Source organism: Pelobates fuscus, chromosome 10 (assembly GCF_036172605.1).
Source record: "Pelobates fuscus isolate aPelFus1 chromosome 10, aPelFus1.pri, whole genome shotgun sequence".
NCBI classification, from domain to species: domain Eukaryota; kingdom Metazoa; phylum Chordata; class Amphibia; order Anura; family Pelobatidae; genus Pelobates; species Pelobates fuscus.
Genome location: NC_086326.1, coordinates 2182426 through 2254514, shown reverse-complemented (window position 1 = coordinate 2254514; position 72089 = coordinate 2182426). Strand labels below are relative to the sequence as shown.

The 72089-nt window shown below is 46.4% G+C and overlaps 1 protein-coding gene across 1 annotated transcript; it reads left to right on the top strand.

Moving 5' to 3' along the window:
- The first annotated feature begins 35826 nt into the window (after positions 1-35826).
- On the top strand, positions 35827-69530 carry DENND10 (DENN domain containing 10). Its single transcript, XM_063435127.1, has 9 exons — positions 35827-35891; positions 44126-44322; positions 55762-55841; positions 56035-56183; positions 56298-56409; positions 62708-62808; positions 67283-67390; positions 67831-67925; positions 68867-69530. Exons 1-9 carry the CDS (start codon positions 35849-35851, stop codon positions 69041-69043), a joined length of 1062 nt encoding a protein of 353 aa, XP_063291197.1. The 5' UTR covers positions 35827-35848; the 3' UTR covers positions 69044-69530.
- Positions 69531-72089: the final 2559 nt, after the last annotated feature.

Sequence of the window (72089 nt, the reverse complement as noted above, 5' to 3'; positions counted from 1 at the left end):
CATTCAAACCCTCTCCAGGCTCTATAACACAGGCAATTCGTCTGTTTTCATTCCCTTGTTTGTGACCGACCGCAGGGCCAAAATGCATGGAACTGTTTTCGGATACTTTACCCCTGCGGTCGGTCAATACTTTAAAGTCCCATAACTCCCGAACGCTTTATCCGAATGGGCTGATTTTAAAATATGTTGTTCCTCCAGACTAGGGCTATCTGGAGATATTGGATTTGTGGATGTACCCCAAGTATTTAGGGTACATCCAAAACTTGGGTAAAACTATGTACATGATAAGGGGATTATGATGCTAGAGGAGGGGAGGAGATGTGTGGGAGGTTACTGTTCACAGATTGGATAATGTCTTAAGTGATAGAACCTCCTCCCTTGCATGGGAGAGGGCTTTATAAGGAACTGTGGAATAAAGCTTGTCAGTACTACTCCTGAAACTGTGTGTCGTCCAGTTATTGGGATTGCGATGGGGATATTGCTGTATTACTCTACCTGCTAGAAACCTTGCCTGTGGACTTATCATCACCTTGTTCCTGAGCCTCACTGGGATCTCTAGTGGAGAATAGCTGTGAAAGATCGGCTCTCCGCTGCAGAGACCAATGGCCCTGGGAAGCAAAGGAGGTAATGTATTCTGGTTCTGAGACAATTGAACAGATAACATCTTCTCAAGCCGATTATCAAATGAGTGTTAGAGGTAAATCTGAGTGGTGATTAAATACCTCCATTATAGGTTATGTTTGCATAGCAAGAAAAGGAATAATGTTTAACACATCTGTAGGAGAACTAACTTGTCTAGGGCAAAAAGCTTATGATGATACTACAAAGAATACAACCTGGTGGTCGGCTTCAAATGTCTCAGAACCACCTAACCCGTTTGCAAGTTATGCCAATTTAAAGGACGTGTGGTTTGATCTATCACATCTAGTTGGAAAGCCCTGCAAATTTGTACTGGATCTGTGGTAAGAAGGCCTATTCGGAGTTACCACAGGACTGGGAAGGGGCATGTGTGTTAGGTATGCTCAAACCATCCTTCTTCTTGTTGCCTATTGAAACAGGAGAGACTTTGGGGGTTAAAGTATATGATGTGAATCATAGGAAGAAAAGGGGACCCCTAGAGATAGGTACCTGGGAAGATAATGAATGGCCTCCCCAGCGTATCATAGATTATTATGGGCCAGCCACTTGGGCAGAAGATGGTACTTTCGGATATAGAACCCCAATAGATATGCTCAACTTCATTATAAGGTTACAGGCAGTGGTTGAGATAATTACCAATGAGACATCACAAGCGCTCAATCTCCTAGCGAAACATAATACTAGGATGAGGACAGCCGTTTACCAAAATAGATTAGCCTTGGATTACCTATTGGCAGTAGAGGGAGGTGTATGTGGGAAGTTTAACCTAAGCAATTGTTGTCTTCAAATAGATGATGAAGGGCAAGCAATAGCTGAGCTTACTAGCCATATGGTTAAACTAGCGCATGTGCCTACCCAAGTATGGAAAGGGTATAATCCAAGTAGTTCGTTTGGTAATTGGTATGAGCAGTTTGGAGGACTTAAGGCATTGGTAGGTGGAGTCATGCTAATCTTAATGCTGTGTCTTCACCTACCATGTCTTGTTCCTTTGGTAGTTAGGTCTGTGCAGGGCATTATAGAAAATATAGCAGAAAGAAAGGCTGCTGCACAGATAATGGCCATATATAGATATGAGGCTCTAAATCAGGGAGAACTAGTACAGGAAGAGGAATGTTGAGGGATTCATATCGTTAGGGAGTCGCAAAGTCTGGTCTGGTTCATAGCAACCTGAGGTGTAAGCTGTCATGCCTTAATTATGATATCCTCTTACTTCCTGGTTCTACGGAGCTTAGCCACACCTCTTTATGACACGGTCTCCCTATTTAATCTGACCGCACCAGCTGATCGACGCTGGATTATTGAACTACGTTCCGTACTCACGAACCGGCTGCAACATCGTTGTGAAAGCCCTCTGTTACCGGACCGGACTAGAAGACTTCAAGTTCCCTTCACCTTTCCTCATCCACGACTAAAGCTGAACTCTCTCCATTCAGGATAAACCGCCTCTGAGGAGATCTCGGGAACCAGTGTTCTATGTGCCGGAAGCTAAGTAAAACCTCTGTGATAAGCGTTGCATCTCAAGCTGTTATTTCCTGTCTCCAAAGTCCTTCGTTAAAACAAACCCGTTACAGCTAACTTCAACTCATACTTTGTCTCAGTTAGCTGCATCTGTCTTACTTCAGTTAAAGTCTATGGAACAGCTATTGTAACTTCTTATCACCTAATTAATTAATACTACTAAAGGACTCTTTCTGATTCAGTCATCGTTTACTACTTAAAGCTACAGTGCATATAATTGTGGACTTCAGTTATCGTTTACTACTTAAAGCTACAGTGCATATAATTGTGGACTTCAGTTATCGTTTACTACTTAAAGCTACAGTGCATATAATTGTGGACTTCAGTTATCGTTTACTACTTAAGCTACAGTGCATATAATTGTGGACTTCAGTTATCGTTTACTACTTAAAGCTACAGTGCATATAATTGTGGACTTCAGTTATCGTTTACTACTTAAAGCTACAGTGCATATAATTGTGGACTTCAGTTATCGTTTACTACTTAAAGCTACAGTGCATATAATTGTGGACTTCAGTTATCGTTTACTACTTAAAGCTACAGTACCTGTAAATTGGAATTAAAGTCAATACCTTTTACTTTTTATAATAAATATTCAAACTATAAGAAATCTGCAGTTGTGTTCCTTCATAACAAATGTTTAGACGTGACATAAGCAAACTATGGTTAAGTGATGCATCTGGAATTGTGAAATATCAGAAGCATCAAAAGGGGGAATGTGGTGGAATCTCAGTAAAAATAAATTTACTAGGACAAGATTGCCACGTGGTATGTGCACTTGCATATGTTGATGTACCAGTTAAGTCAGTTACACGTAGCTAAGATACAATCAGTAGTGTAAGGAGCATAAGTAGGAATACAGGATATACAAGTATTTCCCCTCCTCCATTGTGCTGGGCAAGCCATGTGGTCAAACAGGATTTTAGTCTCTATTCGGTTGATTAGATAAGAGTATGTGTAGGTTGAACTGATTATGGGAGGAGCTACATGCCTATATAAGGGACCTACACTGTATGATCAGGACTCAGACTTTGCTGTTTTTTTGGTGACATTAGTCCCTCTGAGTCCCGATCGGTGAACCGAATAAAGAATCTCTTCCTTCCTGAAGAAACCTGTGTCCATCTCTCTGTGCTTGGCTTCTGTCAGTTTCTCCGGTATCAATATGGATACCGGAGTTGAGACGTATGTATTAAGCTTTTAAGTGTTACTCCAAGCACCATGAAATGCTGTATATACGTAGGGCCGTATTTAATATTAAATGGGCCCTGGGCAAGATCCTGAGGATGCCCCCCTTCTACCCCCATTCATAGTATCTGTAGTGTGGGGGGATAGGGGCTGTAATATGGGGGAATAGGGACTGCTTTGAGTGAACTGGGGCTATTGTTAGGGAATATGGGCTATAGTGGAGAGACAAGGGCTTTAGTGGGAAACAGTGGCGTACTAAGGTGGGGGCGGAGGAGGCGGTTCGCCCCGGGTGCCACTCACTAGAGGGGTGCTCGGGGCGCACTTTGACCGGGACCGGGCCTCTTGTAGGAGTCTCCACGTTCAGCAGCAGCATGTCCTCCGTTCTCGCAATCTGCAAGAGCGTTGCTCTCTCGGATCGCAAGAACAAAGGACATGCTGCTGCTTGTGCTCAGCAGGGGTTAATTCAGACTGACACGTAATACTTAGCATAACATGGCACAGAAACACAATAAATAAAACACAGACTCAGAAGTGTGCTGAAAAGGCTGTGATCTTTTATTTAGTTTACAAATAATACAAACATCACTTATTAACTTTATAACCAAACTGCTCCGTCTTTAAACCCCCAGAGATTTAACACATAACTCACCAGAGTTCCGCCCTATTAGCCATAACTTAAACAAAATGATAATGAAACTCAGCTAGTCCACCCCCCCTTTAAATTAGGCAGGTGACCTCAACCCCAACACTGCAACATGCAAGTAATGCGGCAGCCCACCCCACCAGACCACGGCCTTATCGATCATGCACTGCAAATCGTTATTTAAAATATCCAACCCAACATTATATAAATTAATGCCATCCCTTATAAACAAGCCTACGTACTGCCCTTCAATGACAATGAATAGCCTGAAATAAAACCCCCAGGGCTTCCCTCAGCCTGGCTTCAGGAGAAACCCCAGAGCAGAACTCACCAGTTGAATTGACCGTTCCTTCCCAGGGCGCAGTATGCGAGGTGCCAGCTTGCTTACCAACTTCAATGACCGGTACTTGCCCCAATTCAGCCACCGGAGCGAGGTGCCAGCTTGCTCACCGACTTCACTGACCGGTACTTGCCCCATTTCAGCCACCGGAGCGAGGTGCCAGCTTGCTCACCGACTTCAAAGACCGGTAGTTGCCCCATTTCAGCCACCGGAGCGAGGTGCCAGCTTGCTCACCGACTTCAAAGACCGGTACTTGCCCCATTTCAGCCACCGGAGAGAGGTGCCAGTTTGCTCACCGACTTCAATGACCGGTACTTTCCCCATTTCAACCACGGGAAAGAGGTGCCAGCTTGCTCACCGACTTCAATGACCGGTACTTGCCCCATTTCAGTCACCAGAGCGAGGTGCCAGCTTGCTCACTGACTTCAATGACCGGTACTTTCCCCATTTCAGCCACCGGAGCGAGGTGCCAGCTTGCTCACCGACTTCAATGACCGGTACTTGCCCCATTTCAGTCACCAGATCGAGGTGCCAGCTTGCTCACTGACTTCACTGACCGGTACTTGCCCCATTTTAGCCACCGGAGCGAGGTGCCAGCTTGCTCACCGACTTCAATGACCGGTACTTGCCCCATTTTAGCCACCGGAGAGAGGTGCCAGCTTGCTCACCGACTTCACTGACCGGTACTTGCCCCATTTCAGCCACCGGAGCGAGGTGCCAGCTTGCTCACCGACTTCACTGACCGGTACTTGCCCCATTTTAGCCACCGGAGCGAGGTGCCAGCTTGCTCACCGACTTCAATGACCGGTACTTGCCCCATTTTAGCCACCGGAGAGAGGTGCCAGCTTGCTCACCGACTTCACTGACCGGTACTTGCCCCATTTCAGCCACCGGAGCGAGGTGCCAGCTTGCTCACCGACTTCACTGACCGGTACTTGCCCCATTTTAGCCACCGGAGCGAGGTGCCAGCTTGCTCACCGACTTCAATGACCGGTACTTGCCCCATTTTAGCCACCGGAGAGAGGTGCCAGCTTGCTCACCGACTTCACTGACCGGTACTTGCCCCATTTCAGCCACCGGAGCGAGGTGCCAGCTTGCTCACCGACTTCACTGACCGGTACTTGCCCCATTTCAGCCACCGGAGCGAGGTGCCAGCTTGCTCACCGACTTCACTGACCGGTACGTGCCCCATTTTAGCCACCGGAGCGAGGTGCCAGCTTGCTCACCGACTTCACTGACCGGTACGTGCCCCATTTTAGCCACCCGAGCGAGGTGCCAGCTTGCTCACCGACTTCAATGACTGGTACTTGCCCCATTTTAGCCACCGGAGAGAGGTGCCAGCTTGCTCACCGACTTCACTGACCGGTACTTGCCCCATTTCAGCCACCGGAGCGAGGTGCCAGCTTGCTCACCGACTTCACTGACCGGTACTTGCCCCATTTCAGCCACCGGAGCGAGGTGCCAGCTTGCTCACCGACTTCACTGACCGGTACTTGCCCCATTTCAGCCACCGGAGCGAGGTGCCAGCTTGCTCACCGACTTCAAAGACCGGTACTTGCCCAAGGATTTCTTCTTCCTTTTTCCTGTAGCTTTAGCCTTCCCCTTTAGCAGCTTCCTCCTCCTCAGGGTCCATGATATCCAGTAATGAATCCTTTGGGCGTGAATCCATTTGAGAGGGAGGGGCAGTCAAAAGGCACTGCATGAGCCATTCAGCCCCTCCACTGCTGAATGCCCTCCTCTTCACTTCCTCAATCACATGCTCCATGGCTAAACACACAGAAATAAAAAGGGCCGTTGCATTAGGCTTGAATGTTGCATTCCTAATGATACACAATATAAATAAACACAAGATAACTTATTTTATCCAATACTTCAATATTACACCTTGGAGAATGGCCGTGAACCTTTATTACGGATTTCATAATTCCACTTCAAACAACCATAATTTAAAACCAAACCGAAATATTATCCATTAAAACGTTCAAACCTTCCAAGGCTCCGCCCCCCACCAAAGCCAGGAGCCATATGTGACGAAACCAATCTCGCCACATTGTATTGGAGGAGCCTGGTTGCCTGCCTGCTGCCTTTGGACTATGGCCCCGGGAGATTGGGCCCTTTACAAACAGTATTTGGCCATAACAGAGTGCATGTCACTCATTCTGGCCCTTTAAATACAGTGGGGCCATTCGGTGCTTGCCCTGTGTGAGCAGTGATACCCCCCAGATGGCTATGCCATGGAGCCTATTCATATAATGAAAGACTATGGGAAAGACTTTAGCTCCATGGCAATTAAACTGTATTTGTGTGGTCTGCGTGCCATTCACCTAATAATGTGCACGCAGACCTGAGCTATCTGGGGATATGTTAAATGTCTGTGTTTAATGTATAAAATGTGACTTTATGTATTTTAAAGAGTTTTATGTTGTTTTGCAACCATGTGGTTAATGGAGTCTGCCTCTAGTCCTGGATAATTAGATTCCTTCTCCAATTATCTCCAGGGCAGAAGGGAGGAAGCCAGGATGCATTGTGGGGATGTTTTACTTTTACTGTTTGAGCCAGGGGGAATAAAAGATACGTTTACTAACTTTTGAACCCCTGGTCTGATTCATGCCATTTTTTTTTTTTTTTTTTTTTTAATTCTTTATTTTTGTGGTGCAGAAAGATATGACAGCGCTTATGTGGTACCCCAACGGCATTCCACATGAGTATCAATGACAGTAATAACAGTGGGGTACATGGAATACTTGCACCTTTTTTTTTTATAATAATGCAGGATCAGTTCTATTGCGAGTAGTTTATGCAAAAAATAAGTACATGAGATAAGCACAAGTTACTAAGGATATTCAAATAGATTAAACAATCAGTACTTTCCTCAGGCTTATATGGGATTGTAACTAAGCAGGTTCACGAGTAATGTGGGGGTAAACAGGGTTAGCTTGCCGTGCATATGGTCTAAAGAAAGCATTAGGATGCATGTCTAGTGTTTAGTGATGGTAGAGTGATCGTGAATCTCGCTTGTGTAGGGCCTGCTGGGCTAGTGATAGGAATGGTAAACTGTACCTACATAGGCTGCAGGGCTCCTAAAAATAAAAAATATTGCTATGTCATGATGTTAAATAAGGCAGTATCGCTTTGTAATCTAACAGTGTATGTAAGGTTAACTCGTAACCTGTTAAGTTGTATTGTCATCTTAGGTACTTGTAAGCAAAAGACAGAAAATTCACGTCAGATATGACAGCTAGAAACTAAGTTACTTGTTCCGTGTGCTCTGTGGCACAGCAGGTAAAGTTTATAAGTCTGTCAGCCAATGCCTATAGAAGGGCAGTTCCGTTTGCCAGTGCTTGCTCCGATGGGGGCTTTCTCATGGACCCTGGCCTCCCAGTCGTTTGGCCCAGGCTTCTTTAGGCTCACCTTCCAGCTCATTTCTTGGGTGATGGCGTTGGTGGCCCCCTCTTCGATGATCCCAGGCTGAGATGTCGCTCCAGCAGTGCTCCGCCTGGTGTACCTGTGGGCAGCATCGTGGCTTGCAGCTTGAGTGGGGGTCGGTAGGGTGGTGCTTCGCTGATCGCAGGCTTTTGGGACAGGTGAGTTGCTTGTTTGCAGTGCTTGCTCGAGGAACCGGCTCCTGCGCGTGTGGGAGAGAGTGAGTGCGCCCGGGTGTCTCGGCGCTGTTTCCCGCCATTTAGATTTTTGGCGTCTGCGTTGCCGGATGGCTGCCCTGGAGGCGAGAGGTAAGAAGGCGTATTGTCGGCGGCGAGTTGTGGGGCGTATACATGTAGCTACCGCTTTTACCGCTAAATGGTAGGCCATTCCACGTCCGCAAAGCACTGTCCAAAAGCCCCTGCAGATCCGGTCAAAAGCCTCCAGGGGAAGCGTTGGGCTCTGCGTCTTGGGCCTTTTCCGAGGCGCCATCTTGATCGCGCTCAGCGGTACATTGCCCCTGCAGACGGTGTAGCCAGTTAGTTCGTCCCCAGGCCTGGTCAGTTCACCCATTTGGGACCGGGATATCCCCCACCGGTCCAAAGGGGGGGGGTCGGATGTTAGTGTATCCGTTTGGGGGTACCGGTGTCGGGGAGAGCGGCCGCCTCTCCCCGGCTCCAGCCCCAGTAGGCCGCACTTGGCGTTCCGCTCTCCCGGCCCCGACGGGTTTCGGAGTTGTTCCATTCGATTCCGGGGTGCACCCCCGACATGGATGGTGCACCCTGGTGGGTTCTTGGGCTTTGTAGCCATCGCTTTGACCCCGATTTTTGCCCGCCAGGCAGGAGCTCGTGGCGTCCACGTCTTTACAGCTAGGCTGTCAGGCTCCGCCCCCCGATTCATGCCATTTTTTAATATGTTGTTCCCCTGAATGGATTGATTGAGGATATGTATTTTTATGTGAATGTGAAGTATGGTTGTAAAGTTATGAAAGTTATGTAAAAGTACATTTTGAACTGTACACATAATGGGATTAAGTGTCACACTAAGGGGAGGGGATGTGTGGGAGGTAACATCTATGTTATTGGTTATTTTATGCCTCCCCCTGGGTGTGGCCTGTATGTGTACTCATGTAATAAAAACCAGGCTGGGTGCCCAGCACCTCAGACCACTGCTTGACCCTCAACACGGAGCCTTGTCTCGTTCTTGGGGGGATTCACTGTATGCTGTTGGAGATTGATTGCTAAGGAGTGTAAGCTGATGTCTGCTTTTCCTATTCATCTGCTAGCAGCTATTCGTGAGGTTCCAGCTGGAGTGCTACCTTATTCACCTATATCCAGTTCGTGAGTTTTGGTGCTTTTACAGTAGCTGTGCCTTTTTGGGAAAAGGGGATTATCGCCTAAACTGATTTTTCCCCTTTTATGCTGAAACGGTCCGTAACACCATAACTATATATCAGAAAACCAACTTTATAAACCAAATCCACCCTCCTGTGATGCCTTATATCCCATAATAAGGTCACAACAAGAAGGGACGGTGGGTGGGTGTATTATAGAATTATTAAAGCCTTTATTAAATTTCTCGTTAACCTCATTATATGACAGATTTTCCTAACAGCATTTAGAATATTAGAAAGAGAATGTATTGTATGCATTTTCTAGAAGGATATGACTAACACCGGAATTGTCAAGTTCCTGTAATATGAAACAAAGTATACCATAGTTAGATCATGAGAAACTGCTCTAATGAAATGTCCATTCACTAAAAAGCCTTGAACCTGACCTCGAATCTAACATCACTAACTACTCAAAATGGCGCCTAAAGCCCCCCTCCCATCGAGTAAAGCCTCGTGCTAAGCAAGATAGCGCCTGAACCATCGTGTCTACACCCGTGTCCAAGATGACGCCACCTCCTGGTGGGAGGACACTTAGCCAGCCACTTAGTACTTGAGCCAATTAATAATATTGATGGGTGGATATTGACATAGCCGCTTAACACTTAACCCAATTAATGATGTTTATTTGTTGTTATCTTGATATTCAATGATGATGTAATATTGCTCTTATAAGGGTCTGCGAGCCCGCTTTTTAACCAGATGCCATTAAATTTTCTCGAAGTTCTTTTAACCTGAACTCCGTGTGTCAGTGTGAATTTACTTCTGCGTATACGCAATCATCTCAGATTTGGACAGGAACAGATAGACATTCAAACATATTTGTTTGCTTAAAATAATCTATATCAATTTGGCGCATCCAACGTGGGGCACCGGGTTATGGCCTTTGGCTGGTAAGCCGTCCTATGAAGACGCTGCTGGACGGAGGAATCCTGGGGGAAGGAAAGGAGACTGATCACCTCCCAGTACACGGTAGAGACTGCTGCAGAGCCTAGCCGGTATGTTCCAGCCCCTTTGATTGACCCGTCCCAGTGTCTGTGACTGCTACCGGGAGGACATCAAAGACAGGTAATATCTTGCCCCGGTGCCTTATTGTTACCCACCTGTTTACCTGCATTTTGCCTATCTGTTGCCTGGGTGTGTTTGTATTAGTCTGTCTCTAGCTTAAGTGCCCGGGTGGAGTGTTTGTCTGTTTACTCCTTTTGGGATAAAGGGGGGTGGACCTGTGGTAGTTTGCCTGGTGGGTCCTTTGTTGCCTGTTTACCCCTTTTAGGAGCCACGTGGCTGTGGCTGTAGGGAAAAAGGGGGGTGGACCTGTGGAAGTTTTCCTGGGGGTCTTATTTTGCCTGTTTACCTCTTTTAGGTGCTGGTTAGCTGCAGCAGTAAGGAAAAAGAGGAGGGGGGAATCTGTGGAGGGGTGTAGACTCATTGCTTCCTGGGGATTCCCCATGGTGTCACTTTGATAGCCTAGCTAGCCTCATTGTGCACATTGCTCTGCTTGCAGAGAGGTGGTACCCTCCAGCCTCGAGCGCTGTGGCTGGTGGCATTCCAATTTTATTTGTGGATGGATTCTAGCAGGCATTGCTGTCTCCAGCACCACGTGGTAGTGGGACTTACGGGTGGGTCCGTAGGGGCACTACGGGAGTGTGGGAAGTGGTGGTCACGTTTATCGGTCCACTTTTAACAAGGGAGGCTATACAGGATTCGGGTCGGAGATGGTTCCTGTTTCCTGTGGCCGCTGGTAGTGAGACTTGAGGAAGTCATTCTCCGAGCGGGGACACTACGAGGTTGAGGGAGGTGGCTTTGGTCACATGAGTAAAGGAAAGGGATTACTGTTGAATTTATTTGAACTGTGATACATGCACTGTATTTCAATTGAATTGTTGTCTTAATTGGGAGTCATTCAAACTCCTGTGTCTGTCTCTACTTTCACTTTTTACTTTTACTCTACTTCCTGTGTTATTTACACTTTCCCCTCCTATTTCTCTTGTGAGAGAAGTGATTGGTCACACACTTCTCACCTCGCTCCAATCCGTGGCTACCTCGGGTAGGCGGAATAAGTGACTAGTCTTCGTTTTGGGAAGACGCACGTAGGGACCCACCCCTCACTGGCAGTCGAGCATTGTAGACCCTCTGTTTCATTTCTTCCTCTATATCTGGGACGCCTTGTATAGGGGGAATGGGTCAGGGGTTAGACAAGCCCAGTAAGGGCTGGTTAGCGTGTGATCTAGTTGAAGACAGAGAGGGTGAAGAGATGGTTAAAGGAGATGGTTAAAGATTGCTAAAGTGTGTAGAATTGCTGTGCCTTCATGTGGTAGATTACAGCCAGAGAGCTGGCGCAGATTACTAACAGAGAAGAAAGGCAAGCTTACAGATAATGGTTTCCTTCGTACAGCAGAAGCCTGGTACAGAGTAGCAAGAGCTATTCAGCAGGAAGGTTGGGTTGAGGAAGAAATAGATCACAAAGGTTTAAAACTGTATGTATATCATAATAATCATTCCCTCAGCCAGCGCCTCAAAATGGCGCCCAGGGGATGTCCATTCCCAAGGTTCAGTCAGCAATGAGTGACATCCAGCTGACCATGTTCCCAACCCCTAACTCTCCCATCACCCATCCCATCATCGCCCCTGTTTGCCCGGTCCTGAATTCTGATGGATCTCTATTCTCCCCCCCATCATCCCTACAATTACCATCACCCTCATCCATCCCTGCACTAACTTCCCTGTCTAATCCAGCTATTTCATCCGTCATTCCTTCTCTACGCTCTCTCTCCGTCAATAATCCTACCCTCCCACTTGCATCCACCCAGTCTACTAACCCCTCCTCACTTGCTTCTACCCATCCTACTACACCCGCTCCGGTCCCTCCTACTACACCTGCCTCTGCTAATCTCTCTCCGTCCTCCCTTCTGCCCACCCCTCCTGCAGCCCAAGTTCCCGCCTCCCCACCTTCACTCCCCTACCCCGGATATCCCACCTCCCTTCCTGGTACCTGCCCAGCTATCCCGCCCTCCCCAGGTTCCGCGATAGCCCCTGCCCAGATGGCCTGGCCATACCCCTTCCCCTATCCCTTGGCCCTGTCCTATCCAAACAATCCCTACTTCCTTTCCCTAGCCACACCCCAGGCCCCGTCCATGTCCATCCCGATACAGTCTACCCCGGATGTGCCCACATCCAACATGGCCGCCACTACCTCCCTTGACCCTAACGCAGCTTCCTTTCACGCCTCCAATATGGCGGCCCCCAGTAATCCAGCACCTCTAATGCCGGTACTTCCTGGTGATTTCTCACCCCGAGCCCATAACCCACTGGCCACCCCGGCATCCGGGGTCCCCTCATTTCCCCCGGTCCTGACACCTCAAGCGGCCCCACTTCCCAGAGGGGTCCAGGTCACATACGAAGATGAGTATGAAGAGGCCGGCTCTCATGGTTACCAGGGCTCTCCGGACGCCATAGGGCCTCAGCCTCGTTGTTCCCTCGATGATCCCTTCGGACATATGGGCCGGGGGGATCAGGCTCCTCCTAAATATGTTTCTTTTAATCCTACTCAGGCTAGTGCTCTGATGAAATCACTCCCTGACCCAGAAAAGCAACCAATGCCTTTTTACCGAGGGATAGTTCAAATTCAAAAGACTTATTCCGCCGCATGGCGAGATTTACTAAGCATTTGTGCCATTAAAGCCGGAGATTCATACTGGCCCAGCATAGCCCGCCACCTCAGCACAGATTTGCTTGGGAGTGATATTGATTACCCTTCCGGAGTAGCATTCTGCAACCAGCTAAAGGACTGGGCTAAGAATAAACTTGCAGATCAGGCTGCTGGCCTCACTGATATTGTACAAGAGAAAGGAGAATCAGTGGAAAGGTTCCATGCAAGACTGTTCACAGATTTGGGATTTGATCTTACTAATAAGATTCACTCTCAAATGCTGTCTGGTTCATTTGTCCTAGGCATCAAGGACTCCATACGCAAGGGGATCATTGCTGCACGCCCTGAATTTAGAGTTGTTCCTCTGGATACATTACTTCAAGTTGCTAGGGGACTGGAATCTGCTCAGACTCCAAGAAAGCCCAATTCAGCTCCTCTCATGGTGTCTCGCCCCGGACCTGTTCCAAAAGGCACCAAGCCCGAGGATGGAAATTGTTTTAATTGTGGTGCTAAAGGTCACTTCAGGGGCGAATGTCCTGAACCCAAGAAAGTGACAAAGTCTGCACATGTCCACAAAACCCCAAAAACCGTTCCAATTGTTGAGGAGCTAGATGATTAGGAAACTGGCAAGCCTGTGTCATTAACCCCTGTCATGGCAGTGTCTTCAGGGGATCAAGGGGGGCCACTTGCCACTGTGACCCTACCCATTGAAGGACAACCTACCACATTTCTTGTTGACACAGGTGCAGCCCGAAGTGTTCTACGAGAGCAAGACCTGCCAGACCCTTCATTTCTGTCAAAAATTGATGTTTCCTGTGTGGGAGTGGATGGCCTACCAAGACAAAGTCCTTTAACAACTCCATTAGGGGTTGGCAACTATGCTAGCTTGCTTGCTCGTTTTGTGGTATCCTCCACATGCCCCATTAACCTGCTAGGCGCTGATGTTCTTTCACGCCTGCAGGCATCTATCATTTTCACTCCAGATGGACAGGTAGAACTATCTACCCCTCTATCTGTTTCTGACACCTCAGCCTTGTGCTCCCTGCCTCTGATGCTCCATTTAGAAGAACCCCATGGGGATGCAAAGGAACTGAGGTCTAATTTCCCTGATTCACTAAAGACAAAAGTTCCTGCAAAACTGTGGTCCTCAGGCCCAGAGGACATAGGTCACCTAAAAGTTCCACCTATGGTGGTAAAACTCATTCCAGGAGCAAAGTTACCAAGGAAATCACAATACCCTTTGAAACCAGCACAAGCTGCAGCTATCTCAATTCAAATCAAAGCACTCTTGGAGAAGGGTGCTCTTGTTAAATGTGAATCAAAATGCAACACCCCATTGTTTCCTGTGAAGAAAAATACTCTAAAAGGAGAACCAGAGAAGTACAGAATGGTCCAGGATCTCCGTGCAGTGAATGAAGCAACAGTCCTGGACACCCCTATTGTGCCAAACCCACACACTCTGCTCTCTGGGGTCCCACCCTCTGCAAAATACTTCACAGTTATTGATCTGGCCAATGCCTTCTTCAGTGTACCCCTGGATCCAATCTGTCAATACCTGTTTGCCTTCACACATGAAAAGCAACAGTATACATGGACTGTCATGCCCCAAGTGGCACAAAACTCTCCAAGTCAATTTGCAAAGGCCAAGTGTTCTATTCTTGATCCATGGCAATCTGACCATCCAGAGGTTGTCCTGCTCCAGTATGTGGGTGATTTGCTGCTCTGTGGAGATGACATACCCACAACAGAAGAATGCTCAATTAATCTCCTTTGCTATTTAGCAGAACAAGGATGTAAAGCTTCACGTCTCAAGCTTCAATTCTGTCAACCTACTGTTATCTTCCTTGGCCATTGTCTATCTCAGGGTACTAGACATCTCACTCGTGACCGAGTTAGAGCAGTACTGGATATTCCACCTCCAAGGACTTCAAAGTCTCTACATGCCTTCTTAGGCCTCATTTCCTACTGCCGAGCATGGATCCCAGAAGCCTCTCTACTCATGCAACCACTCTATGATGCACTATGAAGTCAGACCCATTCTGCTTGACCATAGAAGCTCATGACAACTTCTGCACTTTAAAACGTGCGATTGCATCTGCTCCTGCCCTTGGCCTACCAGACTATACCAAACCCTTCAAGTTATTTGTCTCTGAAAGACAAGGCCATGCTACAGGAGTCCTTACCCAAGCACATGAATCTAGAGGACGACAAAGGCCTATTGGATTTTTCTCCTGCCAACTGGATCTTGTGGCCAGAGGAACCCCTTCTTGCCTTCGGGCCGTTTTTGCAGCCAAAGAACTAATTGAAAGAACTGCAGAACTGGTCCTTGGCTACCCTCTGGTTGTTTTGGCCCCTCATGACATTTCTGCCATCATCAACCAAGTACAACTCAAGCATGTCTCTCCTGCCAGACACCTCCGTCTTCAATGTCATCTCCTTTTACCTGACAACATCACCATACAAAGATGTCAGGTTCTTAATCCGTCCACCCGTCTCCCACTACCTGAGGGGGGTATCTACTATGGGTTTATCATGGATGAAACCTATGTTTTCCTTCTTGCTGGCACCATCAAGAAGATGCATCCCAAGTTATCCTTCTATGACGGACAAACTCCTCTCTGTGATGGAGCTGGATATGCCTTCTGTACCATGTGGTACAAGCCAAACATCACTCCTGAACCTTGCTATGAAGATGAGCTCTATCATCTGGTGGAGGTGAAACTTACTTCACAAGACTTCTACTGTGACTCTGAAGGCAACAGCATGGTCTTGAACAACAATAAAAGAAAACCGCGCCCTTATTATGATACGGACATACGTACTCAAGTCCTTTTGGCCTTGCAATTTCAACGGTATACCTAAAAAAAAAGAGAAATATACAAAATAATAGTGTAACCCTGTGGGTAATCTGAGAGTGAAAAAGAAATATATGGTTATACACTCACATTTGGCAGAGCTAAATACAGAGCTCTGCTGTTTTAGCGCGTAGACGAAATAATCCCCGTCCTAGGATATATGTGAAGTAGTCAGCGTCTTGATGGTCTCAAATAGAAAAAACAGACAGGAATATCCACATAGTGTAGTAAGTACCAATATTAGTATGGGTGATAAATGAATAAAAGGTATCGTACTCACATTTACCAGAGCGTACCTCGCTCTAGTTAGTAGCGCATAGGTGGTATGATCCCCACCAAGGAATATAGACGAAAACCAGGAACAAAATATAATATGGAGATCTCAGAGTAATAAAAAGTAATAAAAGGTATATTAAAACTATTTATTAACATATATATAGATAAAAAGCAAGATGCATAAAATACATTAACACATGGACATTAACCTGGCATTATCTACAGTGGCCAGCTACAGCCCCTGATTGGCCCGTCTCCGATATGCGTTCCACGCTGGAACGCACAGAATACCACCGGCCGGCCACGCCGCGTCATTTCCGGTATGACGCGTGCGTTCCACCGGTGGTTAGAGTAAACTCACTTCCTTGAAACCACTGGGAATTATGGCGCCGCGTCACTTCCGGTTTGACAGCGCGCGCGAAATTAGGACACAGTAAGTAAACTAATTTTCCTACCACATGTCACCAATTGTTTTTATTACATCTGCTATATATTTGGACATTACCAGGACTCTATCCACACTTCTGAAGAAGCCTCCATAGGTGAAACGCGTAAAGTGGATTTTATATGGACTTTCTCATAGAGTATTTTATGCATCTTGCTTTTTATCTATATATATGTTAATAAATAGTTTTAATATACCTTTTATTACTTTTTATTACTCTGAGATCTCCATATTATATTTTGTTCCTGGTTTTCGTCTATATTCCTTGGTGGGGATCATACCACCTATGCGCTACTAACTAGAGCGAGGTACGCTCTGGTAAATGTGAGTACGATACCTTTTATTCATTTATCACCCATACTAATATTGGTACTTACTACACTATGTGGATATTCCTGTCTGTTTTTTCTATTTGAGACCATCAAGACGCTGACTACTTCACATATATCCTAGGACGGGGATTATTCCGTCTACGCGCTAAAACAGCAGAGCTCTGTATTTAGCTCTGCCAAATGTGAGTGTATAACCATATATTTCTTTTTCACTCTCAGATTACCCACAGGGTTACACTATTATTTTGTATATTTCTCTTTTTTTGAAGTATACCGTTGAAATTGCAAGGCCAAAAGGACTTGAGTACGTATGTCCGTATCATAATAAGGGCGCGGTTTTCTTTTATTGTTTTTCACTATTGTTTTCTCATAAGGTGGGGAATCCTTGTGCTGATCACTGCTGCCCATCTATTATCACCTGTTACACTATAGTGAGCGCCTATATTCTGTTTGTTTAACAGCATGGTCTTGATTCATCTACCTTCAGAACTCAAACACTTGTATCGTCATTGGGACACTGCTATTCCACATGTCCCTGTTACCAAGTTAAAGACAAGATCATGGAATGATCTTGGGCCCATGGCAAAATTATGGGTCACCATGAATGAATCACAGCTACAGGAAAATGGGGTTGTCAAATACCCAGCAACTGACCATCTAGAAGCATGGCCACGTCACTTCCTGGAAAATGAATTTCAAGATCTGGTCATAGTAAATGACTAGGACCCGGAGACACCTCATGACTGTTTTGAACAGATGAAAATGGAGACAATACATCTACCAACCGTGCATGAGGATCCACTAGTAGATCCTGATCTCACTCTGTTTGTGGACGGCTCAAGGTATGCTGATGAAGAAGGAAAATACCACACAGGATATGCCGTAACCACAACAGATGAAATTATCAAGTCATCATCTTTACCACCAACAATGTCTGCACAAGAAGCCGAATTGCAAGCCCTGACTTCAGCATGCAAGATCTCTGAAGGAAAGCGTGCCAACATCTACACAGATTCAAGATACGCACTGGGCGTGGCACATGACTTCGGATTAATTTGGAAAACAAGAGGATTTCTTACCACTGCCGGTACGCCAGTCAAACACAGTTCTGCAATCAAGGAACTAATGGATGCCCTCCTACTCCCAGAAGAAGTGGCCATTTTGAAAGTAAAGGCACATGGGAAATTGGATACAGATGAAGCAAAGGGCAACCATTTAGCTGATCAGGCTGCTAAGCAAGCAGCAAGAAAATTGCAGGAAGTGGATGAAGGAGTGTCCGGACACGAAGAAATTCCTATTTTTACCTTGCAGACTCTTCCTACTGACCTAAGAATCCTACGGGAACAGCAAGCTACAACTGCCCCTGAAGAAATACAGAAATGGAAGAAGAAAGGAGCAGTCCTAAAAGATGGAGTATACTACAACAACTTTAGATTCTGCCTCCCTAAGAATTTATATCCAGCAGTTGTCCAATGGGCACATGGACCTGCGCATCTGTCAAAAGACTTAATGGCTGCCCTCATACAGAAGTATTATGAAGCACCTGGAATTACAACACTGGTCAACAACTTCTGCAAGGCCTGTGTCATTTGCGCAAAATGCAACCCAGGAAAACCAACCAAAGTGCCCTTGAAACACCTGGCTAAGCCTATGTACCCGTTCCAGAGAATTCAGATTGACCACATACAAATGCCCAAGAGTGGCCCCCATGAATATGCACTAGTAATAGTGGACATGTTTTCAGGCTGGCCAGAAGCCTACCCAGTAACCAATGTCACTGCCAAAACAACAGCAAGACGTCTGCTCACAGATATTGTATGTAGATTTGGACTTCCAGAAGTTATTGAGAGTGACCAGGGCCCAGCTTTCACAGCAACAGTGACTAAAGAGATTTGGACTGCTCTGGGGGTGACCCTAGCTTTTCACACCCCTTACCACCCACAAAGTAGTGGCAAAGTGGAACGCATGAATGGCACCCTAAAAGCTAGAATGTTAAAAATGTCACAAGAAACAAAGATGCCCTGGCCAGAAAGCTTGTCAATAGCTTTATTCAGCGTTAGACACACACCTAGAGGGAAGCACTCACTATCCCCATATGAGATTCTATTTGGGACTGCACCCAGACTAGGTTGTTATTACCCTCAACAGCTACAGCTTCAAACTGATGTTTTAGTAGATTATGTAACTGAACTTGCAAGTGCTTTGAACAAAATACATGCCCAAGTTTTCTCTTCAATTCCAGATCCCGATTTTGATACGGGCACCCACAACCTGCTTCCCGGAGATTGGGTTCTGGTTAAGAGATTTGTGCGGAAACACACCCTGGAACCAAGATTTGACGGACCATTCCAAGTTCTCCTGTTCACTTCAACCTCTGTCAAGTTGGCCGGCAGGCCACATTGGATCCACGCTTCCCATTGCAAGAATGTTAACTTGGGTGAATTAGGCGCTCGCTATATATAGTAGAGTGATGTGGCAGCAGTAACCAGTACAAGGAACCCCAACCTTGTGATGGATAAATGTGAACAAAAAAGGGAAGGAAACCGCGCCTTAAATAAAAAGATATATGCATATATATATATATATATATACGTACACAGAAGTTGTGGTTTATAGTCTTCTTTACACAGTAGACCTCAAAAAAAGCATAAAACATAAAAAACAATAATAGTGTAGTATATTTAAATATGGTGGGTGGATAAATAATTGTAGATATTCCACACTCACATGGCCCAGAGCTAACTCAGAGCTCAGCTGTTATCTCGCCTGGACGGAACAATCCCCGTCTAAGGATATATGGGGTCTTCACACTCTCATATGGGCGATATATGTAAGATAAAAGAACTCCAAATAGTACAGTATGTATTGATAAAATATGTGAATAAATAATAAAATATCGTACTCACATTTGCTAGAGCAGAACTTGCTCTAGTCTTAATGGCATAGGTGGTATAGTCCCCACCAAGGAACAAGTAGGTAACCAGGAGTGAAAAAATAAAAAATCCGAAATATAATAAGTAAGGATAATTTATTTAACAATAGTTAAAAAAGATTAAAAATATAAATATATAGTCTCTAGAAATTGCAAGAATTGCAAGAAGACTCCTGCCCCAGAGGAAGCAGATACCGCACAACCATGTACCTCTGGTACATCATCTCCTTAATAAGCCTAATTAAGGCCCAACAAGTAGCCATCACTAAAGATGCCAGTGGGTATACCTTCTGGTACAATTCTTCATGTACCCGTGTGGCTACATACACCTTTGACTATTGTGACATTGTAGACTGCCCATTCCCTACATCACAAATTCAAACCATCTATAGAGATATCCCTCATGTAAAAGACCCCTATGTTTGTGTGGTTGACAAACAATGGGGGCATAACTGTAACCATTGGGGGGCTGCAGGGTGGAATGCTGGGCCTGCCTGGGGTTACAAACCCAAAAGTGCCTTATCTAAGGTAGATGATCACGGTAGATCCCTTCTCCAAAGAATGACTCTAAGGAAGCCTGGAGGAGGTACACCCATGAAATTAATCCTAAACATAGAACATCCCAGTCCAATGGATGCAGACCAGTATGTAATGGGAATGTATTGGAAGAAAGGTTCCTATAACAAATTGGGAGACTTCTACCTGAAGGATATGTGCCACTCTCCAGAGTGGCAAGGGGCTACCCACATGGTCTCAAATCCATTAAAACCACACATCCAGTCCTTTAAAGACATGATGGCCATTGCTAACCCCACTTTTGAAGACACTATGGCCGCTGAAACAGGTTTTAATTATGTTAATTTATGAAAAAACAATATGTGCTGGCACTCAATAAAGTGTTAGGTGCCGGTATTCGAGGTATAACCCTACTCAAAAACCTCCTAATCAATATCATAAACAAATATGAATACCGCACTCAATCAGTAGCATCAATAAATGTTAAACCTATGCTTAATTTCACAGTATTTATTGTAAAGCTTATAATTATAATTCATAAAGATAATGGTATTTCATCAGATTGGCACATAATTCATCCTATATACACAAACTATATACAATATCTATCTAGACACAGTATCTTCCTATGCGTAATAAATAGTTCAAAAAAGTGAAAAAATGAAACAAATTGAGTCAAAAAAAGGGAAAAAGGAAAAAATGAAAAAAGGCAAAAAAAGGGGGGGAAAGGAATAAAAAATGAAAAGACTGCAAAAAATGGAAAAATTGAAAAATAATGAGAAAATAAGGAAAATGCAAAAAATGAAAGAAATGAAAAAAATATCAAAAATAAAAGTCCTAATATGTGGCAGTCCAGTATATAGTGCACTATATGTTTGCCCACTATCTGTGGGTAGATCTCACCAATGTCGTCTGTTTCTTTGTATCTGAAGGAAGGTGCTGTAGTCTGTGAGAGATGGTCTGGATGGAAGGGATGGATAAAACGATTTCCTGTTGGTAGAAGGAGTGATCACCACTCTGTATCTGCTGGTGGTTGTTCAGATCTGTTTATAGTCAATGAAGTCAATCGGCAGTATAAGGCTCCTTTGGAGATGGACTGTAGTGTCTAGGAGGGCTTTCCTAGTGAGCTTTCCTTGTAAATGGGCTGCGCGCTCGGGACATATGCATCCCTTCGGTGGCCCCAGTGTCCGTCTATATGTCCGTCTTATGTTAATTTATGGTTGGAGTGGATGAAATATAATGCCAACTGTGGCGAAACCGACCTCGCCACGTGTCCTTGGAGGGGGCTGATTGCCCGCCTCTTGCCTTTGGACTATGGACCAGACTTTATGGGAATGTGATACCCCAGATAGCCATACCATGGAGCCTATTCATATAATGAAAGACTATGGGAAAGACTTTAGCTCCATGGCAATTGTGCTGTGTGAGTAGGATCTGCGCGCTATTCGGTAGTTTTGTGCGTGCAGATCCCAGCTATTTGGGGATAGGTGAAATGTCTGTGTGTTATGTGTAAATGTGACTTTATGTATTTTAAAGTGTTTTATGTTGTTTTGCAACCATGTGGTTAATGGAGTCTGCCTTTAGTCCTGGGTAATTGGATTACTTCTCCAATTAACTCCAGGGCAGAAGGGAGGAAACCAGGGTGCATTGTGGGGATGTTTTTCTGCCAGCCAGAAAGGAACAAAAGATACTTTTAGTAACTTTTAAACCCCTGGTCGGATTCATGCCATTTTTTAATATGTTGTTCCCCTGAATGGATTGATTGTGGATATGTATTTTTATGTGAATGTGATGTATGGTTTTAAAGTTATGAAAGTTGTGTAAAAGTATATTTTACTCTGTATGCATAATGGGATTATGTGTCACACTAAGGGGAGGGGATGTGTGGGAGGTAACATCTATGTCATTGGTTCTTTTATGCCTCCCCCTGGGTGTGGCCTGTATGTGTGAGTTGGAAATAAAAGCCAGACTGGGTGTCCCAGTCTAGAGTTCCTGTTTTAACCTCAAAGTGATGTGTCGTCTCATTATTGGGGGAAGGATTTATTGTATGCTGTTCCAGTTGACTGCTAGGGGTACAAGCCTATTCGTATGGTTCCTATTCAATGGTCTACAGCATTCATACGCTTGGGAGAATTTAAAGGTTTTCTCGGATTCGGTGATTGTGGTGTCTGCCAGAGTGCTTGGAGTCCTCAGGAAGCACTAGGAGCATCCATTAACGGAGGTACCCAGTCGGGGTGCCAGTGGATCCGTTACATTGGTGGCAAGCGGTGGGATGGCGTCCTAGTGCGAGGTAAAGCAGCTCAGAGACACTGTTTGGATTTACAAATTGAGGGCAACGCTAGCACTCGTGCAGCGCCCCTGGGAGCAGACAAGTATGGAAGGTTCTGGCTCTGGAGATGATTGGCTGGCCGAGGTGAGGCAGCGAGTGGCCGAGTATGGGGATGATATACCCATGGAGACACGCCGGGTGATCTGGAACCAGGTCATGGCTGAGCGAAACACAAGGCTGGACCGAGAATTCCGGTTGGCAAAAGAGAGGAAGTATGCTCAGCAGCAGGAGCGGTACAGCAGCCGAGTAGAGGCTGCATCCGAGGAGGTTAGCCGTCTTTCCCTGAGGCGGCGGGAAGAACCCGAAGTGGGGGTCCTCATAGACTGGTCCTGTGAGGAACCACAACAGGCAGGTAGAGATGGGACCAAGGTCTCTCCACCGGGCCCTTACTCACAAATGTTGCGGGGCCTCACGGATTGGTCCTGGGAAGACCCACAGATGGCAGGTGGAGATGGGACTGCGGTCTCTCTACCGGCCCTACAGGGATGCTGGGCAGTCGGCCCAGATCCCCAGCGGCAGTGTGCGTTACAGGGAGCTGAAGGTGCCGTTCTTGCTCCCCAGCGGCAGTCTACGGTGCAGGGAGAGGAGCCTGTTATCCCCTCTCCCCAGCGGCTGAAGGTGTGTAAGGGAGAGGAGTTTGTTATTCCCTCTCCCCAGCGGCAGCGCAGCTCACCAAGGGGAGACAGTAAGCCCCTCACCAGCGCAGATGGGACCGTGATCTCTGCGCCCTGCCTACAGGGAGTACAGAGGGTCAGCCCTGCTCCCCAGCGGCTGAAAGTGTGTAAGGGAGAGGAGTTTGTTACCCCCTCTCCCCAGCGGCAGCTTAGCACACCAAGGGTTGACAGTAAGCCCCACACCAGCGCAGATGGGACCGTGGTCTCTGCGCCCAAGTTACAGGGAGCTGAAGGGGCCGTCATCCCTCCCCAGCGGCAGTGTGATTTGTTGGGGATTGGGAGCCCAGTCTCCATTCCCCAGCGGCAGAGTATCCAGCAGGGAATGGAGAGCCCAGCCCCCTTTCCCCCACAGCAGGACTCTGTGCTGGGAGGAGAGACAGTCGGTCTCCCTCCGCAGAGACGGGAAGTATGCATGGGAGAGGAGATTATTACCACCTCTCCCCAGCGGCGGATCATTAATGTACAGGGAATAGAGAGCCCAGTCTCCATTCCCCAGCGGCAGAGTGTTCTAATGGGAGAGGAGCTGGTTACCACCTCTCCCCAGCGGCAGCTTAATGTACCAGGGGGAGACTGTAAGCCCCACACCTGTGCAGATGGGACCGTGGTCTCTGCACTTCCAGTACAGGGGGTAGGGACGGTCGGTCCTGCCCCCCCACAACAGGGCTGTTTAGCCAAAGGGGAGACAGTCTGTCTCCAGCAGCAGAGCTGTGTAACTAAAGGGGAGACAGTCGGTCTCCAGCAGCAGAGCTGTGTAACTCAAGGGGAGACAGTCGGTCTCCAGCAGCAGAGCGGTGTATTTAAAGGGGAGACAGTCGGTCTCCAGCAACCAGGCTCCAACCAGACTACTCCCGTGGTAGTGCTGGCAACAGGACAGAGTACCGCTGGTCTCTGCCCCCTCAGCAACCTACCAAGGCAGCCTACCAGTCCCCCACACAGCCGTGGTGAGGCACCTGAACCTGGACAAGATTCTCCCTCACCCAGGTGTAGTAACTGTTTATTGTGGGTGGGCTGCTCTGCTGTTTCTGTCTTGTGGGTGGGCTGCTGGACTAACAAGGGCACTGACCGGCAGGAGGTCAAGTACCCTGTTAGTCTGGGGGGTAAAGGGGAGAAGTGTGGCGAAACCGACCTCGCCACGTGTCCTTGGAGGGGGCTGATTGCCCGCCTCTTGCCTTTGGACTATGGACCAGACTTTATGGGAATGTGATACCCCAGATAGCCATACCATGGAGCCTATTCATATAATGAAAGACTATGGGAAAGACTTTAGCTCCATGGCAATTGTGCTGTGTGAGTAGGATCTGCGCGCTATTCGGTAGTTTTGTGCGTGCAGATCCCAGCTATCTGGGGATAGGTGAAATGTCTGTGTGTTATGTGTAAATGTGACTTTATGTATTTTAAAGTGTTTTATGTTGTTTTGCAACCATGTGGTTAATGGAGTCTGCCTTTAGTCCTGGGTAATTGGATTACTTCTCCAATTAACTCCAGGGCAGAAGGGAGGAAACCAGGGTGCATTGTGGGGATGTTTTTCTGCCAGCCAGAAAGGAACAAAAGATACTTTTAGTAACTTTTAAACCCCTGGTCGGATCCATTTTTTAATATGTTGTTCCCCTGAATGGATTGATTGTGGATATGTATTTTTATGTGAATGTGATGTATGGTTTTAAAGTTATGAAAGTTGTGTAAAAGTATATTTTACTCTGTATGCATAATGGGATTATGTGTCACACTAAGGGGAGGGGATGTGTGGGAGGTAACATCTATGTCATTGGTTCTTTTATGCCTCCCCCTGGGTGTGGCCTGTATGTGTGAGTTGGAAATAAAAGCCAGACTGGGTGTCCCAGTCTAGAGTTCCTGTTTTAACCTCAAAGTGATGTGTCGTCTCATTATTGGGGGAAGGATTTATTGTATGCTGTTCCAGTTGACTGCTAGGGGTACAAGCCTATTCGTATGGTTCCTATTCAATGGTCTACAGCATTCATACGCTTGGGAAAATTTAAAGGTTTTCTCGGATTCGGTGATTGTGGTGTCTGCCAGAGTGCTTGGAGTCCTCAGGAAGCACTAGGAGCATCCATTAACGGAGGTACCCAGTCGGGGTGCCAGTGGATCCGTTACACCAACAAACATAACAGAACCGCATGCTATGTGTGTGGTGGTGCCCAGCCTCACCTCGGCACCGTACCTTTGACTTTGCCATTAGATATAGAAGAATGCGTTTTGAGTCTTTTTGCCTACCACTACAACTTTAATAGGTCCCTCTGCAAAGCATGGACAGTAGAATACCCTCTCCTAACCAAGGATGTTAAACCCCCAGATGGTGTTACGGTTTATAAGGGAAACTACACCTGTTATGCCAATTATGACGGAATTGGTAAGTTCTTGGGTAACTTCTCCAAAGGATATTGTGCCACCTACAGAACTGTCCCTATGTACCTGTTACAATTCCATACTAGGTTATTAGGGGATATTTACTGGTTGTGTGGGGATTTACAGCTAAGATGGACAAGGAATGGTGGGGGGAGTGTACTCTGGCTAAAGCCATCATGCCCATACATATTATCTCTGACACACACCCTGACATACATGAGTCCATACACACACCAGCCAAGGTTAAGCGTGAAGCCCCAGTAAGAGGCAGTTTCGACCCCCACATTTACATTGATGCCATTGGGGTGCCTAGGGGGGTGCCTAATGAATTTAAAGCAAGAGATGAAGTTGCTGCGGGGTTTGAATCACTTTTTACCATAGTTACTGCAAACAAGAATTTAAATTGGATAAATTAAATTTATTATAACCAACAACGCTTTGTCAACTACACCAGAGATGCCCTCCAGGGCTTGGCCGAACAGTTGCAGGCCACATCCCAGATGACTTTCCAGAACAGAATGGCCTTAGACATGATTCTAGCTGAGAAGGGGGGTGTATGTAAAATACTGCCCGACACCATGACCTGTTGTACATACATCCCAGAAAACACAGGTCCTAATGGTAAGGTCACCATGGCCATAGAGAAATTAAATAAGCTCTCTGAAGAGTTAAAAAGGAACTCTGGGGTGAAAGATCCCTGGGAAAGGTGGTTTGGTTGGATGACAGGGTGGCAAAAAGCTTTAATTCACATTGGTATGGCATTACTAATTTTTCTTTTTATTCTCGCTCTTCTCGTTTGTTGTGTCCTCCCCTGTCTGAGAAAATTCCTACAGAAGACTGCAGACCAAGCGGAACCAACTTTTGCACATCTGACAGTTGATGATCAAGATTTCCAAGATTTCAACTCACCCTGTATACCGCTGCAAACTATCCCTTTTACTGATAAAGTGCAAGAGTTTTAGGTAGGGAACCAGCTTAGGGACAGCGTCCGTCTCTATGGAATTGACTGCCGTGCGGAGATGTGGTGGACAAGCCACCGCAGGATACCAGCGGAGTGAAGAAAGTTCCTGACCATATTGACGGATGAGCTGCAGCTTATTAGGGACAGGAAGGGACAGAATTGCACTTTGCAATAACACCTAGCTAGCGGTCATGGTGTTTCTGTGCCTTTGGGCTAACACGTCTTCTGGTATTAACAAATAAAGTTTATCTTTTTAGCGCCTAACATTTCATAGGGGGGACTGTTATAGAATTATTAAAGCCTTTATTAAATTTCTCGTTAAACTCATTATATGACAGATTTTCCTAACAGCATTTAGAATATTAGAAAGAGAATGTATTGTATGTATTTTCTAGAAGGATATGACTAACACCGGAATTGTCAAGTTCCTGTAATATGAAACAAAGTATACCATAGTTAGATCATGAGAAACTGCTCTAATGAAATGTCCATTCACTAAAAAGCCTTGAACCTGACCTCGAATCTAACGTCACTAACTACTCAAAATGGCGCCTAAAGCCCCCCCTCCCATCGAGTAAAGCCTCGTGCTAAGCAAGATGGCGCCTGAACCATCGTGTCCACACCCGTGTCCAAGATGACGCCACCTTCTGGTGGGAGGACACTTAGCCAGCCACTTAGTACTTGAGCCAATTAATAATATTGATGGGTGGATATTGACATAGCCACTTAACACTTAACCCAATTAATGATGTTTATTTGTTGTTATCTTGATATTCAATGATGATGTAATATTGCTCTTATAAGGGTCTGCGAGCCCGCTTTTTAACCAGATGCCATTAAATTTTCTCGAAGTTCTTTTAACCTGAACTCCGTGTGTCAGTGTGAATTTACTTCTGCGTATACGCAATTTAATCATCTCAGATTTGGACAGGAACAGATAGACATTCAAACATATTTGTTTGCTTAAAATAATCTATATCAGGTGCGAGCAGCAGCTCCGTTATATTTAAAAACGGGCAACCTTGATAGTTGTCTGGCACAAGCTGAGGTAAATAATTTGGCGCCTTTAAATTTATACTCCTCATTTTCCCGCCACTGCTTATCTCGTGCTGCGATCTACCAATCAGGGCTCTTGCCCTGATCGCGACCTTCCCGCTCTGCTAATAGCGCGTGCTGCCCTGCACCTAACCCTCAGTGCGCTCTGCTGCTAACCTAAACTCACCAATACTTACCCTACAGCCTCTGCTCCATCGTAAGGGTAATTTCTTCTTTCTTCTGACGTCAAAACTTACCTCAGGGCACCTTACATTTTTCGTCTGCTTCAGAGTACCCTCGCAGATAAGCGCTCCAATCAGAGCACTGTCCGCGCGGACCCCTGTCTGGAGAGCTCAGGAAGGCACTGCAACGGCCGTTGCTGAATGCCCTCGCAACTACAGCTATTCGCGCCACAACCTGACCCCTAAATAACCCCGCGACGCACATGTGTACCGAGTCGATGGACTAGGAGCATTCTAAATGTGAAGTGAACGTGGAGACTCCTGGGCCCCTCTTCACTGGACCACCAGTGGGGGACACAAACAAACAATACACACACACTGCCTACACACTATACACACACACTGCCTACACACTATATACACGCACACTGCATACACATAATGATGGGACAGGGAATGTAATGGGGTATAGAAATGTAATAGGGATAGTGGCTGTAATGGAGGTAGAAACTGTAATGGGGGATCAGAGGCTGTATGGGGGCAGGGGCTGTGGTGGGGGTTTAGGGGCTGTAGTAGGGTCTATTGGACTGTAATGGGGTTAGGGACTGTAATAGGGGTTTAGCGGCTGTAATGGGGAGTTTGGGGCTGAAATGGAGCCTTCTGTGTGCCTCTCCTCCACCCCAGCACTCAGTGTGCCTTCCACACATGGAGGAGCTGGGCTGGGGGGGTTAAGGATACACACGGAGGGGAGGGGAGGGGGGGGGGTTGTAATATAGGAAAGAGGCCTTAGTGGAGAGACATGAGCTGCAATGAGGAATTAGGACTGTAATGGGAGGTTAGGGAATGTAATGGGGGCATTAGGGGGCTTTAATATGAGAGAGTCAGTGGTGGAGAGACATGAGCTGCAGTGGGGGGTTATTATTATTATTATTGCCATTTATATAGCGGCAACAGATTCCGTAGCGCTTTACAATATTATGGGGGGGGGGGGGGGGGGGAGGGGGGGTTTAAAGGGACACTATAGTCACCAGAACAACTAAAGCTTATTGAATTTTTTCTGGTGAGTAGAATCATTACCTTCAGGTTTTTTTCTGTAAACCCTGTCTTTTCAGAGAAAATGCAGTGTTTACATTACAGCCTAGTGATAACTTCACTGGCCACTCCTCAGATGGCTGTTAGAGATCCTTCCTGGGTCATGGCTGCCTAAAATGCATCCAAACATTCAGTATCTCCTCCCTCTGCATGCAGACACTGAACTTTCCTCATAGAGATTCCTTGATTCAATTCAACTCTATGAGGAGATGCTGATTGACCAGGGCTGTGTTTGAATCATGCTGGCTCTGCCCCTGATCTGCCTCTTTGTCAGTCTCAGCCAATCCTATGGGGAAGTATTGTGATTGGATCAGGCTACCACTTCTGATGATGTCAGCAGACTGCTTGTTTTTCTGAGGCAAACAGCATGCAGAGTTACAGCTTCTGGCTTGAATACAGTAAGATTTTGCTATATTTATGGAGGCATGAGGGGCCCAGGGGGCTAGATGGTGGTTTTAACACTACAGGGTCAGGAAAACATGTATAGGTTGACCCTATAGTGATCCTTTAACTAAAAATAGGACAATTACAAGAAAACTTACGATAGGAACGATAGGTTGAAGAGGAACCTGCTCAAACGAGCTTACAGTCTATAGGAGGTGGGGTATAAAAAATATTAGTACAGGAGATAGCAATTAAATAAGGTGGGAGTGAAGCAGAGCTGGAGGAGAGAGTAGAGTGCTGCCCTATACGAGAGAGCAAGAGACAGGTGTGTGAGGTAGAGGTTACTCTGGGAGGCCATTAGCTTTCCTAAAGACATGGGTTTTAATGCACTTCTTAAACGATTGCAGACTAGGGGAGAGTCTGATGGCTATTCCATAGGAAGGGAGCCGCCGTCGAGAAGTCCTGCATGCGTGAGTTGGCCGTACTGGTGCGACCAGTGGACAGGAGATGGTCACAGGCAGAGTGGAGAGACTGAGAACCTATGGATCTGTGAAGAGATATAAGAGGGGCTTGAATTGTTCATTGCTTTATAGGTATGGGTGTCACGGCTCCCAGCGATTCTGCCGACGTGGCCGCACTGAAACATAGAGGCCACGCCAACAGAAAAATTTCATACTTACCTTGGTTGCGGCAAACCGCTGCCCGACCTCCTGCAGTTCCGGTTTTAATAGGAGACTTACCTCCGCCCACATCTAAGATGGCTCCAACGTGCGTGCAACGTCACGTAATAGACGCGCACACAAGTTTTGGGGTCAGAGGTGTTCCTGATTGCGTTTTTCTGGTATTTGACTTTGGCGTCATTTTGACTTCCCTAAATTCTGGTTTCCTTGACTACTGGCTTTCCTCATCGTTGTGTCCCTTTCTGTGTCCCTGACCTCGACAAGTATTTTGACTATTCTCATGTATGTTAAGTTCTGCTAGATGTTATCCTTAGTCCTGGGTGTGATACTATACTGCGTGCTGGATCAACTATAATCCTGATAATGAGATAGCACTTTGAATTGACTCCTATAGCATACAGGAAGCCAATGTAAGGACTGACAGAGGGGTGAGGTGTGAGAGGACCGACTAGAGAGGAAAATCAGTCTGGCGGTGGGACTGTAATGGTTGTCAGAGGCTGTTATAGGGGGATAGGGGCTGTAGTTTGGGATAAGGACTTTAATATGGAAATAAAGGCTGTAATACGGGAATAGGAAATGTAGTTGGGGGTTAGGGGCTATAGTTAGGGGAATAGGCAATGTAGAATGAGGTTTGGGTCTGTAATGGGGAGACATGAGTTAAAGGGAATGTATTCTCCCTCCCTACCCCAGCCCCCCCCCCCCCAACCTTCTGTGTGCCTCTCCTCCACCCCAGCACTCAGTGTGCCTTCCACACATGGAGGAGCTGGGCTGGGGGGTTAAGGAGACACACGGAGGGGGGGGGGGGGTTAAGGAGACACATGGAGGAGCTGGGGGGTAATGAGACACATGGTGGAGCTGGGCTGGGGGGGTTAAGGGGACACATGGAGAGGCTGGTGGGGTTAAGGAGACACATGGAGGGGCTGGTGGGGTTAAGGAGACACATGGAGGAGCCGGTGGGGTTAAGGAGACACATGTAGGGGCTGGTGGGGTTAAGGAGACACATGTAGGGGCTGGTGGGGTTAAGGAGACACATGGAGGGGCCGGTGGGGTTAAGGAGACACATGGGGGGCTGGGGCGTTAAGGAGACACATAGGGGGCTGGGGGGTTAAGGAGACACATGGGGGGCTGGGGGGTTAAGGAGAAACATGGGGGTCTGGAGGGGTAATGAGACACATGGGGGGCTGGGAGTCAGGAGCTCCCAGTCAGGAACAGTCAGGAGCCAGCTCCCCCCTGCGGCCACTGGAACAGTCAAGAGTCAGCTTCCCCCTGCGGCTGCAGGTCAGCCAGCTCTCTGTCCGGCCCCCAGGTGCCGATGGAAATTCCCGGTATCCCTGTGGGCCAGTCCGGCCCTGGGAGGGGTTAAGAAGACACATGGGATGCGATGGGGGTGTAATGAGACACCTGGGGGGGGGGGGGGTTAAGGAGACACATGGAGGGACTGGGGGGGTAATGAGACACATGGGTATCTGGGGGGTAATGAGACACATGGGGGGCTGGGGGGTTAATGAGACACATGGGGGGCTGGGGGGTAATGGAGACACATGGGGGTGGGGGGTAATGGAGACACATGGGGGGGCTGGGGGTTAAGGAGACACATGGGGGGCTGGGGGGGTAATGGAGACACATGGGTGGTCTGGGGGGTTAAGGAGACACATGGGTGGTCTGGGGGGTTAAGGAGACACATGGGTGGCTGGGGGGTTAAGGAGACACATGGGGGGCTGGGGGGGGGTAATGGAGACACATGGGGGCTGGGGGGGGGTAATGGAGACACATGGGGGGCTGGGGGGGGTAATGGAGACACATGGGGGGGCTGGGGGGTTAAGGAGACACATGGGGGCTGGGGGGTTAAGGAGACACATGGGGGCTGGGGGGTTAAGGAGACACATGGGGGATGGGGGTAATGGAGACACATGGGGGGGCTGGGGGGGGTAATGGAGACACATGGGATGGGATGGGGGGGTAATGAGTCAGATGGGGGGGCTGGGGGGTAATGAGACAGATGGGAGGGGGCTGGGGGGGTAATGAGACAGATGGAGGGGGCTGGGAAATAATGAAACACATGGGGGGCTGGGGGGGTAATGAGACAGATGGAGGGGGCTGGGGGGGTAATGAGACAGATGGAGGGGCTGTGGGGGTAATGAGACACATGGGGGGGCTGGCGTGGGTAATGAGATGCTGGGGGAGGGTAATAAGACACGGGGAGGTAATGAGACACATGGGAGGCTGGGGGGGTAATGAGACACATGGAGGGGCTGGGGGGGTAATGAGACGCTGGGGGGGTAATGAGACACTGGGGGGGTAATGAGACACATGGGGGGCTGGGGGTTAAGGAGACACATGGGGGGCTGGGGGTTAAGGAGACACATGGGAGGGGCTGGGGGGTAATGAGACACATGGGAGGGGCTGGGGGGGTAATGAGACACATGGGGGGTTGAGGGGTAATGAGACACATGGGGGGTTGAGGGGTAATGAGACACATGGGGGGTTGGGGGGTAATGAGACACATGGGGGGCTGGGGGGTAATGAGACACAGGGGAGGGGCTGGGGGATAATGAGACACATGGGAGGGGCTGGGGGGATAATGAGACACATGGGAGGGGCTGGGGAGATAATGAGACACATGGGGGGCTGGGGGTTAAGGAGACACATGGGGGGCTGGGGGTTAAGGAGACGCTGGGGGGTAATGAGACACATTGGGGGCTGGGGGGTAATGAGACACATGGGGGGCTGGGGGGTAATAAGACACATGGGGGGCTGGGGGGGTAATGAGACACATGGGGGGTAATGAGACACATGGGGGGCTGGGGGGTAATGAGACACATGGTGGGGATGGGGGGTAATGAGACACATGGGGGGGCTGGGGGGGTAATGAGACACATGGGGGTAATGAGACACATGGGGGGGCTGGGGGGGGGTAATGAGACACATGGGGGGTAATGAGACACATGGGGGGGACTGGGGGGTAATGAGACACATGGGGGGGCTGGGGGGGTAATGAGACACATGGGGGGGCTGGAGGGGTAATGAGACACATGGGTATCTGGGGGGTAATAAGACACATGGGGGGTAATGAGACACATGGGGGTCTGGGGGGTTAATGAGACACATGGGGGGCTGGGGGGGGATAATGAGACACATGGGGGGTAATGAGACACATGGGGGTCTGGGGGGGTAATGAGACACATGGGGGGCTGGGGTGGTTAATGAGACACATGGGGGGCTGGGGGGGTTAATGAGACACATGGGGGGCTGGGGGGGTAATGAGACACATGGGGGGTAATGAGACACATGGGGGGCTGGGGGGGTAATGAGACACATGGGAGGGGGAGGGGGGTAATGAGACACATGGGGGGGCTGGGGGGGTAATGAGACACATGGGGTAATGAGACACATGGGGGGGCTGGGGGGGTAATGAGACACATGGGGGTAATGAGACACATGGGGGGGCTGGGGGGGTAATGAGACACATGGGGGTAATGAGACACAGGGGGGGCTGGGGGGGTAATGAGACACATGGGGGGGGCTGGGGGGGTAATGAGACACATGGGGTAATGAGACACATGGGGGGCTGGGGGGGTAATGAGACACATGGGGGGTAATGAGACACATGGGGGGCTGGGGGGGTAATGAGACACATGGGGGGTAATGAGACACATGGGGGGGCTGGGGGGTAATGAGACACATGGGGGGCTGGGGGGGTAATGAGACACATGGGGCGGCTGGGGGGTAATGAGACACATGGGGGGGCTGGGGGGGTAATGAGACACATGGGGGGGCTGGGGGGGTAATGAGACGCTGGGGGGGCTGGGGGGGTAATGAGACACATGGGGTAATGAGACACATGGGGGGGCTGGGGGGGTAATGAGACACATGGGGGGTAATGAGACACATGGGGGGGCTGGGGGGGTAATGAGACACATGGGGGGTAATGCGACACATGGGGCGGCTGGGGGGTAATGAGACACATGGGGGGGCTGGGGGGGTAATGAGACGCTGGTGGGGCTGGGGGGGTAATGAGACACATGGGAGGGGCTGGGGGGGTAATGAGACACATGGGAGGGGCTGGGGGGTAATGAGACACATGGGGGGGCTGGGGGGGTAATGAGACGCTGGGGGGGCTGGGGGGGTAATGAGACACATGGGGGGGCTGGGGGGGTAATGAGACGCTGGGGGGGCTGGGGGGTAATGAGACACATGGGGCGGCTGGGGGGTAATGAGACACATGGGGGGGCTGGGGGGGTAATGAGACGCTGGGGGGGCTGGGGGGGTAATGAGACACATGGGGGGTAATGAGACACATGGGAGGGGCTGGGGGGTAATGAGACACATGGGGGGGCTGGGGGGGTAATGAGACGCTGGGGGGGCTGGGGGGGTAATGAGACACATGGGGCGGCTGGGGGGTAATGAGACACATGGGGGGGCTGGGGGGTAATGAGACGCTGGGGGGGCTGGGGGGGTAATGAGACGCTGGGGGGGCTGGGGGGGTAATGAGACACATGGGGGGCTGGGGGGGTAATGAGACACATGGGGGGGCTGGGGGGGTAATGAGACGCTGGGGGGGCTGGGGGGGTAATGAGACACATGGGGGGTAATGAGACACATGGGAGGGGCTGGGGGGTAATGAGACACATGGGGGGGCTGGGGGGTAATGAGACACATGGGGGGCTGGGGGGTAATGAGACGCTGGGGGGGCTGGGGGGGTAATGAGACACATGGGAGGGGCTGGGGGGTAATGAGACACATGGGGGGGCTGGGGGGGTAATGAGACGCTGGGGGGGCTGGGGGGGTAATGAGACACATGGGGGGCTGGGGGGGTAATGAGACACATGGGGGGTAATGAGACACATGGGAGGGGCTGGGGGGTAATGAGACACATGGGGGGGCTGGGGGGTAATGAGACACATGGGGGGCTGGGGGGTAATGAGACGCTGGGGGGGCTGGGGGGGTAATGAGACACATGGGAGGGGCTGGGGGGTAATGAGACACATGGGGGGGCTGGGGGGGTAATGAGACGCTGGGGGGACTGGGGGGGTAATGAGACACATGGGGCGGCTGGGGGGTAATGAGACACATGGGGGGGCTGGGGGGTAATGAGACGCTGGGGGGGCTGGGGGGGTAATGAGACGCTGGGGGGGCTGGGGGGGTAATGAGACGCTGGGGGGGCTGGGGGGGTAATGAGACACATGGGGGGCTGGGGGGGGTAATGAGACACATGGGGGGGCTGGGGGGGTAATGAGACGCTGGGGGGGCTGGGGGGGTAATGAGACACATGGGGTAATGAGACACATGGGAGGGGCTGGGGGGTAATGAGACACATGGGGGGGCTGGGGGGTAATGAGACACATGGGGGGCTGGGGGGTAATGAGACGCTGGGGGGGCTGGGGGGGTAATGAGACACATGGGAGGGGCTGGGGGGTAATGAGACACATGGGGGGCTGGGGGGGTAATGAGACGCTGGGGGGGCTGGGGGGGTAATGAGACACATGGGGGGCTGGGGGGGTAATGAGACACATGGGGGGGCTGGGGGGTAATTAGTCTTTCTAACCCCCCAATAGGGTACTACTGGCACCAATGCTGCAGTGGTGCTGGTGCTTGGAGGGGCTCCATGGCTGGAAATTAACTCTTTCCAATCAGATTAACCGTCTCACTGCCACAGCCCCCACACAGCTTGACATTACTGTCCCCGGGGGGAGGGGAACGGAACAGCCGGCAGCCGCCATTCCAGGCATTTACCGCGCCCCCTCCGCCTGGACTGAGCGGGCAGTGGGCGGGGCCCTGAGAGGGACAGGGCAGTGGGCGGGGCCCGGAGAGGGGCAGGACGTGGGCGGAGCACGAAGGGGGACAGAACGCGGGCAGTGGGCGGGGCCCTGAGAGGGACAGGGCAGTGGGCGGGGCCCTGAGAGGGTAAGGACGTGGGCGGAGCCCGAAAAGGGACAGAACGCGGGCAGTAGGCGGGGCGCCGTCATGGTAGCCCCTCCCCCAGGCTGGGCCGGAAGCTAACGAGGAAATGGTCACCCCGGCTGTGCTGCTGCTCAATGTGGGGCTCATAGGTATTATACCACTGCACCCCAATATATTATACCACTGCACCCCAATATATTATACCACTGCACCCCAATATATTATACCACTGCACCCCAATATATTATACCACTGCACCCCAATATATTATACCACTGCACCCCAATATATTATATCACTGCACCCCAATATATTATATCACTGCACTCCAATATATTATACCACTGCACCCCAATATATTATATCACTGCACCCCAATATATTATATCACTGCACCCCAATATATTATACCACTGCACCCCAATATATTATACCACTGCACCCCAATATATTATATCACTGCACCCCAATATATTATACCACTGCACCCCAATATATTATATCACTGCACCCCAATATATTATATCACTGCACTCCAATATATTATACCACTGCACCCCAATATATTATATCACTGCACCCCAATATATTATATCACTGCACCCCAATATATTATACCACTGCACCCCAATATATTATACCACTGCACCCCAATATATTATACCACTGCACCCCAATATATTATACCACTGCACCCCAATATATTATACCACTGCACCCCAATATATTATACCACTGCACCCCAATATATTATATCACTGCACCCCAATATATTATACCACTGCACCCCAATATATTATACCACTGCACCCCAATATATTATACCACTGCACCCCAATATATTATATCACTGCACCCCAATATATTATACCACTGCACCCCAATATATTATACCACTGCACCCCAATATATTATACCACTGCACCCCAATATATTATACCACTGCACCCCAATATATTATACCACTGCACCCCAATATATTATACCACTGCACCCCAATATATTATATCACTGCACCCCAATATATTATACCACTGCACCCCAATATATTATACCACTGCACCCCAATATATTATACCACTGCACCCCAATATATTATATCACTGCACCCCAATATATTATATCACTGCACCCCAATATATTATACCACTGCACCCCAATATATTATATCACTGCACCCCAATATATTATATCACTGCACCCCAATATATTATATCACTGCACCCCAATATATTATATCACTGCACCCCAATATATTATACCACTGCACCCCAATATATTATACCACTGCACCCCAATATATTATATTATATTATATCACTGCACCCCAATAATATATTATACCACTGCACCCCAATATATTATACCACTGCACCCCAATATATTATATTATATTATATCACTGCACCCCAATATATTATATCACTGCACCCCAATATATTATATCACTGCACCCCAATATATTATACCACTGCACCCCAATATATTATACCACTGCACCCCAATATATCCTATCACTGCACCCCAATATATCCTATCACTGCACCCCAATATATCCTACCACTGCACCCCAATATATTATATCACTGCACCCCAATATATTATATCACTGCACCCCAATATATTATATCACTGCACCCCAATATATTATATCACTGCACCCCAATATATTATATCACTGCACCCCAATATATCCTACCACTGCACCCCAATATATCATACCACTGCACCCCAATATATCATACCACTGCACCCCAATATATTATACCACTGCACCCCAATATATTATACCACTGCACCCCAATATATTATACCACTGCACCCCAATATATTATACCACTGCACCCCAATATATCCTATCACTGCACCCCAATATATCCTATCACTGCACCCCAATATATTATACCACTGCACCCCAATATATCCTACCACTGCACCCCAATATATCCTACCACTGCACCCCAATATATTATACCACTGCACCCCAATATATCCTACCACTGCACCCCAATATATCCTACCACTGCACCCCAATATATTATACCACTGCACCCCAATATATTATACCACTGCACCCCAATATATTATACCACTGCACCCCAATATATTATACCACTGCACCCCAATATTTTATACCACTGCACCCCAATATATCCTACCACTGCACCCCAATATATCCTACCACTGCACCCCAATATATCCTACCACTGCACCCCAATATATTATACCACTGCACCCCAATATATTATACCACTGCACCCCAATATATTATACCACTGCACCCCAATATATTATACCACTGCACCCCAATATATTATACCACTGCACCCCAATATATTATACCACTGCACCCCAATATATTATACCACTGCACCCCAATATATTATACCACTGCACCCCAATATATTCTACCACTGCACCCCAATATATCCTACCACTGCACCCCAATATATCCTACCACTGCACCCCAATATATCCTACCACTGCACCCCAATATATTATACCACTGCACCCCAATATATTATACCACTGCACCCCAATATATTATACCACTGCACCCCAATATATTATACCACTGTACCCCAATATATCATACCACTGTACCCCAATATATCCTACCACTGCACCCCAATATATCCTACCACTGCACCCCAATATATCCTACCACTGCACCCCAATATATCCTACCACTGCACCCCAATATATCCTACCACTGCACCCCAATATATCCTACCACTGCACCCCAATATATCCTACCACTGCACCCCAATATATCCTACCACTGCACCCCAATATATCCTACCACTGCACCCCAATATATCCTACCACTGCACCCCAATATATTATACCACTGCACCCCAATATATTATACCACTGCACCCCAATATATTATACCACTGCACCCCAATATATTATACCACTGCACCCCCAATATATTATACCACTGCACCCCAATATATTATACCACTGCACCCCAATATATTATACCACTGCACCCCAATATATTATACCACTGCACCCCAATATATTATACCACTGCACCCCAATATATTATATCACTGCACCCCAATATATGATACCACTGCACCCCTAATATATTATACCACTGCACCCCAATATATTATATCACTTCACTGCATCCCAATATATCCTATCACTGCACCCCAATATATTATACCACTGCACCCCAATATATCCTATCACTGGGCCCCAGTATATCCTATCACTGGGCCCCGGCATATCCTATCACTGGGCCCCGGCATATCCTATCACTGGGCCCCGGCATATCCTATCACTGGGCCCCGGCATATCCTATCACTGGGCCCCGGCATATCCTATCACTGGGCCCCGGCATATCCTATCACTGGGCCCCGGCATATCCTATCACTGGGCCCCGGCATATCCTATCACTGGGCCCCGGCATATCCTATCACTGGGCCCCGGCATATCCTATCACTGGGCCCCGGCATATCCTATCACTGGGCCCCGGCATATCCTATCACTGGGCCCCGGCATATCCTATCACTGGGCCCCGGCATATCCTATCACTGGGCCCCGGCATATCCTATCACTGGGCCCCGGCATATCCTATCACTGGGCCCCGGCATATCCTATCACTGGGCCCCGGCATATCCTATCACTGGGCCCCGGCATATCCTATCACTGGGCCCCGGCATATCCTATCACTGGGCCCCGGCATATCCTATCACTGGGCCCCGGCATATCCTATCACTGGGCCCCGGCATATCCTATCACTGGGCCCCGGCATATCCTATCACTGGGCCCCGGCATATCCTATCACTGGGCCCCGGCATATCCTATCACTGGGCCCCGGCATATCCTATCACTGGGCCCCGGCATATCCTATCACTGGGCCCCGGCATATCCTATCACTGGGCCCCGGCATATCCTATCACTGGGCCCCGGCATATCCTATCACTGGGCCCCGGCATATCCTATCACTGGGCCCCGGCATATCCTATCACTGGGCCCCGGCATATCCTATCACTGGGCCCCGGCATATCCTATCACTGGGCCCCGGCATATCCTATCACTGGGCCCCGGCATATCCTATCACTGGGCCCCGGCATATCCTATCACTGGGCCCCGGCATATCCTATCACTGGGCCCCGGCATATCCTATCACTGGGCCCCGGCATATCCTATCACTGGGCCCCGGCATATCCTATCACTGGGCCCCGGCATATCCTATCACTGGGCCCCGGCATATCCTATCACTGGGCCCCGGCATATCCTATCACTGGGCCCCGGCATATCCTATCACTGGGCCCCGGCATATCCTATCACTGGGCCCCGGCATATCCTATCACTGGGCCCCGGCATATCCTATCACTGGGCCCCGGCATATCCTATCACTGGGCCCCGGCATATCCTATCACTGGGCCCCGGCATATCCTATCACTGGGCCCCGGCATATCCTATCACTGGGCCCCGGCATATCCTATCACTGGGCCCCGGCATATCCTATCACTGGGCCCCGGCATATCCTATCACTGGGCCCCGGCATATCCTATCACTGGGCCCCGGCATATCCTATCACTGGGCCCCGGCATATCCTATCACTGGGCCCCGGCATATCCTATCACTGGGCCCCGGCATATCCTATCACTGGGCCCCGGCATATCCTATCACTGGGCCCCGGCATATCCTATCACTGGGCCCCGGCATATCCTATCACTGGGCCCCGGCATATCCTATCACTGGGCCCCGGCATATCCTATCACTGGGCCCCGGCATATCCTATCACTGGGCCCCGGCATATCCTATCACTGGGCCCCGGCATATCCTATCACTGGGCCCCGGCATATCCTATCACTGGGCCCCGGCATATCCTATCACTGGGCCCCGGCATATCCTATCACTGGGCCCCGGCATATCCTATCACTGGGCCCCGGCATATCCTATCACTGGGCCCCGGCATATCCTATCACTGGGCCCCGGCATATCCTATCACTGGGCCCCGGCATATCCTATCACTGGGCCCCGGCATATCCTATCACTGGGCCCCGGCATATCCTATCACTGGGCCCCGGCATATCCTATCACTGGGCCCCGGCATATCCTATCACTGGGCCCCGGCATATCCTATCACTGGGCCCCGGCATATCCTATCACTGGGCCCCGGCATATCCTATCACTGGGCCCCGGCATATCCTATCACTGGGCCCCGGCATATCCTATCACTGGGCCCCGGCATATCCTATCACTGGGCCCCGGCATATCCTATCACTGGGCCCCGGCATATCCTATCACTGGGCCCCGGCATATCCTATCACTGGGCCCCGGCATATCCTATCAATCACTGCGCCCCAATATATCCTATCACTGCACCCAGGGCCGGCGCGTCCATAAGGCGGCACAAGCGACCGCCTTAGGGCGCACGGGCTCTGGGGCGCAAGATTTCAGTGACCGGCAGGAGGGAAGCTCTCCCTCCTGCCAGGCCACCTTCTGGACCCCCGGCGCGGTGTGCGGCAGTGCTGTGATCAGGCACGGTGAGGGAGCTCTAATCTCACCGCTCTGCTCCCTCGCGCGCTGTCTGCTGATGCCGCGGGAGCCGGAATATGACGTCATATTCCGGCTCCCGCGGCATCACTAGACAGCCCGTGGGGAAGCAGAGCGGTGAGATTAGAGCTCCCTCGCCGCGTCTGATCACAGCACTGCCGCACGCCGCCCAGCAGCCCCAGTGGACCCCAGGGACCGATCCATCATCCACACCAGCTCTCCAGGTAGGGAGGCTGGGTGGAAAATGTTTATTTCTAAAATAATTAGTGAATGTATGTGATGTGTCTGTGTGTGGCAGTGTGTGTGTGTGTGTGTGTGTGCATGTGAGTGTATGAGTGTGTCTGTTTGTCAGTGTATGAGTGTGTGTCTGTCAAATCAGCGAGAGTATGTTTGTCATTGAGTCTGTGTGTGACTATCAGTGTGTCTGTCAATGAGTGTCAATGAGTCTGTGTCTGTCAGTGACGTCTGTGTGTTTGTCATTGAGTGTGTGACTGTCAGTGTGTACAGAGTGTAGCGCGGTACAGGAGCTTCTGTTTCCTGTACCTGGCCAGACTGACAGGAGGTGCTCACAGAGAGAGCACTCCCTGTCAGTCCGGCCGGGTACAGAAAACTGAAGCACCTTTAGGGGATCTGCTCCGCTCGGCAATGCAACAATAGAGGTAGGAGGCCCACCAGGAAGGGGAGTGTGACCACTAAAGGGGTGTGGGGTGCACCAAGGGACAGGGAGGGAATGGGAGAGAAACACCAAGAGACAGGGAGAAGGACAGGGAAGGGACCACTAATGGTTCGGGAGGGGAGAGGGGATGGTTAAGAGGCACATAGGTGAAGATGGTTTTTGGGGGGGAAGGAGGGGGAATGCATCTTCGCCTATGTACCTAAAAATCCAAGCACCGGCCCTGACTGCACCCAAATATATCATATCACTGCACCCCCCAATATATCCTACCACTGCACCCCAATATATCCTACTACTGCACCCCAATATATCCTACCACTGCACCCCCCAATATATATCCTACCACTGCACCCCCCAATATATCCTACCACTGCACCCCAATATATCCTACCACTGCACCCCAATATATCCTATCACTGCACCCCCCAATATATCCTACCACTGCACCCCCCAATATATCCTACCACTGCACCCCCCAATATATCCTACCACTGCACCCCAATATATCCTACGACTGCACCCCAATATATCCTACCACTGCACCCCAATATATCCTACCACTGCACCCCAATATATCCTACCACTGCACCCCAATATATCCTACCACTGCACCCCAATATATCCTACCACTGCACCCCAATATATCCTACCACTGCACCCTCCAATATATATCCTACCACTGCACCCCCAATATATATCCTACCACTGCACCCAAATATATCATATCACTGCACCCCCCAATATATCATATCACTGCACCCCCCAATATATCATATCACTGCACCCCCCAATATATCCTACCACTGCACCCCAATATATCCTACCACTGCACCCCAATATATCCTACCACTGCACCCCCCAATATATATCCTACCACTGCACCCCCAATATATATCCTATCACTGCACCCCCCAATATATATCCTACCACTGCACCCCCCAATATATATCCTACCACTGCACCCCCCAATATATATCCTATCACTGCACCCCCCAATATATATCCTATCACTGCACCCCCAATATATCCTACCACTGCACCCCCAAATATATATCCTACCACTGAACCCCCAATATATATCCTACCACTGCACCCCCCAATATATATCCTACCACTGCACCCCCCAATATATATCCTACCACTGCACCCCCCAATATATATCCTACCACTGCACCCCCCAATATATATCCTACCACTGCCCCCCCCAATATATATCCTATCGCTGCACCCCCCAATATATATCCTATCGCTGCACCCCCCAATATATATCCTATCGCTGCACCCCCCAATATATATCCTATCGCTGCACCCCCCAATATATATCCTATCGCTGCACCCCCCAATATATATCCTATCGCTGCACCCCCCAATATATATCCTATCGCTGCACCCCCCAATATATATCCTATCGCTGCACCCCCCAATATATATCCTATCGCTGCACCCCCCAATATATATCCTATCGCTGCACCCCCAATATATATCCTATCACTGCACCCCCCAATATATATCCTATCACTGCACCCCCCAATATATATCCTATCGCTGCACCCCCCAATATATATCCTATCGCTGCACCCCCCAATATATCATACCATTGCACCCCCTAATATATATCATACCACTGCAGCCCCCCAATATAGATCATACCACTGCAGCCCCCCAATATAGATCATGTTACTGCACCCCTATCTGTCTGTCACTGCAGAAGCTGTACCCCAATATGTCTGTCATTGCACCCCAATATATCATATCACTGTACCCCAATCTTAGAGACTTTACCCCAATCTCTGTCACCGCAGAGGCTGTACCCCAATATCCAAGAGACTGCACCCCAATCTATCCTTTCACTGAACTCCAATCTGTCTGTCACTGCACCCCAATCTATCTTTCACTGCATCCAGTCCGATCTGTGAGTGAACCTCATTCTGACAGGTTGGACCCCAATCCATCTGTTACTGTCCCAATCTTTCTGGATCCCTGTCTGACTATATTATGGCACCCAGTATGATGCAATGTCCCCAATCTATGTGTCACTGTAATCTGTTATGTGCATTGTGTATGTATTTTACTCCCAAATTGTGTGTGTACACTGTGTATACATGGCCCCCACACTCTGTGTGTGCACTGCTAATTTGTGCATTATCTGTTTTTGAATGTAAAGTTGCTCTGGTTAATTTTCAGAGAAAGATATTAACGGAGATACGTTATGGGTTTGGTGCTACCCGTCCATTTCGGGTGAATTCCGCGAGTTATTGCTCAGGAAATGCTGTCTGCGTGACCAAAAGGTGTCGCTCCATAACTTCCTCTACGGACAATACAAACACACCTGGTTCTACCTGACGTCCATGCATGTGGAAGAAGGCTCCGTGCTGGATAAGGTACCTTGGTACAAACTGTATGATGTCAGCCAGTGACATCAATTAACCCATTAACTAAAATATGGCTGGTTTGTGATATAGGAAATAACTGGGTATGAGAGCATGTGATATTTATTTATAAAATATTTTACCGGGATGGATACATTGAGGTTTCTCCCGTTTTCAAGTATGTCCTGGGTCCACTAAAGATTGCATTGTTACATTAGGGCACAATATTACAAAAATACAATATACAAACTAAAATTAAAAACAAGAGAGATATTGTCCAATGGCCATGTTGCAGTTAAAAAATCATTTTTAATACATTCGTTAAAGAAGAGGCTTGCTTAAGTTAATTCAAATAAAGTTAAGTTAAACCCAAAGATGGGGGAGAGCGGGGGAGGTAAAGGTGGGGAAATATGTATACAAAATATGTCGGCTGGTGATGTCTCTAGGTAAATGTCGAGGGTTGGCAGAAGGGAGACTCAAATGGTCTCTCCACAGAAGTGATCTAGATACCGGACACAGTGTTGCCATAACTCCCCTGTATTAGTCTCGTTGGGACAAAGTATCGATGTCTGCAGTGATGTATAAGGAGCCTGTAGGTGTCTGAATATTGTGTCACTGAAAATATATACAGCAGTTGTACAAGATACTGTAGCCCAATATGGGGGAGAGCGCCACTGACATGTGATTATTTGCTAGAAAAAATAAGGAAAAATAACAATATTAAGAAGAAATGCCAATAAAACCCAGAGAGATAATTAGCCTCTATAGCTAGTGGAGAGTTACATATAGGAGTGCCTAGTGAGTACCCAGCTGCAGTCAGGCTACGTATAGGAGCCCTGACGCAACAGATACTTTTTCTTTTCATTATTTCTGTTAGCTGGTGTAGCAGTTAACTAATTCAAAGTGAGGTGCCCTTGAGAGGATATTGCTTGAGATTAAATTCAAGATATAGGTTCGTTTAGGCAGGACATGTGATTTTATAGTATTAATCCTGCCCTACCAGGATATTTCTCTTTTTATCCAGGTTTTTAGCTTGATATTAATTTCTTTAATTAAAGGGAGCAAGTTAATCTCCATCCAATTTTGCGGATTTGATGAGATTGTAAACCCTGGATAGGAAAAATGTTCCCTTGCTCAGTGGAAGTCAAAACCCTCCACAATCTGTGCTTTCATCTGTGGTGTTAGAAAAAACGATAGCGCCGTTGTCTTAGAGGTGTTTAATTTTATAGTTTGAGAATCGGCTATATCCTTGTATCACCACCATTAATTCATTAATTGAGTTTACTGGGTCCTCCAGCACAATAAGTACATCATCTGCATATAGCTTTATTCTAATTTGCACATGATCTTTAAAACCTTTTATTTTGTTATTTCATATCTCAGATGCCAGAACCTCAATGGTCATGACATAGAGAAGAGGGGAAAGTGGACAGCCTTGTCTAGAACCATTTTTCAATTTAAACGTGTTAGAAGAAATACCCTGGCCTATTCCTTTTCCTGTAGGATTCGAGTATAAAGCCATTCTGGCTTGGTGAATCGTGCCTGGAAATCCAAAAGCTTTTAAGGTGTTTAAAAGGAAATCCCAGCTGACCCTGTCAAAGGCCTTCTCAGCGTCCAATGGCAGGCCGAGCATTGGGACATTCCATCATTTAGCGGTCTCAAATATATTCATCAATGTTCGTATATAACTTGATTATGATCGTCCAGGAATGAAACCTACCTCATCTATGTGTATTAAATTAGATATGACAGATTTAAGTCTGTGTCTATAATTTCTAACATCATGGGGATTTTTCTCTTGTTTTAATATGGCGACAATATTCCCTCTTTGTAGATTGTGATGGGCCGCCTGGCACCCCGACCGAGTAGCTCCATCAATCGTTGCTTCCTAGTACTTGCGAGCACCATATTGTGAGCTCCTAGTCCAGAGAGTGAAGCAGGCTGCTCTTATAGGAGCAAGTGTTGTGATTCAAGGGAGTATAGTGATTATAGCAATCCCCAGAGTGTGAATATAGCTCTCCAATCCCCTAAACATGAGTCTAGACTTCATGAAGGGTAAAACAAATCTCAGTTTAATGGTAGCCACAACTGGCCTTTTATGACAGTCTCCATGCAGAGGGCACTCCCCCCTTGGACCTGAGAGTAAACCACAGTAGAAATAAATACACGATCACATTGGCTCTCAGGTGCAGGACGCTCCCATACATAAACAGATAATCCCTCCTCTGTGCCTGGGAGATAATTGGATCAGGAACTGTACTAATCCAATCCAATTATCTCCAAGCACAGAAAAAACATACATTTTTACAAACACCCCAAAATTACCTTAAAATACACAAAATCCCCACAAACGTCCCCTGATAGCCCTGATCTGGGTGACCAACATATCCAAAAATCACCCAGATCAGTTCAGGGTTTCAGGAATTTCATGGAAGTTTTATTTTTGACCGACCGTGCACATGGTCCTATGCCCAAAACAGTTCCAAGGAATCAGGGCTAACGATTGGTCTCTCTGTCTGCAGTACAAAAGTACATACTTCACATGAACAGAGCCTTTTAACCCCTTAAGGACACATGACATGTGTGACATGTCATGATTCCCTTTTATTCCAGAAGTTTGGTCCTTAAGGGGTTAAAGTGTATTGGGCAAGGTATATTGCAGGGCCCATATTCCTGGGGCAAGAGGCTGGCCTCAGGCCCCTTCAAGAACCCTCCAAGAATCCTCTGGGAGGATGCCTTTTTCTGCAAATTCATTAAATGTAGTCTGGTACCATCTCTTCTTTAAATATTTTATAAAACATAGCTGTCAGGCCATCGGGTCCTGGTGCTTTATTCTGTTTGGAATAATCAATATTTTTTATAATTTCTTTCAGTGTGAAAGGTTCGTTAAGTTTTTCAAGTTGTAGAAGAGTTGGCTTTTTAGATTTTTTTTTGTAGTATTTTGGGAGGAATCCTTAGAATTGATACTATATAGGTTGCTGTAATGTTTTTCCGAAGCTTTAGTTATTTTATCAATGGATAAGAGTATCTCATTATTTTAGATATGGTTTTTGGATATTTTTCAATTTATTAGTTAGCATCTATCTGCTGTATTGCTCTTGTAATATTGATAGCATTTAAAGGACCACTCTAGGCACCCAGACCACTTCAGCTTAATGAAGTGGTCTGGGTGCCAGGTCCAGCTAGGGTTAACTAATTTTTTTATAAACATAGCAGTTTCAGAGAAACTGCTATGTTTATCAATTAGTTAAGCCTTCCCCTATGTCCTCTAGTGGCTGTCTCACTGACAGCCGCTAGAGGCGCTTGCGTGATTCTCACTGTGAAAATCACAGTGAGAGCACGCAAGCGTCCATAGGAAAGCATTATGAATGCTTTCCTATGTGACCGGCTGAATGCGCGCGCAGCTCTTGCCGCGCGTGCGCATTCAGCCGACGGGGAGGAACGGAGGCAGAGAGGAGGAGGAGAGCTCCCCGCCCAGCGCTGGAAAAAGGTAAGTTTTACCCCTTTTCCCCTTTCCAGAGCCGGGCGGGAGGGGGTCCCTGAGGGTGGGGGCACCCTCAGGGCACTCTAGTGCCAGGAAAACGAGTATGCTTTCCTGGCACTAGAGTGGTCCTTTAAATCTCTCTAATTTGTTTCAAAAATTATTTTCTCATTTATAGTTTTTTTTTTTTTTTTTTTTAAGATCATCAATCTTGTTTTAAGTATTATTTGTAGGATTGATTTTATTACTTCGAATTAGAGCTTCCAAATGAAGATATAGTTCAGAAAGTTTAAGACCACTTAATGTTATCTCACATATATATTATTATCTCTCTAAGTTCTTTGGTTTGAGAGGCTAGTTTAGAAAATGGCCCCGTATCACACATTTGAAAGCAGCCCATATTTTGGCTGGAGATAAATCACTGGATGTATTTTCTTGAAAATAAAATGTTATGGTTTTTTTTATACCGGTAATTATATATTCTCTATTTTGTATAGATTCTGATAAAAATTCCTTGAGTTTCTATTCTGGTCAGTTTTTACTAAATCTATCTTTTAATTCCAAAATAACTATATTGTGATCTGACCGTGTCATTTCTTCAATATCGATTTTTATTTATTTATTCTTTGAATGGAGTTTATATCTGTTAGAATATTGTCAATTCTTGAATAAGCAAGATAAGTTCTAGAGAAACACGTGTAGTGTCGCTCTTTAGTAATTTTCCTTTCTGTCTATAGCTTTAAATATAATGTGATTTAATATCAAAGTGTCGAATATCACTACTTCAAAAAACAACACTGCATTCTGTGTTTCTAAAGTATAAATACCCGCCCATTGTATTACCCCTTTCATTCTATTAATCTCAATATATAATCCTGTTCTATTTTAATACTTGCTATATGCTACCTTTCTATAGAGTGCGTTTTCCCGATCTCCTTCCCCTTCCTTCCATTTCCATAAATTACTTTAGTGTAACGTAATTCATTTCTTAGTGTTTTTTTGTTTTTTTTAATGTCCTATTTCTTTTGTAGTATTCGTTATGTCTATAGGTGGGTCTTATTCTCAAATTCCCATTATTTCCAAATATTTCTTATGTCTGCTCTTCCTTTCTCCTTCTCTCCATCTCCTTTTCAACCTCCGCGTCTTCTAATAGATATGTATATTCCTATTTCTTCCCCTTCCACCACCATTTCTTGATTATTGGTCAGTGGTCTCTGAAGTCAAATGTCTATCATGTAGCCATACTTTCCATTTTTCTGGGGAGTCCATTACATATATTCTTGAATCTTTATGGATCGAGTCTCACTGTAAATCCCCATCCAAATTGGATTTTGTTGGCTCTTAAGATTTCTGTACGTTTTGTGAAGGATCTTCTTTTCGTTCTCGTATAAATCGATAAATCTGGTTAAATGGTCAATTTTTCATAAGGAGCTGGGCCTTTTCCCTCTAATTCAGTTGGTTATGGCTAGTTTGATTCGAAAGGAAAAACCGATCAGTACGTCTCTAGGAATATTTATTTTGTAGACAGGTGGTTGGGCTTAGGCATCCTATGCCATCATTCCATTAAAGGGCCATATGTCTCGTTTTTTATGTTCAGGCTGGCAAAGAAATTATTTAGGAATTCTTCTCATTTTTCTAGAGTGACGTCTTTTGGGATATTCCGTATCTTTAAGGTTAATGGATCTGAACATGTATAGCTTGGAGGAAAGACGAGACGGGGGGATATGATAGAAACATTTAAATACATAAAGGGAATCAACACAGTAAAGAAGAAATTAGAGGGGCAAAGGTATCGGGGGGGCGGGGCCTGACAGCTAAGATGGCCGGACGTGTTTCTTGAGAGCTCCTGCATCAGCGGGCAAACGAAGGCGCATCCTGCAAAAAATACCCACGCTGGCAGCACACAAAGACCCACACGCGGAGCGGACTATACAAGGAGCATAAAGATACCTGACATGTCCCACTGCTCACAACGGGCACACGGACCGGCCACGCGGCCTACAATGGAGCGGAGATTAGGGCCTGGGGGAGACTGCCGACCACTTGGCGCGATACCTGCTCACAAGCGAGTGCTGACTAATGCCCTGCTACCCCCCCCTCTGGACCGGTGGGGGACATCCCGGTCCCTGCTGGGGACGGTCACCCCCGCAAAGCGAACTAAACAGGCAACCAATACTGTACGCAAACGAGATGGCGGAAACGCAACCAAGATGGCGGCACTGGCACACCCGACGCCAAAAAGCACTGTCATCCAGCCACCCAAGCACACCCAGGAGTTTCTTGCCAGGCTATACCACTCCACTCTAAGAGCCGATCCCTCTACCTCGCCATGAAAGCAGCAACGGCGTGGATCCGGCCGTGTACACGGCGACGCCTGAGCAGTAATATACCACGGGCCTCCAGGCCGACCTACAGCCGGAGACAGGGCCGGGAAGCAAAGTGGCGGGAAGGGGAGGAAGAGCCCCCAAACACTAACACCCCGCCTCGCACGCACCGCGGTGGGACCGCAGGGCCCACTCACCACACAGGTACTACAGAAACCGACTACCACAGAAAAGCGACCCCACGAACAAAGACCCGTGATCTCCGACCTCATGCCAGCGACGGACAACTACGGAACACCCCTCCGAAACGAAGAGGATGGAGCTCTACAACAGGCACCGGACATCTGGGGAACGGTGAGACCGCCCTACAGAGGGGACGAGACCAAGCGAGACCGCACATCGCATTGCAACAAATATGCACCCAGGCGCCCACGAGAGCACTAAGGGACGATGTAATCTTACCAAGCCGAGGTATTGGTTGACAGTACCACATACCCTCGAGCAAAGACTTGTAGTTACAACCCAGTTTACTGGTCCTAAGAGAGACACTGCTGTTTAAAAGCTATCAGAGTAAATGTTTTGTTTTCGCTTTTTAGTTATATTCGGGTAATTATAAGCTGTCTGCCTTTACCTAATTATGTGTAACTCCACTTAACTGCCGGTGACGCAGCATACCCTAGTGATGCCTTGCTAATTATAGGTGCCTCCCACTAGTACCCTACTGACCCCAATGCCCAGTATCCCTCCAGCCATGAGCGTACACTGCTCCTATCCTACCATTAGGCGTGGCAACCTAAACCGCCCAGAAAAGGGCAACCGCGCAACCCGCACTAGATACCACTGACCTACGAAAGATGCTGGCACTACAGGATAGGCCCTATCTGCATTATTTTCATTTACGCTACCAGTTTAAGTTATAACTTTGTTGTTCTTATGTCCACCACCGGGTTACCTCACCATATGGCACATACTAGACAAAACTCTACTCGAGATTACGCTCCTGTCTAAATATTTTTAAAATTATTCTGTTACACTCGTTAGTAATTCTATGAAACGCCAATCTACTAAAACTGTGCAAATATATGATGTCTTTATAACCGCAAGGGCAACCAGCTCAGTCACACCCAGCAATCTATACACGAGCGTCCCTGCCCACGCGCTTCCCACCTTACCTGAGTAGCATCCATCACACTACAGCCTCACAGCGAGGAAATACCAGAGCGTCAATAATCATATCAAGCTAAACCGTAATTATAATTATAAAATTGTGCATGCATTAACATACCCCATTTCTGTTTTCAAATGTTTAAGAAAAAGCGTGAGGATTGCCTTTGGGGTACCTCAGGCGTGTTGTTATCTTTTTTGCACGACAAAAATAAAGAATAAAAAAAATAAATAATAATAATATCAGGAAGTATTACTTTACTGAGAGGGTAGTGGATGCATGGAATGGCCTTCCAGCTGAAGTGGTAGAGGTTAACACAGTAAAGGAGTTTAAGCATGCGTGGGATAGGCATAAGGCTATCCTAACTATAAGATAAGGCCAGGGACTAATGAAAGTATTTAGAAAACTGGGCAGACTAGATGGGCCGAATGGCTCTTATCTGCCGTCACATTCTATGTTTCTATGTATTGCGGCGTGATCTGTCTTCTAAGGCTGCATATTTTTGTTCCATCTGGTCTGTTTTGCTTTTTAATTGATCAGTGTCGTTCTGAGTCTGTATCAGACCTTGTTCCAATTTGCTAATTTTTTCAATGTTTTCATTTAATTTTCCGTTGATAATCGTTGTAAATCTTTTTAAAAATCTTCTAAAAAAAAAAAAAAAAGTTGGCTTTCGTTTTTAATCTTTATGAATTGTGTTAAGTAGATCTACTGTTACCTGTTGAGATTTGGTTGTTATCTCAGCCTTTTCTACTCTCTCTTGGTCCACACTCTTCATAGTTTCATCCAGAGGGTTACGTTAATCCCCTATTTTTAAGGGTTGAGGTGAGAAAAAGGATAAGCGTTCCTCCAGTGGTTCATTTTTGTTCTCCAGTTTTTTTTTTATTTTTATTTTCTTGAGCTTTCCTAGCCGCCATTTTGTTTAGAAAAAAAAATAGAAATGAAAAGAAAGAAAAGAAAAAAAACAACCAAAAAATATACAGTCTTTGGGTTACTGTTCTATTTGTCGTTACTGTCTAATACTGTACAATAAGTCTTTCCCGGGAGAGTTCTGCGCTCTGTGTATTTATCAGATTACAGAGTTACTATCTCTGAGCTCTGTGTATTTATCAGATTACAGAGTTACTATCTCTGAGCCCTGTGTATTTATCAGATTACAGAGTTACTATCTCTGAGCTCTGTGTATTTATCAGATTACAGAGTTACTATCTCTGAGCTCTGTGTATTTATCAGATTACAGAGTTACTATCTCTGAGCCCTGTGTATTTATCAGATTACAGAGTTACTATCTCTGAGCCCTGTGTATTTATCAGATTACAGAGTTACTATCTCTGAGCCCTGTGTATTTATCAGATTACATAGTTACTATCTCTGAGCTCTGTGTATTTATCAGATTACAGAGTTACTATCTCTGAGCCCTGTGTATTTATCAGATTACAGAGTTACTATCTCTGAGCCCTGTGTATTTATCAGATTACAGAGTTACTATCTCTGAGCTCTGTGTATTTATCAGATTACAGAGTTACTATCTCTGAGCTCTGTGTATTTATCAGATTACAGAGTTACTATCTCTGAGCCCTGTGTATTTATCAGATTACAGAGTTACTATCTCTGAGCTCTGTGTATTTATCAGATTACAGAGTTACTATCTCTGCGCTCTGTGTATTTATCAGATTACAGAGTTACTATCTCTGAGCCCTGTGTATTTATCAGATTACAGAGTTACTATCTCTGAGCCCTGTGTATTTATCAGATTACAGAGTTACTATCTCTGAGCTCTGTGTATTTATCAGATTACAGAGTTACTATCTCTGAGCTCTGTGTATTTATCAGATTACAGAGATACTATCTCTGAGCTCTGTGTATTTATCAGATTACAGAGTTACTATCTCTGAGCTCTGTGTATTTATCAGATTACAGAGTTACTATCTCTGAGCCCTGTGTATTTATCAGATTACAGAGTTACTATCTCCGAGCCCTGTGTATTTATCAGATTACAGAGATACTATCTCTGAGCTCTGTGTATTTATCAGATTACAGAGTTATACTATCTCCGAGCCCTGTGTATTTATCAGATTACAGAGTTACTATCTCCGAGCCCTGTGTATTTATCAGATTACAGAGTTACTATCTCTGAGCCCTGTGTATTTATCAGATTACAGAGTTACTATCTCTGAGCTCTGTGTATTTATCAGATTACAGAGTTACTATCTCTGAGCTCTGTGTATTTATCAGATTACAGAGTTATACTATCTCTGAGCTCTGTGTATTTATCAGATTACAGAGTTACTATCTCTGAGCTCTGTGTATTTATCAGATTACAGAGTTACTATCTCTGAGCTCTGTGTATTTATCAGATTACATAGTTACTATCTCTGAGCTCTGTGTATTTATCAGATTACAGAGTTACTATCTCTGAGCTCTGTGTATTTATCAGATTACAGAGTTACTATCTCTGAGCTCTGTGTATTTATCAGATTACAGAGTTACTATCTCTGAGCTCTGTGTATTTATCAGATTACAGAGTTATACTATCTCTGAGCTCTGTGTATTTATCAGATTACAGAGTTATACTATCTCTGAGCTCTGTGTATTTATCAGATTACAGAGTTACTATCTCTGAGCTCTGTGTATTAGATTACAGAGTTACTATCTCTGAGCTCTGTGTATTTATCAGATTACAGAGTTACTATCTCTGCGCTCTGTGTATTTATCAGATTACAGAGTTACTATCTCTGAGCTCTGTGTATTTATCAGATTACAGAGTTACTATCTCTGAGCTCTGTGTATTTATCAGATTAGAGTTACTATCTCTGAGCCCTGTGTATTTATCAGATTACAGAGTTATACTATCTCTGAGCTCTGTGTATTTATCAGATTACAGAGTTACTATCTGAGCTCTGTGTATTTATCAGATTACAGAGTTACTATCTCTGAGCTCTGTGTATTTATCAGATTACAGAGTTACTATCTCTGAGCTCTGTGTATTTATCAGATTACAGAGTTACTATCTCTGAGCTCTGTGTATTTATCAGATTACAGAGTTACTATCTCTGAGCTCTGTGTATTTATCAGATTACAGAGTTACTATCTCTGAGCTCTGTGTATTTATCAGATTACAGAGTTATACTATCTCTGAGCTCTGTGTATTTATCAGATTACAGAGTTACTATCTCTGAGCTCTGTGTATTAGATTACAGAGTTACTATCTCTGAGCTCTGTGTATTTATCAGATTACAGAGTTACTATCTCTGCGCTCTGTGTATTTATCAGATTACAGAGTTACTATCTCTGAGTTCTGTGTATTTATCAGATTACAGAGTTACTATCTCTGAGCTCTGTGTATTTATCAGATTACAGAGTTACTATCTCTGAGCTCTGTGTATTAGATTACAGAGTTACTATCTCTGAGCTCTGTGTATTTATCAGATTAGAGTTACTATCTCTGAGCCCTGTGTATTTATCAGATTACAGAGTTATACTATCTCTGAGCTCTGTGTATTTATCAGATTACAGAGTTACTATCTGAGCTCTGTGTATTTATCAGATTACAGAGTTACTATCTCTGAGCTCTGTGTATTTATCAGATTACAGAGTTACTATCTCTGAGCTCTGTGTATTTATCAGATTACAGAGTTACTATCTCTGAGCTCTGTGTATTTATCAGATTACAGAGTTACTATCTCTGAGCTCTGTGTATTTATCAGATTACAGAGTTACTATCTCTGAGCTCTGTGTATTTATCAGATTACAGAGTTACTATCTCCGAGCTCTGTGTATTTATCAGATTACAGAGTTACTATCTCTGAGCTCTGTGTATTTATCAGATTACAGAGTTACTATCTCTGAGCTCTGTGTATTAGATTACAGAGTTACTATCTCTGAGCTCTGTGTATTTATCAGATTACAGAGTTACTATCTCTGAGCTCTGTGTTGCATTGATGCCGAGCTAACTCTGCATTGTTGGTTGTACTTGTGATATTATTCCATTAAATATAGATTTCTGTCAGAGAACTCTGTGTAGCTTTTTTACAGAATTACTGTCTCTGAGTTCTGTGCTACTATTTTAGTAAATTTGACAATCTTTGTGCTTTATTTTTTTCCAGAGTTGCTAATTATATTATTAGCTTGTACTCGTTCACTCGCACAACCCTCTCCTTTCAGAGATTTAGAAACAGTCTTTGAGAAGGCTATCTTTTGCAGAGGGCAGTGGGACAGCTGATTGAGCTCTTGGTGCTTTGCTGGGCTATAAATGCCCTAATAATGACTCATTTTTGGATTTACTAGAGTATAAACTGCACAGACATGGACATAGTCCTGTAAGTGTCCCAATCATCAGAAAGATGGTTTCCTTGGTAACTGCTCCACTTTGAGCACATTTCCCCAATATTTTTTGTTCTAATGCCATACCCTATCCAGCGTTGGATTATTCCTCGCTCGGAACGCGCAGCCATGTTGGTTCATGTTTTGTGCTCTCTTTACAGATTACTGATTTCTGCGTGGTCCTGACGGCCAAGGACTTCAACCCTGAGAAGTACGCTGCCTTTAGCAGGATTCTCTGCAGGTTAGTGTAAGGGGCCCACCTAGACAGCCCTGATCCTTTATAGAATCTTTGTTTTTACATACACCTGGTTGCATTCTATTGATAAGCTGCTCTTAGAATAAAGAAGGATTAGTTAACATTAAAGACTTTGATTTTCTACCTCCTTGTATGTATGTAACCCTATGAGCTCCCCCCCTACTGATTGCTGTTTCAGGATATATCTGAAGCAAGGAAGCCCAGTGCCATTAATGGAGAGTTACATTTCGGTTCTCACCAAGGGTGCATGCCACAGCGAGGAAAATGGGATGTTCCTGTGCCGTGATTATGACCAACGCAATGCGTTTTTATCAGGATCCATCAAAGGTGACACATAGGGTTACAGTCCCAGTCGGCTTAATTGGGGAGGGTGATATCAGGTTTAAATCATATTATATGTCATGGGGGAGAGGGTTTGAATCAGCGTTTTCTGTATTCCAGATGTGGTATCCCAGTTTGGGATGGAGACAATCGTTCTGTACACAGCTCTAATGCTTAAGAAGAGAATCGTTGTATATCATCCCCGACTGGAGGCTCTGCAGGAATTCACCAGGTTTGTAAAATAGAACCTTCTATTGCATTGAACCAAATCCTGAGCCTGTATTATTGTATCATAGGGTATCTTAAAGGGACACTCCAGAACCCTAAAGTATTTAATCTTTTTTTAAAAATAAATTGGGGGGCAGTAGAGTGTCCTTTTTAACTACAATACTACAGTTTATACAATCCTATTTTAAATATTATGTGATTATAAGCACACTTGCCAGTTTATTCCCTACACTCCAAATCATAGCAAATTGAGATCCAAATAGCAAGATTTAGGCTAAAACAGCCATATAGTGACTATAGAATTTCGCCAGATTAGCTATTTGGCCTCAATGTGGCTATTTGAATTGCAAGGAACTCTCCAAGCACCATAACCAGTGGTTCTTATCTGTTACAATCTTCTGCAGTGGTTATGGTTCTAGGAGTACTCCCCCGCACCCCATTAAGTAGTCAAATCTTTTGCTAATAGTTTGTATTCTTACCCAATGCCTTCTCTTAACAGGAAGTGAAAGCCTGAAGCTCCTGCTAGGAGCTCCTGTTGGCTTTCCTGAGCTAAGCCCAACCGTGGAGGGTCTGCTTATTGGCGGTGGGTGTCAGCTGATCGCACTTTACCAGTGAGTTAACCCAGTGGACTTAGCTCAGATCTGAGAGCTTCCGGCTAGAGAGGTGGCAGAATCTGTATGCTTTCTCTCTTAAATCCACAGTTTGATCTCAATTTTAGGCAAAGCTTCTTCTTGATCTTTTCAGAATTGTTAATCGTGAGGTGTACATGCAGATGTCCTTAAAGAAATAAAAAAATTGGGTGGCAAGGTCTGTCTGCAATGACAACTGGAAGGGTTCTTTGAGAGCACCTCACGACTAGAGAAAATTTATGACAAACTTACCGTAATTTTCTTTTCCTGGCTATTTCTCATGGCAGCATCACTTATGGGTAGCTCCTCCCTTAGTCACAGGACAGGAATTAATTAGATTAATTAATTAGACTGATAGGTATAGAGAGTCCCTCCTCCCCTTACACCTCAGTTCAATTATAAAGCTGAAAATTAAAAGAATGGGCGGGAACCCTGATGCTGCCATGAGAAATAGCCAGGAAAAGAAAATTACGGTAAATTTGTCAAAGAATTTCTCTATTCCTGGCTAATCATGGCAGCATCACTTATGGGTAATACTCAAGCTCACATAATTATAGGGTGGAAATACTTAAATCGAGAAAAGACACTAAACAGACTCTTTGCTGCAAAGAAATTCAATATCAACAGGATAAGGAAACCGTAGATAGGACACTCTTCCCAAAGGAAGTGGAAGGAGTATCCACATCCAACTTGTAGTGTTTTATGAACGTCATTGGGGAAGACCAGGTGGCTGCCCTGCAAATATCATCGTATGGAGCCTCTGCCCAATTAGCCCATGAAGTCAACAATGCTCTGGTAGAATGAGTTTTCATCTTCATTGGAGGAGATCGATCTTTAGAGATATATGCTTTCCTGATCACTAGCGAAATCCAACATTTCAGCGTAGATAAAGAGGCTGCCTCACCTCTCCTGGCTCCTGAAGGTAAAACGAAGAGTTGGTCAGTTTTTCTGTAAGACTCAGAACGCTCAAGATACATAGACAGGCAGTTCATGACATCCAAACGTTGCCACCTAACCTCCTCTTGCGAAGAAGGATTGGGGTAGAATGATGGAAGGACCACTTCTTGAGAGAGATTAAACTGAGAGACCACCTTAGGAAGAAACTCAGGATTGGCTTCAGGCACACCCTATCATGATAGAATTGTAGACAAGAAGATAAGGTAGAAAATGCTTTAATCTCCGAAATTCGTCTTGCGGAAATAAGTGCCACCAAAAACAAAGTTTTTTTTATTTTTTTTTATTATATACTTCAGTAGGGTAGCATCCAAACTCTCAAGAGGAACGAACAAATCCTCAGTTGGGTAATTTAGCACCAGAGGAAGGTCCCAAGGAGGGGTAGTAGATCTGGAAGGAGGTCTCAACCTGAAAGCTGCCTTGAAGAACCTGGAGATCAAAGGATCTGAAGTCCATGAGATGTTGCACAAAGCTGAAAGTGCCGAAGACTGAACATTAAGAGTGCTGAGGCTAAGGTCCTTATCCAGACCCTCTTGCAGGAACTCCAAGATTTCAGTATTGTGAGGATGCAGGAAGTCAATATATTTGGCCGAAGCCCATTCCCGGAACACATCCCAGATCCTATGGTAGCCTGAGGAAGTAGAAGCTTTCCTTGATTGCAAAAGGGTATTGACCACTGCTTCTGAGAGACCTAGTAGTTGAAGTCTGTCTTTTTCAAGACCCATACCCCCAATTTGAGGCGTTCCGGATGAGGATGGAATATTGATACTCCATAACAGGAAGAGGCCAAGGCTGTTCCTGGCTCATCATAGACAATAGGGGGAACCACGGCCTCCGAGGCCAAATCGGAATTTTATGGCAATAACCTTCTTTCCTTCCGACCAAACCTTCCGCAGGAACCTGGGTATCATGGGTAGGGGAGGGAACGCATACCCCAGATCGAATGACCAAGGAAGAGAGAGAGCATCCTGGCCCATTGCCTGACTGTCCAGGTGGATAGAGAAGTAATTCTCCACCTGATGATTCTGGGAGGACACCATCAGGTCGATCTGGGGCATGCCCCACCGACGGGCAATCCATGCAAAGAGTGCCGGGTGAAGCTTCCATTCTCCCGGAAGAATTTCCTTTCTGCTGAGGAAGTCCACAGTCACGTTCTCCGAACCTGGAAGATAGATCGCCTTCAGACCCTGTAGATTGGTCATGGTGATTGTCATCAAGGGAGCCAGTGCCTTCAAGAGCAGTCTGCTTCTTGTGCCCCCTTGGTTGTACACATATGAAGCAACCGCTCGGTTGTCTGTTTTGATCAGTACCCAAGAATTTAAGATCCGTGGTAGGAACACCAAGATGGCCTTGGTAACAGCTCTCAGTTCTCTTAGATTTGAGTGTAGCTGACTTTCTTCTCGGGTCCACTTCCCTTGAGTCCATGTGGAATTGAAGTGGGCACCCCATCCAAAAGAACTGGCATCTGTCGTAATAACCTTCCAAGGAGGTTCTTCCAATGGGAAGCCTGTTGCCAAATTCTTCTTGTTCTTCCACCAGTTCTTCCACCAGTTCAACCCTTTGCTCACGGGCAGGGGTAGAGAGATTCTTAGCTCCCAATCTGTTCCCACTCTGTCGAACTGGAGAAGGAAGGAATTCTGGACCTGACAAAACTTCCACTGGGCCCATTTTACCAACCCTATAGTTGATGTCAAAGAACCCAGGAGACTCATGACTACTCTTGCAGAGGCAGTCTCGAGACCTTGCAGCTTCCCCACTTTGTCTCTGATTTTTGTGACCGTTTCCGGAGTTTACACCCTTCAAGTTCAAGATGAGACGCCACTTTCCCTGGTGTTTTGGGGCAAAGAACACTGTGGAGTAAACCCCAAGGAACCTTTCCTGTCTTGGAACTTCTTCCACCACTTTTTGTTCCAGAAGAGTAGAAATGCAGGTCCCCATGGCCCTTCATTTGATGCCTGCCAACAACCTGGATTTTTTTTGAAGAAAGCGGATTTTGGGCGAGAGGAAAATTCGATCCTGTAACCCTCCTTTATGATGGATGCGACCCACACATCCGTAATATTCCGCTTCTTCTGGAAGCCTTATTGGAAGAAGAGTGTGAGAAGGATTTCCATAATCCAATTCCATAAGGAATTCCATAAGGATTTCCATAAAGTATTTTTGGAATACTCCCTTCCTGGTTTATATCTTCCAGGAGGAGGGAAAGCTCTTTCTGCTTACTTGAGGCAAAAATGCTTTTTTTTTTTTTTCTCCCATCAGCAGCTTTTTGAATAGCATCCTCCAGAATTTTGCCAAATAGGAGATTCCCCTGAAACGGAAGGCCACACAAGGACGCCTTAGAGGCATAGTCCGCTCCCCACGAATGAAGCCATAAGGCCGTTCTAGAAGCCACAGACGGCCATACTCTTGGCAATCATGCAAGTGATGTCTAGGGAGGCTTCTAAACAGAATTCCGTGGCAAGACTAAAGTCCTTGAGGCTTTCCAAAAGACGTTCCCTACAGACACCCCGATCAATGTCCTCCTCCAAATTAGCGAGCCACACTCTTAAGGCCCTGGAGAGAGTGGTCAGTGCCACTGCCGGATGAAGGGCGGAGCCCAGGGCCAAGTAGGCTTTGATCAAATCTCTATCCATACGCTTTTCCATAGGCTCCCTAAGATATGCCATGGAGTCACTAGGAAGCGTAGTTTTATTTGCCATATGAATCACCGCAGCGTCAATCTTAGGAACTGAATTCCATAGGCAGCAGTCCACGGCAGAGAAAGGATAAATCCTCGTGAATTTATTTTTCAAGGTGGATTTCCTTTCTGGCTTATTCCATTCTTGAAGGATCATGTCCCTGATCAAGGAATGCACCTGGAAGGTAGGTCTATTCGGTTTTAGGTCCTCAAAGAACCGGTCAGCCTCTCTCAATACAGACTTTTCTTCCTTGAGACTAAGAGTGTCTCTGAGAAGGGTAATAAGTCTATCAATAGATTTCGAGTCGAGAGACCTGGAGGTATATTCAACTTCCTCCTCACCATCATCTGAGACCTCCCACACATCAGAGTCTTCTCCAGAGCTGGAAGACTGAGGTTCCGCTCTGCGTCTCTTACTCGGACCACTAGACACCATGGTAGATTTAAAGCCCTCAGCAATAGCTTGGGAAATCCAGAGCTTAAGGTCGTCTTGTGGTGAACCCCCACTGGGGGCATCTGCCGCCTCCAATAAGCATTCCCTGCAAAGGTTCCTTCCATGCGGAGCAGGGGACGAACAATTAATGCATTTATTGGACCTTTCTCTTGATTTCCTTGCTGGAGAATCCAGATGCTTGCTGGGGCTGAAATAAAGCCATATATAACATATATTGCAGGCTTAGTTTGGCACTCTTTTAACAACCCCCCCATAAAAAATTAATGGCTCACCTATGTTTTCTAGAGAGGGATCTTGCAGAGGGAGAATCCATACTACAAAGGAAATAAACACAATTCCCAATAAAAAGGCCAGAGGCAAACTGACAAACAAAAAAATAAAAAATAAACCTTAAACAAGAAACACAGAAGAACTGGTAATCCTACCTCACAATGACGGCAAAAACCTCCAGGCAGCCAAGAAATAACGACAAAGGATGAACTTCAGAGAAACCAGGACCGAAATCGCCTTAACAGCTGATGCAGCGCACAGGCAGAATGTCAGTATCCTCAAGTTTAAATAGAGCCAGGGAAAATGTCCGGTCCGCGCATACCGCGTTCCAGCCAACAACGCTGTTACCCCCAGGGAGCCACAGAAGTCGGCAAAGTGCCCCCACAGCGGCAGGAAACACACTGCCCGCAAAGAACCCAGGAGACACCCCTGGAACCACCTGAAAACCAGACAAAGAGAAAATGCTACAGGTCTGTGCAGGGTCTAGGAGGACCCACTAGTATGGATTCCAAAGAACTGCCATCCAGGTATGGGGGGGGATTACAGGCCCCAATTACTAGGGGCAATCCAATAATAAGGGGAATTTTTAAGGATAACCAACCCCATTAATAAACCAGAACAGTGCTTCCCTCACCTTTTATCTAAGTCCCACGCAGCAGTTCAGTACTTACACTGAACCTGACCCAGTTAGTCCTGCTCATGCAGGCTGTTTACTGGATCCTTCAAATGAAGAGAGGCTGAACTTCATTTGGAACGAACCCACGACAAACGCAGGAAGGTGGCCATAAAATAAAATGTAAAAAGTCCTGTAGAACTTGCTAAGGGCAGGAAAAAAGACTGTAGTGTAGGGGGAGAAGGGACTCTTTATACCATAAGTCTAATTAATCTAATTAATTCCTGTCCTGTGACTGCTAAGGGAGGAGCTACCCATAAGTGATGCTGCCATGATTAGCCAGGAATTATTCGATTTAGTCCAGTTGCCCATATTTTTTGCTTGATGGCCTGACTTACCTGGAACTCCCTGACATCCTGCAACGACTGAGCGGCTTGGAATTGCTTCCAGCAGTCAACGGTGGTTGTATGGACAGAAATCTCTGCCGTCTGTGAGCGAGGCCTGGTGTGCATTGTGGAAGGGAGAGACGGCCGATCTACCCGCCCCAATGAATGCTGACTCATGGCTACAGGAAACGTTCAATTAGCATTGACGCTGAGCACAGGACACAGATTGTGCATGTGATTGTTGCTAGTAAGGCTTCATGTAAATCCCTTTATTGTGACCTGTCTTATATTAAAGTTTTACCATCCTGCGTTTTTACAGGACGCTGCCCGTGTTCGCCTGGCACCGTCAGGACTGGTCCATAGTGCATCCCTATGTAGATCTCAATCAGGACGAGATCGAAGCCCTAAAGAACTGCCCTGGTAATTCCACAATTTGCACACTCATCCCTTTCCTAAAAAACATAATTGCCTGTTGTCCACAAATTACACAGGTGCAGCCAAATTTAGGCAATATGATATATTTGGAGCACTTGCCACAGCAATCAATGGGATGTTTCTGGTGATCGCTGTAAAGGTTAGGATTTTGCTACAGCATTTCCCCTAAGTCTGGGTTTGCCATGTGTGTATTGTTCCCGGGTGCTGATATTTCCTGGTACAAAAAAATGGAAAATGGTAATTCATCAACAAACCAAGGCCTCCTCTGAAAAACCTTGTTATATAATGTCACCTTATTTTACGGTATTGTGAGTCTATTCAGTAATCTGGTAACTGTGGACACTTAACACAGAAATTGAACACTTTTATATTTATGTAAATGTTTAATGAAGCCGTTTTTGTATATAGATCATGCAGTTTCACTGCGCAATTCTCTGCCATTTAGGAGTTAAATCACTTTTATTTCTGGTAATGCAGCCCTAGCCACACCTCCCCTGGCTGTGACTGACACAACCTGCATGTAGGAAAATATGGTTTCACTTTCAATCAGATGTAACTTACTTTAAAAGTTTTTCTCTCCTGCTCTCTAAATTGAACTTTTTTTTAATATTATTTTTTTAATTCTTTATTTTTCTTGTGCGTAGAATAACAGATAAGCTTGTAACACCACGACAGCGGTGACAAGCAGTTCAACAGCAAACAATGTCATGGCCGATGAAACAGCACGTTTTCTATTTATGAGCGGTAGCAGGCTAGGGATACATGAATAAACTACAGCAGTGTAGCCCGTCTACGGATGCATGCTCAGAGAGTATATAAGCTATGCAGACTAACATCAGGTAAAATTGTATAAACACGAATAAGCCTACAGTAAGCTAAATTATCCTGTCTAACGGAAATTAAGATTAGTGAGAAATAAAAAAGTAACAAAACCGGAGTATGTTTTAGCTTATTAAAAGGCAGTGAGAGGGTACATGGTTAAACAGCAGCTGAAAGCTTGTCGAGAGAGAGACCCCTGTAAAGCAGGTATATAACCACTGTAGCAGTATATTGGTTTGCTAGAGAGGCTCATGGATCCATACTCCACAGCTCATACTATGTGGGGCAGTTAATATCAAAGTGAAAGTAATAGCCCAAGACATTTGCTAGGCAAGGATAGGTTAATACACCACCGGCATTTACAGTGCCCATCAAAGGCCAAGGTGAGTAAGGTAAGGTGAGTAAGGTAGAGTGAGAGAAAACACAGGCAAAAAGAACAAGGTAAACCATGAGTTGAAGCCTATAACAATTTGCACATTCAGGTTTAGTGGCTTCTATTGGTGTATTGCGGGTCTGGTAGCTTAGGAACGGAAGGACATGTTAAGTCCATGTTCAACCGACTCCTGACATCGGGAAGTGCAGGAAATCTGCTAAGCAGTCACTCAGGGCCTTGAGCACATGTGGAGGCCAGTGATGCAGAGTGGTCACAGGGGATCTAATTTTGGTGGTGGGGCTGACGCCCACGAAACGCGTTAGACTACAACACAGCAAGCAGGATACGGACGCAGATTTCAGAGCCAGCAACAAGGTTTTTTCTTCCACCGAGAAAAGAACACTCCAAGATCTGGGGACCGATCGGCCAGCAGCGTGCATCACTCAGAGTGAGGTCTGGGACGCACGCCAACCTCACGAACGGCTGACAGAGACTCTTTTTACAGCAACAAACTATCTATATCAATCCTAACCGGTCCCTGTGGCAAACTCGGAATAACGACATAATTGCTGGTAACAATCTTGCAAACCGTTCCTGACTTATATTTCTATATCTTTTTATATTTTAGTATTTTTAATGTTTTGACAGTCATTTTGCCTAATAAACTTTGTATTAATTAATTTTTATCCATCATCCTTAATTTATTGGATTTAAGTGTCTTCATACGATACCGATTTTACTGCATTATAGAATACACTTGGTGTGTATCAAAATGATTCTGTCTCTAGCAGATTTAAAGACACACACACCATATATATAAGTGCTGCTATTTATCCTGAATTACTTGATCTATTTGTATCCGAATATATGTCAACACTAGTGACATTTTAACAAATAGCCCTTTTTTTTTTAGTGAACTAGCTCCTGGATCCACTACACTTGACTCACGGTGTTAATTCTATTACTTTAATTTTGGTCAGTGTCTGCACCTGCCTCTGTGTCAGTTTGCCTTTCGCTGCACCGCGCCGCTTGCGTGATCACCATAGTGGGGGCCTTCCCTCCGTCAGTCATTGATGATCACTCTAGATGCTGGCTTGTAGGTAGGTGGCAGTTCAAGCGGTTCTTCTTTCCTGTGCCTCTCCTCCATTCTGCCCGCTGTGCGCAAAGAGGGGGCTTGGTGGCTGCCCTCCTTGCATGGAGCCAGCGCGGTCTCTGCCACCGTGGGAGAACTGTTGGAGAGTCCGAGACCATCCGTTGGACCCGAGGGCTTGGCTTGGCTTCACGGGTAAGTATGCTGGGGGGTTTGTGGAGCAAATGTGGGAAGCCTGCGTTGCAACTTGTCCCAGAAGTGTTTGAAGAGAGTGTCCAGCCTGGACATAGCGTCACTGACCGTGAAGGCCACACCTGAATACGCCTGTGGAAGCGCTGTGCCGGCCGCATTTTGAGGTCGCCCACTCTGCACACTACTGTCTGGGGTAGGGTGATTCTGAGTGCGGGTAGGTGTCGGCTGCTATGGAGATGGGGACTGGGATGACCCCCGCTGGTCCAAAGGGGGGGGGGGACATGGAGATCAACCGCCGTTCAGCCTGCGTGAGTCCGCTGAGAAGTGCGGCCACCACTTCCAGACAAGACCGTGTTTCTCCTTGGTTTGCAGGATCGGGGCTCTGTTGCAGGATCGTCACAGAATCGCACCAGCCAGTGCCCAGGGGGTCCTAGACACAGTCAGGTATCTTCAAAAGTCGTTTGCACAGCAGGAACGAGACTTTGGCATGTTTTAGGGTGAGTTAGTTGAGGAGCCCATGTTACATGCGACTGCTTATGATGGCGATCAGGACCCGCCCCTCCCTAAATTGAACTTTTAATCACAGGAGGCTCTGCACGATTTAGAAAGCTATTACTAGAGCAAGAGACAAGTAATTCTAAATTAAACTGAATTTGCAATAAAGGAAGTGTAAACAATATATCTCTTTACAGGAAGTGTTTAGGAAGGATCTCTAAGTCACATGCAGGTAGGTTTGCCTATGGCTACATAAACAAAGTGATTTAACTCCTAAATGGCAGGGAATTGAGCAGCGAGACTGCAGGGGCACGATCTATACACCAACACAGCTTCATTAAAGCGGCACTGTCATGCCTTCATTAAAGCGGCACTGTCATGCCTTCATTAAAGCGGCACTGTCATGCCTTCATTAAAGCGGCACTGTCATGCCTTCATTAAAGCGGCACTGTCACGCCTCAATCTCTTCCTCTTCTCTCCCTCTCTCAGGATCTGTTCTTCTTTTTTTCCTGTCTTCTTTAGTTTTCTTTAAAATCATAAGACAAAGTAGGGACTCTTTGCCTTATGGAGGTTTCCTACACTTGACCAGGGGAGGAGCAAAGTGTGCTTCATTTCCGCTGGTCAGAGCAATTTTCCCATAATTCTTACCTTTCCTCTGTGATCTCGCTATGCTTCCTGTCATTTCAGACGAAACTGCCGAATTGCGTTCTAACTGAATGAGAACAGTATGTTCGTTTGTTTTAGAACTCAATTCGACACTTTGTTCGTATCGGAATTTCATTCGAATGAATGAAAAACTCTGATTCAATTTGTGCTGTGGCTGCATCTTGCAGCCGCTTAGTAGATAACTCCCTAATTCCCACGGTATTAGGGAGTTATCTTCCAAAAGGCTGAAAGACCTAAATTGGTCTTTAAGCCAAATTAAAGCCAAATTAAACTAAGTAATCTTTACTTAGTATTAGCAAATTATGCCCCTACTCGCTATACTGCGAGTAGGGGCATGTCTAGTAAGCAGTGAGCAGCCAGTGGCCACCGGTAGCTCCCTCCTTGTAATAAACTAAACGAACAAACGAACACTGATATTCAGTGTTTGTTTGTTCGTCTGAAATTTCTATTCATTCTTTCTGACGAATAAATGAATAGATGAAATTCCCGTTCACACGTCCAAGTGTTTAACTGGGCATGTGCAGGAATTTCCACAGGGACTTCCTTCAACACAAAGATGGCGGCGCCCTGAATATAGGTTGGGGCAGAAAATAAAGGATAAAAAATAGGTAACATGGAGGGCTTAGGGGCATATTTGGGGGTGACTAGGGGGTCAATTAGTCGTAGTGGAGTCGGGAGGCGGGTTAAAAAAACTTGATTCGGCCATGACCGTGCCGATTTAAGCTAGCGTTGTTTTAGTGACTATAGTGTCCCTTAACTATTGAGAAGTTTCATTTTGCCTACCAGGAGTAGTCCTTGTAGCTCACAATCCTTCTTTCTGGCAGGTTATGTCGCCGGATTCAATGAACCAGATATTGGTAATCGATCCGACTTGTTTGATGTGTTTGTGAATTTGGCAGAGAGCAGCATCACTATCTCACAGAGTGCTAAAGGTAAATCACACCATGTGTAAGTCACCAGAAATCCCACATCTTATACTCCATTAATGGAGGTCATTATCGTGTGAAAAAATGAGAATAGAAGACAGATTCGCTAAAAAAAAAAAAAGAATGAATACTAATGAATATAGGATACACACATTTGTACTTCTGTTGTGTGTGTGCGTGTGTGTCTCTCTACACAATGTACATGTAAATGCTGTTATTAGGCTCACTGCACTCATCAGAATTGTTTTAAAACACATTACATGTCCCAGTGTTCCCTCTCGGTTAGTAGACCGGAATTCAAATCCGTAAGAAATAAGGACTTAGTAATATAAAGTATTGATTTCCTTACAGTTTCCATGATACAAACATGCTTTGAGGGAATACTGATCAATATATGTAACTAAATTCTACAGCAACACCATACTAACCGCTTTTTGATTCCTCAGAGGCACTTAGCTTGGGAAAACTTCACAAGGACATCGGCCAGCTGATTGTACACCTTGTAGAAGATCCTGATGTATCGGACAGTCAGGCTATTAAGGTAGGTAGCCGGCTGTGACTGTAGTCGGGTTATTAAGGTAGGTAGCCGGCTGTGACTGTAGTCAGGTTATTAAGGTAGGTAGCAGGCTGTGACTGTAGTCAGGTTATTAAGGTAGGTAGCCGGCTGTGACTGTAGTCAGGTTATTGAAGTAGGTAGCAGGCTGTGACTGTAGTCAGGTTATTAAGGTAGGTAGCAGGCGGTGACTGTAGTCAGGTTATTAAGGTAGGTAGCAGGCTGTGACTGTAGTCAGGTTATTAAGGTAGGTAGCAGGCTGTGACTGTAGTCGGGTTATTAAGGTTGGTAGCAGGCTTTGTTCCTAGTGTGGTTATTAAAAGGACACTGCGCATGGTTCTCTGCCAGGGGGGCCTGAGATTGCAATATCGCCATGCAGGCAAGTATCAGCCATTTTGGACTGGGCTGACCAGTCAGATTTTGTTCATGTTTGGCTATTGTTAGAAAAAGGAACATGTTGGTAGAAACCTTCTGTGGACATTCTTCATCGGGTAAGCAATATCCAACAACAAAGTATACTCGAGGAGAAGCTGTTATGCCGTACAGGGTGTGGCGCTGGAGCACAATCGGGGCACGCAATGTCACATGCTGCGACCGCCCAGAGTTCCTCTTATTAGGGGAACGATAGGATAAACATTTTACTTGAGACTTTTTAACTGAACATGTAAGATGCCATTCACAACCTCCATCCGTTTAGAAGGACAGGGAGAGTCACTACCATCCAAAACCAGCGCTACAGAGTATTTATAAATAATTGTAACTTATTATAAGCAGAAATAATAGCACATTTTAAATCTTAAAAAGGCCTCCTCATTTTTTTTAGTTTACTGCTGTCTGATCTGCTGTAATATGAAGCAAGTTTTGTGTTGGCAGTTTCATTCATTCATTTGTTTACCACCACCTGAATCTTCTGTTCTGTGTTTTCTTAGGATATTTGTGGGAAGAGCAGGGAGATCCTTTCCATTTTAAACTCCTTTTCTGATGGTTCCAGTGACCGAGACAAACCCACCATTAACCTCGACCTGCTCAAACAAAAGAGATTACCTCCGGCTACAGAACACTTCCTTTTCCACTTGGCCGCAGCGGAACACATGCTGCAAACATGATGGAACCTTCACCGTCCACTAAGAATCACGGCCCCCCACCGAAAGAGAGAGACCATTGTTATAAAGATACTGTCTTCCCCCTGCCATCCAGCCTTTCTGCACAGAGGCCTGAACTTTATCCGTGTTACGTGGATACCCAATCCTTCGTTGTGGCTGAAGCTGCTGTACTCTGCCTTTTCTTAGCAGGAGTTTCAAGTGACTCATCTTGACATGCAATTTGTGTTAGCTAAAAATAATAGCAGCAGCCTGGGCTGCGTCTGATTCCATGACATCATCACGAGATTTCTTCTTTGGCTTATCACTATTGATATAAATATAGAAAGAAAAGAAAAAAAGTAGACAGAGGAAAGAGAGACAGACAGGTGCACCCATAGAAAATTAGTCATATGCAGAAAACTACGTACGTGTGGCTGTATGTAGAGATCTGAATGGCACTTCTTATTTTTCCATTGTTTTTTAAAATGTCTTATTTTACGATGATAAAATTACAAAGTAGCTCATTTTGATCACATAAAATCATTATGCTATATGCTCACTAAAAGAAACATACATTATAACATTGTCAACCCACAGGATAGTAACTATTGTTTAGTAAAGGTTGTAACAGCTTCAAACACTTGTCCACCGATGAACTTGTTGCATGAAAAGGCAACTTGGTGTGGGACAGTCTTTCTTGTAAAGGTAGAGAGGAAAGACAGAACAATAGGAGATGAGGTACTTTAGAAGTGAAGGAGAGTTTCCCTACGTATAGATATTCAATAGCTCCGTGTTGGAGGGGTTGGAGCTGTGGGCAGTCCGAGTCCCGTTCAGGGGACTTTCCGGAAAGCGCCCTTTGATTTCCATTCCGTAGCTATTAAGAGATTTGCTGCTATGAGTATATGGAAGGTCAGGGTACCCTGGTATACGATAAGAGTGTTTGGCAACATGAAGAGTAGGAATGTTTCAGCTGCCACTGGTAACCTGTGACTGTCAATATCAGGTCAGCACTCATTTGCCAAAATGGGCGTAATATCTGGCAGTCCCACCATATGTGAAGCATGGTCCCCTACCCCTTCCCCCCCCCCCCACACCTCCAACATTTGTCAGAGACGTGACGAAACATATGTACTAGCCGAACCGGCACCAAATACCATCTTGTTGCAATTTTCCTAGTCAGTTCTAGGTGTGATATACAGCGAGTGTATTTTGTGTGAATCGAAAAAAGGCTTTTACCCAATTCTGTTGGGGAATAGGGTGGCCGAGTTCTTTCTCAATTCCTCGTGTAACTAGGCAATAGGGATTTTGTGTCATATAGAATGGTATCGTTGCACACTGAGATTACCCTTCTTTTAGGTGTCAGGCCCGCACACATTTTTTGGATTATGGACCAGTCGTTAGCCTGAAGGGTCCGGGCGACATGTCTAGATTGGTGAAGCCCCCTAATGTAGAGATTAATTGGAGATCTAACAAGAAAAGTGTAGGGGGAATACCATATTCAGTTTGGAGCATTGCAAATGACTTGACACCTGTCCCTGACCATAATTGGTGCAAATGCCTTCCCAGTCCCTGCTACCAAAAGTGGGAATCATATATTTAAAGCTAGGGTGTCCTACCCGCACGTGACCCAGGACCGCTAGCAGTTTGGCCCGGTTGCAGTCTGGGTCGAGGGGGACTGGACTGGCCCAAACAGGCTGACGGCTCTAAAAATGCCATTGAAATAAATTCCCCCCCAGACTGTGACGGCCGGTGTCAGTCTGAGGTGATTAATGAATGGTGTGCTGGCGGCCGGAGGGAACACTGTGAGATTCCCTTCGCCATTCTCTGCAATTCCGTGTCCATGATCCACCCCTGCACACAAGCTACGCCTCCTGCTCATAAGTCATGCCCCCGACAAGCCACGCTCCCACACGAGCAGGAAGAGGTTTAAAAAAATGGCTCTCACGGTCTTCAGTGCCAGGTAAGCTTCAGCTAATTTTGTGAGTGAGCTTTTATGTTTGTGTCTCAGTGAGCTTATCTGTAGTGAACATGTGTGTGTAAGTGAGCTTGTGTGTGAGTGTGTGTGTGTGTAAGTGAGCTTGTCTGTGAGTGTGTGTAAGTGAGCTTGTCTGTGTGTAAGTGAGCGTGTGTGACAGACCCATCTGTATAGACTAAGATTGCTGGTTCTTCTGTTTGCCCCTTTTCGTCTATTTGCCTGTCCGTATACCCCTGTTCGTTTGTTTCCTGAAAGAACCGATTAAAACTACCGAACGGACGGCCACCCGGGAGAGAAGTATGCTGCTGGTTAACCTCTTGGCCCCAATTAGAACGTTGTGGTTAACCGCAGACACCTCTTCATTCCAACCGTATTCAGGGTGGTCGTCGTTCGTATGCTGACCACGAGGCGGCGGCCATTTTAAACCATGCGGTGTTCGGCACAGATTTAAACCATGCGGTGTTCGGCACAGATTCTATGGAACTAAAAACAGACACTCTTTCTGCCAAATTACCAACTGCCCTTCTCAGTCGACAAGGTATGCGACCACCGGCCATTTGGGAGTTTGTATTGCACGGATGGACTTAACCCAGATAGCCGTCCCATGGAGTCAATCGCATACCGAAAGACTGTAAGAGACTTTGACTCCATGGCGATTGAACTGTACGTATGGGATCTGAGCGCTATTCGTTAAGAATATGCACTCAGATCCAGGCTTTCTGGGGATACGCTGCGCGAATGTAATATGTTCGGTAATTGTAAACTTATGCAATTTTATACGGTTTTTGTGTCAAATTTAAAATGTCGATTTGCCTCTGTCCTGGAGATAATTGAATTACTTCTTGATTATCTCCAGGGCAGAGGGGAGGAAACCAGGATGCATTGTGGGAATATTTTGTGCCTGTATGTCCGAAAGTGCCAAATGTCTGTCATTAGTCTCCCATTTGGTCCCCTAGGGGAGTGTGCACCAAGTGGGAGACCTGCATAAATACGGGCGGGTAGCCCACAGTAAAGCCAGTTCTTATTTTACCCTCAATGCGGAGCTTGGTCTCGTTATTGGAGGGGAGATTTACTACACGGTTAGCGACTGATTAC

What these genes read in the sequence shown, in the direction of transcription:
- DENND10 (XM_063435127.1), top strand. Translation starts at nt 35,849, where the DNA reads ATGGTCACCCCGGCTGTGCTGCTGCTCAATGTGGGGCTCATAG. An exon ending in GCTCAATGTGGGGCTCATAG is followed by an intron (nt 35,892 to 44,125) that starts GTATTATACCAC and finishes GTTAATTTTCAG; the next exon opens with AGAAAGATATTAACGGAGAT. An exon ending in GCTCTGCAGGAATTCACCAG is followed by an intron (nt 56,410 to 62,707) that starts GTTTGTAAAATA and finishes GCGTTTTTACAG; the next exon opens with GACGCTGCCCGTGTTCGCCT.